A 58,372-nucleotide genomic window follows, 5' to 3' on the forward strand; every position below is an offset into this window, starting at 1 on the left:
GAGAGAGACTGAGTGAGGAGAGAAAGAGAGACTGTGTGAGGGAGAGAGAGAGAGAAAGACTGAGTGCGGGAGAGAGAGACTGACTGAGTGAGGAGAGAGAGAGAAAGACTGAGTGAGGAGTGAGAGAGAGACTGAGTGAGGGAGAGAGGGCCTGAGTGAGGGAGAGAGAGAGACTGAGTGAGGAGAGAGAGAGAGAGACTGAGTGAGAGAGAGAGAGGAGACTGACTGAGTGAGAGAGAGAGAGAGAGAGAGAGAGACTGAGTGAGGGAGAGAGAGAGACTGAGTGAGGGAGAGGAGAGAGACTGTGAGGGAGAGACAGACTGAGTGAGGGAGGAGAGAGAGAGACTGAGTGAGGGAGAGAGGAGAGAGAGAGAGACTGAGTAGAGGGAGAGAGAGAGACTGGTGAGAGAGAGAGAGAGAGAGTGAGAGAGAGAGAGAGAGACTGAGTGAGTGAGGAGAGAGAGAGAGAGAGATGAGAGAGGAGAGGAGACTGAGGAGAGAGAGAGATGAGTGAGGAGGAGAGAGAGAGAGAGAGAGAGAGTGAGGGAGAGAGAGAGAGAGACTGAGTGAGGTGAGAGAGAGAGAGAGCGAGACTGAGTGAGGGAGAGAGAGAGAGAGAGACTGGTGAGGGAGAGAGAGAGAGAGAGAGAGACTGAGTGAGGGAGAGAGAGAGAGAGAGAGAGACTGAGTGAGGGAGAGAGAGAGAGAGAGACTGGTGAGGGAGAGAGAGAGAGAGAGAGAGACTGAGTGAGGGAGAGAGCGAGAGACTAAGTGAGGGAGAGAGATAGAGAGAGAGACTGAGTGAGGGAGAGAGAGAGAGAGAGAGGGACTGAGTGAGGGAGAGAGAGAGAGAGAGACTGAGGGAGAGAGAGCGAGAGACTGAGTGAGGGAGAGAGAGAGAGAGACTGAGTGAGGGAGAGAGAGAGAGAGAGAGACTGAGTGAGGGAGAGTGAGAGAGACTGAGTGAGGGAGAGAGAGAGAGACTGTGTGAGGGAGAGAGAGAGAGAAAGACTGAGTGCGGGAGAGAGAGACTGACTGAGTGAGGGAGAGAGAGAAAGACTGAGTGAGTGAGGGAGAGAGAGCCTGAGTGAGGGAGAGAGAGCCTGAGTGAGGGAGAGAGAGCCTGAGTGAGGGAGAGAGAGCCTGAGTGAGGGAGAGAGAGAGACTGAGTGAGGGAGCGAGAGAGAGAGAGAGAGAGAGACTGTGTGAGAGAGATTGAGTGAGGGAGAGAGAGACTGAGTGAGGGAGAGAGAGACTGAGTGAGGGAGAGAGAGACTGAGTGAGGGAGAGAGAGACTGAGTGAGCGAGAGCGAGAGAAACTGAGTGAGGGAGAGAGAGACTGAGTGAGGGAGAGAGAGAGGCTGAGTGAGGGAGAGAGAGAGAGAGACTGTGTGAGGGAGAGAGAGATTGAGTGAGGGAGAGAGTGACTGAGTGAGGGAGAGAGAGAGAGAGTGAGTGAGGGAGCGAGAGAGAGAGACTGAGTGAGGGAGAGAGAGAGAGACTGAGTGAGCGACTGAGTGAGGGAGAGCGAGAGGAACTGAGTGAGGGAGAGAGAGACTGAGTGAGGGAGAGAGAGAGACTGAGTGAGGGAGAGAGAGAGAGAGAGACTGGTGAGGGAGAGAGAGAGAGAGAGAGAGACTGAGTGAGGGAGAGAGCGAGAGACTGAGTGAGGGAGAGAGATAGAGAGAGAGACTGAGTGAGGGAGAGAGAGAGAGAGAGGGACTGAGTGAGGGAGAGACTGAGGGAGAGAGAGCGAGAGACTGAGTGAGGGAGAGAGAGAGAGAGACTGGTGAGGGGGAGAGAGAGAGAGAGAGAGACTGAGTGAGGGAGAGAGCGAGAGACTGAGTGAGGGAGAGAGATAGAGTGAGAGACTGAGTGAGGGAGAGAGAGAGAGAGAGAGAGGGACTGAGTGAGGGAGAGAGAGAGAGAGACGGAGGGAGAGAGAGCGAGAGACTGAGTGAGGGAGAGAGAGAGAGACTGAGTGAGGGAGAGAGGGAGACTGAGTGAGGGAGAGAGAGAGAGACTGTGTGAGGGAGAGAGAGAGAGAAAGACTGAGTGCGGGAGAGAGAGACTGACTGAGTGAGGGAGAGAGAGAAAGACTGAGTGAGGGAGTGAGAGAGAGACTGAGTGAGGGAGAGAGGGCCTGAGTGAGGGAGAGAGAGCCTGAGTGAGGGAGAGAGAGAGACTGAGTGAGGGAGCGAGAGAGAGAGAGAGAGAGAGACTGTGTGAGAGAGATTGAGTGAGGGAGAGAGAGACTGAGTGAGGGAGAGAGAGACTGAGTGAGGGAGAGAGAGACTGAGTGAGCGAGAGAAACTGAGTGAGGGAGAGAGAGAGAGACTGAGTGAGATAGAGAGAGAGGCTGAGTGAGGGAGAGAGAGAGAGAGACTGAGGGAGAGAGAGATTGAGTGAGGGAGAGAGTGACTGAGTGAGGGAGAGAGAGAGAGAGTGAGTGAGGGAGCGAGAGAGAGAGACTGAGTGAGGGAGAGAAAGAGAGACTGAGTGAGCGACTGAGTGAGGGAGAGCGAGAGGAACTGAGTGAGGGAGAGAGAGACTGAGTGAGGGAGAGAGAGACTGAGTGAGGGAGAGAGAGAGGCTGAGTGAGGGAGAGAGAGAGAGAGACTGAGTGAGGGAGAGAGAGAGGCTGAGTGAGGGCGAGAGAGAGAGAGACTGAGTGAGGGAGAGAGAGATTGAGTGAGGGAGAGAGAGACTGAGTGAGGGAGAGAGAGAGACTGAGGGAGAGAGAGATTGAGTGAGGGAGAGAGAGACTGAGTGAGGGAGAGAGAGAGAGACTGAGTGAGGGAGAGAGAGAGGCTGAGTGAGGGAGAGAGAGAGAGAGACTGAGTGAGGGAGAGAGAGAGGCTGAATGAGGGCGAGAGAGAGAGAGACTGAGTGAGGGAGAGAGAGAGACTGAGGGAGAGAGAGATTTTGTGAGGGAGAGAGAGACTGAGTGAGGGAGAGAGAGAGAGACTGAGTGAGCGACTGAGTGAGGGAGAGCGAGAGAGACTGAGTGAGGGAGAGAGAGAGACTGAGTGAGGGAGAGAGAGAGACTGAGTGAGGGAGAGAGAGAAGCTGAGTGAGGGAGAGAGAGAGACTGAGTGAGGGAGAGAGAGAGAGATTGAGTGAGGGAAAGAGAGATTGAGTGAGGGAAAGCGAGACTGAGTAAGGGAGAGAGAGAGAGACTGAGTGAGGGAGCGAGAGAGAGAGACTGAGTGAGGGAGAGAGAGAGAGACTGAGTGAGGGAGAGAGAGAGAGACTGAGTGAGGGAGAGAGAGAGACTGAGTGAGGGAGAGAGCGAGAGATTGAGTAAGGGAGAGAGATAGAGAGAGAGACTGAGTGAGGAAGAGAGAGAGAGAGAGAGAGAGAGACTGAGTGAGGGAGAGAGAGAGAGAGAGAGAGACTGAGTGAGGGAGAGAGAGAGAGAGAGAGAGAGACTGAGTGAGGGAGAGAGAAAGAGAGAGAGAGACTGAGTGAGGGAGAGAGGGAGAGAGACTGACTGAGGGAGAGAGAGAGAGAGACTGAGGGAGAGAGAGAGAGAGACTGAGGGAGAGAGAGAGAGAGAGAGACTGAGTGAGGGAGAGAGAGAGAGACTGAGTGAGGAAGAGAAAGAGACTGAGTGAGGGAGAGAGAGAGAGACTGAGTGAGAGAGAGAGAGAGAGACTGAGTGAGAGAGAGAGAGAGAGAGAGACTGAGTGAGGGAGAGAGAGAGACTGAGTGAGGGAGAGAGAGAGACTGTGAGGGAGAGACAGACTGAGTGAGGGAGAGAGAGAGAGAGACTGAGTGAGGGAGAGAGAGCGAGACTGAGTGAGGGAGAGAGAGCGAGACTGCCTGAGGGAGAGAGAGAGAGAGAGACTGGTGAGGGAGAGAGAGAGAGAGAGAGACTGAGTGAGGGAGAGAGAGAGAGAGAGAGAGACTGAGTGAGGGAGAGAGAGAGAGAGAGACTGGTGAGGGAGAGAGAGAGAGAGAGAGAGACTGAGTGAGGGAGAGAGCGAGAGACTGAGTGAGGGAGAGAGATAGAGAGAGAGACTGAGTGAGGGAGAGAGAGAGAGAGAGAGGGACTGAGTGAGGGAGAGAGAGAGAGAGAGACTGAGGGAGAGATAGTGAGAGACTGAGTGAGGGAGAGAGAGAGAGACTGAGTGAGGGAGAGAGAGAGAGAGAGAGAGACTGAGTGAGGGAGAGTGAGAGAGACTGAGTGAGGGAGAGAGAGAGAGACTGTGTGAGGGAGAGAGAGAGAGAAAGACTGAGTGCGGGAGAGAGAGACTGACTGAGTGAGGGAGAGAGAGAAAGACTGAGTGAGGGAGTGAGAGAGAAACTGAGTGAGGGAGAGAGAGCCTGAGTGAGGGAGAGAGAGCCTGAGTGAGGGAGAGAGAGACTGAGTGAGGGAGCGAGAGAGAGAGAGAGAGAGAGACTGTGTGAGAGAGATTGAGTGAGGGAGAGAGAGATTGAGTGAGGGAGAGAGAGACTGAGTGAGGGAGAGAGAGACTGAGTGAGGGAGAGAGAGACTGAGTGAGCGAGAGCGAGAGAAACTGAGTGAGGGAGAGAGAGAGAGACTGAGTGAGGGAGAGAGAGAGGCTGAGTGAGGGAGAGAGAGAGAGAGACTGTGTGAGGGAGAGAGAGATTGAGTGAGGGAGAGAGTGACTGAGTGAGGGAGAGAGAGAGAGAGTGAGTGAGGGAGCGAGAGAGAGAGACTGAGTGAGGGAGAGAGAGAGAGACTGAGTGAGCGACTGAGTGAGGGAGAGCGAGAGGAACTGAGTGAGGGAGAGAGAGACTGAGTGAGGGAGAGAGAGAGACTGAGTGAGGGAGAGAGAGAGAGAGAGACTGAGTGAGGGAGAGAGCGAGAGACTGAGTGAGGGAGAGAGATAGAGAGAGAGACTGAGTGAGGGAGAGAGAGAGAGAGAGGGACTGAGTGAGGGAGAGAGAGAGAGAGAGACTGAGGGAGAGAGAGCGAGAGACTGAGTGAGGGAGAGAGAGAGAGAGACTGGTGAGGGGGAGAGAGAGAGACTGAGTGAGGGAGAGAGCGAGAGACTGAGTAAGGGAGAGAGATAGAGAGAGAGACTGAGTGAGGGAGAGAGAGAGAGGGACTGAGTGAGGGAGAGAGAGAGAGAGACTGAGGGAGAGAGAGCGAGAGACTGAGGGAGAGAGAGCGAGAGACTGAGTGAGGGAGAGAGAGAGAGACTGAGTGAGGGAGAGAGAGGGACTGAGTGAGGGAGAGAGAGAGAGAGACTGAGGAAGAGAGAGAGAGAGACTGTGTGAGGGAGAGAGAGAGAGAAAGACTGAGTGCGGGAGAGAGAGACTGACTGAGTGAGGGAGAGAGAGAAAGACTGAGTGAGGGAGTGAGAGAGAGACTGAGTGAGGGAGAGAGGGCCTGAGTGAGGGAGAGAGAGCCTGAGTGAGGGAGAGAGAGAGAGAGAGAGAGAGAGAGAGACTGTGTGAGAGAGACTGAGTGAGGGAGAGAGAGACTGAGTGAGGGAGAGAGAGAGAGAGTGAGTGAGGGAGCGAGAGAGAGAGACTGAGTGAGGGAGAGAAAGAGAGACTGAGTGAGCGACTGAGTGAGGGAGAGTGAGAGGAACTGAGTGAGGGAGAGAGAGACTGAGTGAGGGAGAGAGAGAGACTGAGTGAGGGAGAGAGAGAGGCTGAGTGAGGGAGAGAGAGAGAGAGACTGAGTGAGGGAGAGAGAGAGGCTGAGTGAGGGCGAGAGAGAGAGAGACTGAGTGAGGGAGAGAGAGAGACTGAGGGAGAGAGAGATTGAGTGAGGGAGAGAGAGACTGAGTGAGGGAGAGAGAGAGACTGAGGGAGAGAGAGATTGAGTGAGGGAGAGAGAGACTGAGTGAGGGAGAGAGAGAGAGACTGAGTGAGGGAGAGAGAGAGGCTGAGTGAGGGAGAGAGAGAGAGAGACTGAGTGAGGGAGAGAGAGAGGCTGAGTGAGGGCGAGAGAGAGAGAGACTGAGTGAGGGAGAGAGAGAGACTGAGGGAGAGAGAGATTGAGTGAGGGAGAGAGAGACTGAGTGAGGGAGAGAGAAAGAGAGTCTGAGTGAGGGAGAGAGAGAGAGACTGAGTGAAGGAGAGAGAGATTTTGTGAGGGAGAGAGAGACTGAGTGAGGGAGAGAGAGAGAGACTGAGTGAGCGACTGAGTGAGGGAGAGCGAGAGAAACTGAGTGAGGGAGAGAGAGAGACTGAGTGAGGGAGAGAGAGAGACTGAGTGAGGGAGAGAGAGAGACTGAGTGAGGGAGAGAGAGAGACTGAGTGAGGGAGAGAGAGAGGCTGAGTGAGAGAGAGAGACTGAGTGAGGGAGAGAGAGAGACTGAGTGAGGGAGAGAGAGAGAGATTGAGTGAGGGAAAGAGAGATTGAGTGAGGGAAAGCGAGACTGAGTAAGGGAGAGAGAGAGAGACTGAGTGAGGGAGCGAGAGAGAGAGACTGAGTGAGGGAGAGAGAGATTGAGTGAGGGAGAGAGAGACTGAGTGAGGGAGAAAGAGACTGAGTGAGCGACTGAGTGAGGGAGAGAGACTGAGTGAGGGAGAGAGAGAGAGACTGAGTGAGGGAGAGAGAGAGACTGAGTGAGGGAGAGAGAGAGACTGAGTGAGGGAGAGAGAGAGAGAGAGACTGAGTGAGGGAGAGAGAGAGACTGAGTGAGGGAGAGAGAGAGACTGAGTGAGGGAGAGAGCGAGAGATTGAGTAAGGGAGAGAGATAGAGAGAGAGACTGAGTGAGGAAGAGAGAGAGAGACTGAGTGAGGGAGAGAGAGAGAGAGAGAGAGAGACTGTGTGAGAGAGATTGAGTGAGGGAGAGAGAGATTGAGTGAGGGAGAGAGAGACTGAGTGAGGGAGAGAGAGACTGAGTGAGGGAGAGAGAGAGAGAGTGAGTGAGGGAGCGAGAGAGAGAGACTGAGTGAGGGAGAGAAAGAGAGACTGAGTGAGCGATTGAGTGAGGGAGAGCGAGAGGAACTGAGTGAGGGAGAGAGAGAGACTGAGTGAGGGAGATTGAGTGAGGGAGAGAGAGATTGAGTGAGGGAGAGAGAGACTGAGTGAGGGAGAGAGAGACTGAGTGAGGGAGAGAGAGAGAGAGTGAGTGAGGGAGCGAGAGAGAGAGACTGAGTGAGGGAGAGAAAGAGAGACTGAGTGAGCGATTGAGTGAGGGAGAGCGAGAGGAACTGAGTGAGGGAGAGAGAGAGACTGAGTGAGGGAGAGAGAGAGACTGAGTGAGGGAGAGAGAGAGGCTGAGTGAGGGAGAGAGAGAGAGAGACTGAGTGAGGGAGAGAAAGAGGCTGAGTGAGGGCGAGAGAGAGAGAGACTGAGTGAGGGAGAGAGAGAGACTGAGGGAGAGAGAGACTGAGTGAGGGAGAGAGAAAGAGAGTCTGAGTGAAGGAGAGAGAGAGAGACTGAGTGAAGGAGAGAGAGATTTTGTGAGGGCGAGAGAGACTGAGGGAGGGAGACTGAGTGTGAGAGAGAGACTGAGGGAGGGAGACTGAGTGTGAGAGAGAGACTGAGTGTGAGATGGAGACTGAGTGTGAGAGAGAGACTGAGTGTGAGAGAGAGACTGAGGGAGGGAGACTGAGTGTGAGAGAGAGACTGAGTGTGAGAGGGAGACTGAGTGTGAGAGGGAGACTGAGTGTGAGAGAGAGACTGAGGGAGGGTGACTGAGTGTGAGAGGGAGACTGAGTGTGAGAGAGAGACTGAGGGAGGGAGACTGAGTGTGAGAGAGAGACTGAGGGAGGGAGACTGAGTGTGAGAGAGAGAGACTTAGGGAGGGAGACTGAGTGAGAGAGAGAGACTGAGGGAGGGAGACTGAGTGTGAGAGAGAGACTGAGTGTGAGAGAGAGACTGAGGGAGGGAGACTGAGTGTGAGAGAGAGACTGAGTGTGAGAGGGAGACTGACGGAGGGAGACTGAGTGTGAGAGGGAGACTGAGTGTGAGAGGGAGACTGAGGGAGGGAGACTGAGTGTGAGAGAGAGAGACTGAGTGTGAGAGAGAGACTGAGGGAGAGAGACTGAGTGCGAGAGGGAGACTGAGTGTGAGAGAGAGACTGAGGGAGGGAGACTGAGTGTGAGAGAGAGACTGAGTGTGAGAGAGAGACTGAGGGAGAGAGACTGAGTGTGAGAGGGAGACTGAGGGAGAGAGACTGAGTGTGAGAGAGAGACTGAGTGTGAGAGGGAGACTGAGTGTGAGAGGGAGACTGAGTGTGAGAGAGAGACTGAGTGTGAGAGGGAGACTGAGTGTGAGAGGGAGACTGAGTGTGAGAGGGAGACTGAGTGTGAGAGGGAGACTGAGTGTGAGAGAGAGACTGAGTGTGAGAGGGAGACTGAGTGTGAGAGAGAGACTGAGTGTGAGAGGGAGACTGAGTGTGAGAGGGAGACTGAGGGAGGGAGACCTAGTGTGAGAGGGAGACTGAGGGAGGGAGACTGAGTGTGAGAGAGAGACTGAGTGTGAGAGGGAGACTGAGGGAGGGAGACTGAGTGTGAGAGGGAGACTGAGGGAGGGAGACTGAGTGTGAGAGAGAGAGACTGAGTGTGAGAGGGAGACTGAGGGAGGGAGACTGAGTGTGAGAGGGAGACTGAGGGAGGGAGACTGAGTGTGAGAGAGAGAGACTGAGTGTGAGAGGGAGACTGAGTGTGAGAGGGAGACTGAGTGTGAGAGGGAGACTGAGGGAGGGAGACTGAGTGTGAGAGAGAGAGACTGAGTGTGAGAGGGAGACTGAGTGTGAGAGAGAGACTGAGTGTGAGAGGGAGACTGAGGGAGAGAGACTGAGTGTGAGAGGGAGACTGAGGGAGGGAGACTGAGTGTGAGAGAGAGACTGAGTGTGAGAGGGAGACTGAGTGTGAGAGGGAGACTGAGTGTGAGAGAGAGACTGAGTGTGAGATGGAGACTGAGTGTGAGATGGAGACTGAGTGTGAGAGGGAGACTGAGTGTGAGAGGGAGACTGAGTGTGAGAGGGAGACTGAGTGTGAGAGAGAGACTGAGTGTGAGAGAGAGACTGAGTGTGAGAGAGACTGTGTGAGAGAGATTGAGTGAGGGAGAGAGAGATTGAGTGAGGGAGAGAGAGACTGAGTGAGGGAGAGAGAGACTGAGTGAGGGAGAGAGAGAGAGAGTGAGTGAGGGAGCGAGAGAGAGAGACTGAGTGAGGGAGAGAAAGAGAGACTGAGTGAGCGACTGAGTGAGGGAGAGCGAGAGGAACTGAGTGAGGGAGAGAGAGACTGAGTGAGGGAGAGAGAGAGACTGAGTGAGGGAGAGAGAGAGGCTGAGTGAGGGAGAGAGAGAGAGAGACTGAGTGAGGGAGAGAGAGAGGCTGAGTGAGGGCGAGAGAGAGAGAGACTGAGTGAGGGAGAGAGAGAGACTGAGTGAGGGAGAGAGCGAGAGATTGAGTAAGGGAGAGAGATAGAGAGAGAGACTGAGTGAGGAAGAGAGAGAGAGAGAGACTGAGTGAGGGAGAGAGAGAGAGAGAGAGAGACTGAGTGAGGGAGAGAGAGAGAGAGAGAGAGAGACTGAGTGAGGGAGAGAGAAAGAGAGAGAGAGACTGAGTGAGGGAGAGAGGGAGAGAGACTGACTGAGGGAGAGAGAGAGAGAGACTGAGGGAGAGAGAGAGAGAGACTGAGGGAGAGAGAGAGAGAGAGAGACTGAGTGAGGGAGAGAGAGAGAGACTGAGTGAGGAAGAGAAAGAGACTGAGTGAGGGAGAGAGAGAGAGACTGAGTGAGAGAGAGAGAGAGAGACTGAGTGAGAGAGAGAGAGAGAGAGAGACTGAGTGAGGGAGAGAGAGAGACTGAGTGAGGGAGAGAGAGAGACTGTGAGGGAGAGACAGACTGAGTGAGGGAGAGAGAGAGAGAGACTGAGTGAGGGAGAGAGAGCGAGACTGAGTGAGGGAGAGAGAGCGAGACTGCCTGAGGGAGAGAGAGAGAGAGAGACTGGTGAGGGAGAGAGAGAGAGAGAGAGACTGAGTGAGGGAGAGAGAGAGAGAGAGACTGGTGAGGGAGTGAGAGAGAGAGAGAGAGACTGAGTGAGGGAGAGAGCGAGAGACTGAGTGAGGGAGAGAGATAGAGAGAGAGACTGAGTGAGGGAGAGAGAGAGAGAGAGAGGGACTGAGTGAGGGAGAGAGAGAGAGAGAGACTGAGGGAGAGATAGTGAGAGACTGAGTGAGGGAGAGAGAGAGAGACTGAGTGAGGGAGAGAGAGAGAGAGAGAGAGACTGAGTGAGGGAGAGTGAGAGAGACTGAGTGAGGGAGAGAGAGAGAGACTGTGTGAGGGAGAGAGAGAGAGAAAGACTGAGTGCGGGAGAGAGAGACTGACTGAGTGAGGGAGAGAGAGAAAGACTGAGTGAGGGAGTGAGAGAGAAACTGAATGAGGGAGAGAGAGCCTGAGTGAGGGAGAGAGAGCCTGAGTGAGGGAGAGAGAGACTGAGTGAGGGAGCGAGAGAGAGAGAGAGAGAGAGACTGTGTGAGAGAGATTGAGTGAGGGAGAGAGAGATTGAGTGAGGGAGAGAGAGACTGAGTGAGGGAGAGAGAGACTGAGTGAGGGAGAGAGAGACTGAGTGAGCGAGAGCGAGAGAAACTGAGTGAGGGAGAGAGAGAGAGACTGAGTGAGGGAGAGAGAGAGGCTGAGTGAGGGAGAGAGAGAGAGAGACTGTGTGAGGGAGAGAGAGATTGAGTGAGGGAGAGAGTGACTGAGTGAGGGAGAGAGAGAGAGAGTGAGTGAGGGAGCGAGAGAGAGAGACTGAGTGAGGGAGAGAGAGAGAGACTGAGTGAGCGACTGAGTGAGGGAGAGCGAGAGGAACTGAGTGAGGGAGAGAGAGACTGAGTGAGGGAGAGAGAGAGACTGAGTGAGGGAGAGAGAGAGAGAGAGACTGAGTGAGGGAGAGAGCGAGAGACTGAGTGAGGGAGAGAGATAGAGAGAGAGACTGAGTGAGGGAGAGAGAGAGAGAGAGGGACTGAGTGAGGGAGAGAGAGAGAGAGAGACTGAGGGAGAGAGAGCGAGAGACTGAGTGAGGGAGAGAGAGAGAGAGACTGGTGAGGGGGAGAGAGAGAGACTGAGTGAGGGAGAGAGCGAGAGACTGAGTAAGGGAGAGAGATAGAGAGAGAGACTGAGTGAGGGAGAGAGAGAGAGGGACTGAGTGAGGGAGAGAGAGAGAGAGACTGAGGGAGAGAGAGCGAGAGACTGAGTGAGGGAGAGAGAGAGAGACTGAGTGAGGGAGAGAGAGAGACTGAGTGAGGGAGAGAGAGAGAGGGACTGAGTGAGGGAGAGAGAGAGAGAGACTGAGGAAGAGAGAGAGAGAGACTGTGTGAGGGAGAGAGAGAGAGAAAGACTGAGTGCGGGAGAGAGAGACTGACTGAGTGAGGGAGAGAGAGAAAGACTGAGTGAGGGAGTGAGAGAGAGACTGAGTGAGGGAGAGAGGGCCTGAGTGAGGGAGAGAGAGCCTGAGTGAGGGAGAGAGAGAGAGAGAGAGAGAGAGAGAGAGACTGTGTGAGAGAGACTGAGTGAGGGAGAGAGAGACTGAGTGAGGGAGAGAGAGAGAGTGAGTGAGGGAGCGAGAGAGAGAGACTGAGTGAGGGAGAGAAAGAGAGACTGAGTGAGCGACTGAGTGAGGGAGAGTGAGAGGAACTGAGTGAGGGAGAGAGAGACTGAGTGAGGGAGAGAGAGAGACTGAGTGAGGGAGAGAGAGAGGCTGAGTGAGGGAGAGAGAGAGAGAGACTGAGTGAGGGAGAGAGAGAGGCTGAGTGAGGGCGAGAGAGAGAGAGACTGAGTGAGGGAGAGAGAGAGACTGAGGGAGAGAGAGATTGAGTGAGGGAGAGAGAGACTGAGTGAGGGAGAGAGAGAGACTGAGGGAGAGAGAGATTGAGTGAGGGAGAGAGAGACTGAGTGAGGGAGAGAGAGAGAGACTGAGTGAGGGAGAGAGAGAGGCTGAGTGAGGGAGAGAGAGAGAGAGACTGAGTGAGGGAGAGAGAGAGGCTGAGTGAGGGCGAGAGAGAGAGAGACTGAGTGAGGGAGAGAGAGAGACTGAGGGAGAGAGAGATTGAGTGAGGGAGAGAGAGACTGAGTGAGGGAGAGAGAAAGAGAGTCTGAGTGAGGGAGAGAGAGAGAGACTGAGTGAAGGAGAGAGAGATTTTGTGAGGGAGAGAGAGACTGAGTGAGGGAGAGAGAGAGAGACTGAGTGAGCGACTGAGTGAGGGAGAGCGAGAGAAACTGAGTGAGGGAGAGAGAGAGACTGAGTGAGGGAGAGAGAGAGACTGAGTGAGGGAGAGAGAGAGACTGAGTGAGGGAGAGAGAGAGACTGAGTGAGGGAGAGAGAGAGGCGGAGTGAGAGAGAGAGACTGAGTGAGGGAGAGAGAGAGACTGAGTGAGGGAGAGAGAGAGAGATTGAGTGAGGGAAAGAGAGATTGAGTGAGGGAAAGCGAGACTGAGTAAGGGAGAGAGAGAGAGACTGAGTGAGGGAGCGAGAGAGAGAGACTGAGTGAGGGAGAGAGAGATTGAGTGAGGGAGAGAGAGACTGAGTGAGGGAGAAAGAGACTGAGTGAGCGACTGAGTGAGGGAGAGAGACTGAGTGAGGGAGAGAGAGAGAGACTGAGTGAGGGAGAGAGAGAGACTGAGTGAGGGAGAGAGAGAGACTGAGTGAGGGAGAGAGAGAGAGAGAGACTGAGTGAGGGAGAGAGAGAGACTGAGTGAGGGAGAGAGAGAGACTGAGTGAGGGAGAGAGCGAGAGATTGAGTAAGGGAGAGAGATAGAGAGAGAGACTGAGTGAGGAAGAGAGAGAGAGACTGAGTGAGGGAGAGAGAGAGAGAGAGAGAGAGACTGTGTGAGAGAGATTGAGTGAGGGAGAGAGAGATTGAGTGAGGGAGAGAGAGACTGAGTGAGGGAGAGAGAGACTGAGTGAGGGAGAGAGAGAGAGAGTGAGTGAGGGAGCGAGAGAGAGAGACTGAGTGAGGGAGAGAAAGAGAGACTGAGTGAGCGATTGAGTGAGGGAGAGCGAGAGGAACTGAGTGAGGGAGAGAGAGAGACTGAGTGAGGGAGAGAGAGAGACTGAGTGAGGGAGAGAGAGAGGCTGAGTGAGGGAGAGAGAGAGAGAGACTGAGTGAGGGAGAGAAAGAGGCTGAGTGAGGGCGAGAGAGAGAGAGACTGAGTGAGGGAGAGAGAGAGACTGAGGGAGAGAGAGACTGAGTGAGGGAGAGAGAAAGAGAGTCTGAGTGAAGGAGAGAGAGAGAGACTGAGTGAAGGAGAGAGAGATTTTGTGAGGGCGAGAGAGACTGAGGGAGGGAGACTGAGTGTGAGAGAGAGACTGAGGGAGGGAGACTGAGTGTGAGAGAGAGACTGAGTGTGAGATGGAGACTGAGTGTGAGAGAGAGACTGAGTGTGAGAGAGAGACTGAGGGAGGGAGACTGAGTGTGAGAGAGAGACTGAGTGTGAGAGGGAGACTGAGTGTGAGAGGGAGACTGAGTGTGAGAGAGAGACTGAGGGAGGGTGACTGAGTGTGAGAGGGAGACTGAGTGTGAGAGAGAGACTGAGGGAGGGAGACTGAGTGTGAGAGAGAGACTGAGGGAGGGAGACTGAGTGTGAGAGAGAGAGACTTAGGGAGGGAGACTGAGTGAGAGAGAGAGACTGAGGGAGGGAGACTGAGTGTGAGAGAGAGACTGAGTGTGAGAGAGAGACTGAGGGAGGGAGACTGAGTGTGAGAGAGAGACTGAGTGTGAGAGGGAGACTGACGGAGGGAGACTGAGTGTGAGAGGGAGACTGAGTATGAGAGGGAGACTGAGGGAGGGAGACTGAGTGTGAGAGAGAGAGACTGAGTGTGAGAGAGAGACTGAGGGAGAGAGACTGAGTGCGAGAGGGAGACTGAGTGTGAGAGAGAGACTGAGGGAGGGAGACTGAGTGTGAGAGAGAGACTGAGTGTGAGAGAGAGACTGAGGGAGAGAGACTGAGTGTGAGAGGGAGACTGAGGGAGAGAGACTGAGTGTGAGAGAGAGACTGAGTGTGAGAGGGAGACTGAGTGTGAGAGGGAGACTGAGTGTGAGAGAGAGACTGAGTGTGAGAGGGAGACTGAGTGTGAGAGGGAGACTGAGTGTGAGAGGGAGACTGAGTGTGAGAGAGAGACTGAGTGTGAGAGGGAGACTGAGTGTGAGAGAGAGACTGAGTGTGAGAGGGAGACTGAGTGTGAGAGGGAGACTGAGGGAGGGAGACCTAGTGTGAGAGGGAGACTGAGGGAGGGAGACTGAGTGTGAGAGAGAGACTGAGTGTGAGAGGGAGACTGAGGGAGGGAGACTGAGTGTGAGAGGGAGACTGAGGGAGGGAGACTGAGTGTGAGAGAGAGAGACTGAGTGTGAGAGGGAGACTGAGGGAGGGAGACTGAGTGTGAGAGGGAGACTGAGGGAGGGAGACTGAGTGTGAGAGAGAGAGACTGAGTGTGAGAGGGAGACTGAGTGTGAGAGGGAGACTGAGTGTGAGAGGGAGACTGAGGGAGGGAGACTGAGTGTGAGAGAGAGACTGAGTGTGAGAGGGAGACTGAGGGAGGGAGACTGAGTGTGAGAGGGAGACTGAGGGAGGGAGACTGAGTGTGAGAGAGAGAGACTGAGTGTGAGAGGGAGACTGAGGGAGGGAGACTGAGTGTGAGAGGGAGACTGAGGGAGGGAGACTGAGTGTGAGAGAGAGAGACTGAGTGTGAGAGGGAGACTGAGTGTGAGAGAGAGACTGAGTGTGAGAGGGAGACTGAGGGAGAGAGACTGAGTGTGAGAGGGAGACTGAGGGAGGGAGACTGAGTGTGAGAGAGAGACTGAGTGTGAGAGAGAGACTGAGTGTGAGAGGGAGACTGAGGGAGGGAGACTGAGTGTGAGAGAAAGAGACTGAGTGTGAGAGGGAGACTGAGTGAGAGAGAGAGAGACTGAGTGTGAGAGGGAGACTGAGGGAGGGAGACTGAGTGTGAGAGGGAGACTGAGTGTGAGAGGGAGACTGAGTGTGAGAGAGAGACTGAGTGTGAGAGGGAGACTGAGTGTGAGATGGAGACTGAGTGTGAGAGGGAGACTGAGTGTGAGAGGGAGACTGAGTGTGAGAGAGAGACTGAGTGTGAGAGAGAGACTGAGTGTGAGAGAGACTGTGTGAGAGAGATTGAGTGAGGGAGAGAGAGATTGAGTGAGGGAGAGAGAGACTGAGTGAGGGAGAGAGAGACTGAGTGAGGGAGAGAGAGAGAGAGTGAGTGAGGGAGCGAGAGAGAGAGACTGAGTGAGGGAGAGAAAGAGAGACTGAGTGAGCGACTGAGTGAGGGAGAGCGAGAGGAACTGAGTGAGGGAGAGAGAGACTGAGTGAGGGAGAGAGAGAGACTGAGTGAGGGAGAGAGAGAGGCTGAGTGAGGGAGAGAGAGAGAGAGACTGAGTGAGGGAGAGAGAGAGGCTGAGTGAGGGCGAGAGAGAGAGAGACTGAGTGAGGGAGAGAGAGAGACTGAGGGAGAGAGAGACTGAGTGAGGGAGAGAGAAAGAGAGTCTGAGTGAAGGAGAGAGAGAGAGACTGAGTGAAGGAGAGAGAGATTTTGTGAGGGCGAGAGAGACTGAGGGAGGGAGACTGAGTGTGAGAGAGAGACTGAGGGAGGGAGACTGAGTGTGAGATGGAGACTGAGTGTGAGATGGAGACTGAGTGTGAGATGGAGACTGAGTGTGAGAGAGAGACTGAGGGAGGGAGACTGAGTGTGAGAGAGAGACTGAGTGTGAGAGGGAGACTGAGTGTGAGAGGGAGACTGAGTGTGAGAGAGAGACTGAGGGAGGGTGACTGAGTGTGAGAGGGAGACTGAGTGTGAGAGAGAGACTGAGGGAGGGAGACTGAGTGTGAGAGAGAGACTGAGGGAGGGAGACTGAGTGTGAGAGAGAGAGACTGAGGGAGGGAGACTGAGTGAGAGAGAGAGACTGAGGGAGGGAGACTGAGTGTGAGAGAGAGACTGAGTGTGAGAGAGAGACTGAGGGAGGGAGACTGAGTGTGAGAGAGAGACTGAGTGTGAGAGGGAGACTGACGGAGGGAGACTGAGTGTGAGAGGGAGACTGAGTGTGAGAGGGAGACTGAGGGAGGGAGACTGAGTGTGAGAGAGAGAGACTGAGTGTGAGAGAGAGACTGAGGGAGAGTACTGAGTGTGAGAGGGAGACTGAGTGTGAGAGAGAGACTGAGGGAGGGAGACTGAGTGTGAGAGAGAGACTGAGTGTGAGAGAGAGACTGAGGGAGAGAGACTGAGTGTGAGAGGGAGACTGAGGGAGAGAGACTGAGTGTGAGAGAGAGACTGAGTGTGAGAGGGAGACTGAGTGTGAGAGGGAGACTGAGTGTGAGAGGGAGACTGAGTGTGAGAGGGAGACTGAGTGTGAGAGAGAGACTGAGTGTGAGAGGGAGACTGAGTGTGAGAGGGAGACTGAGGGAGGGAGACCTAGTGTGAGAGGGAGACTGAGGGAGGGAGACTGAGTGTGAGAGAGAGACTCAGTGTGAGAGGGAGACTGAGGGAGGGAGACTGAGTGTGAGAGGGAGACTGAGGGAGGGAGACTGAGTGTGAGAGAGAGAGACTGAGTGTGAGAGGGAGACTGAGGGAGGGAGACTGAGTGTGAGAGGGAGACTGAGGGAGAGAGACTGAGTGTGAGAGAGAGACTGAGTGTGAGAGGGAGACTGAGGGAGGGAGACTGAGTGTGAGAGGGAGACTGAGTGTGAGAGGGAGACTGAGTGTGAGAGAGAGACTGAGTGTGAGAGAGAGACTGAGTGTGAGAGGGAGACTGAGGGAGGGAGACTGAGTGTGAGAGGGAGACTGAGGGAGAGAGACTGAGTGTGAGAGAGAGACTGAGTGTGAGAGGGAGACTGAGTGTGAGAGGGAGACTGAGGGAGGGAGACTGAGTGTGAGAGAGAGAGACTGAGTGTGAGAGGGAGACTGAGGGAGGGAGACTGAGTGTGAGAGGGAGACTGAGGGAGGGAGACTGAGTGTGAGAGAGAGAGACTGAGTGTGAGAGGGAGACTGAGGGAGGGAGACTGAGTGTGAGAGGGAGACTGAGGGAGAGAGACTGAGTGTGAGAGAGAGACTGAGTGTGAGAGGGAGACTGAGGGAGGGAGACTGAGTGTGAGAGGGAGACTGAGTGTGAGAGAGAGACTGAGTGTGAGAGGGAGACTGAGTGTGAGAGGGAGACTGAGTGTGAGAGAGAGACTGAGTGTGAGAGGGAGACTGAGGGAGGGAGACTGAGTGTGAGAGGGAGACTGAGGGAGAGAGACTGAGTGTGAGAGAGAGACTGAGTGTGAGAGGGAGACTGAGTGTGAGAGGGAGACTGAGTGTGAGAGGGAGACTGAGTGTGAGAGGGAGACTGAGGGAGGGAGACTGAGTGTGAGAGGGAGACTGAGGGAGGGAGACTGAGTGTGAGAGAGAGACTGAGTGTGAGAGGGAGACTGAGGGAGGGAGACTGAGTGTGTGGGTGAGACAGAAGAGCTGATTGTAAGTCTGCCCACGTTGTGGGATGGAGCGGGCAGTTGGATAAAGTGACTGTCGGGCAATTTCGCTGCGTTCCTGATGTGATCGTGCCCGCCACCATTTTAACTGCCATGTTTGCGGCGGTGTCAGGGATTGGCGGGCACAGACAGGCAGGAGCTCGTAATATTTCAATGTCGTACTCCAGTTATGAAGTGCTCCTCAGAGCCCCTTGGAAACCTTTGGCCTGCTCTGTCCCGGGCTTCACGCCACTTCCCCTGACTGTGATCCTTCCCTTCCATCACCACTTGCCTTAGTGCCGGGAACTATTCCCTCGGCTCAATTCCCATTCCTGTCCGCCCGCCGACCTCAGCATTCCCGCCAGTGTCGGCTGCGAGTCTTTCCTAGAAGATTGGCAAGTGCCCCATACTGCACCGGTGTCAGGCCCGGAGCTATTGGGCAGCATCAGAGATTGGTGGGCACAGGCGGACGCAGACAGGCGAGAGCTCGGAATATTTCAACGAGTGTGACTGAGACCGTGGGTTTCTGCAGCAGTTACAGCTGCGAAGCTGGAGAAACTCGGCCTCTGTGATAAACAGACTCAGATTATGGGGCAACTTTGCGTCTTGTTCAAATGGAGCGGGTGAAATTTACGTGAATCAGGGCCCTGTTACACATGTTGGCCCGACCTGGTTGGAGCAGCCCCGATTCCCTATAAAGTGAGTTTAAAACTTTTCTTTGCAAAGCCAGGAGGAGTAGGAGTGTTGGCCTCTCCTGTCCAGACTTCCCCAGAACCCCCATTGGCCCCTCAACCATCCCACACTTACCTTGGCTCAGTAAGCCACCGTTTGCCGCCTATAGCCGGGATGTTGGCCAGCGACATTTAATGAGGCCTGGGTGTTAAAATGGCTACCGATCCTGGTTGGGCCAACTGCTTGCGGGGCCATTTTCCTGTCCGGGAATTAAAATTCCCATGTCTGTTAACACATGTGATGATGTCTGTGAGAGTGTGTAAGAAGGAATGAGTGTGAAAGGGCTGCCTGATTGAGTATAAGTAGTGCGAAGGTTTTCTGTCAGCATTGACCGGTCTGTGCAATGCCTGATTAGTGGCATTAGAGGGTGATATTAGTACGTGTTCATAGAACGTTACTTCTGTTCTCTCTTAGGACACCCGGCCGAGCTTCTTGGGTGCTGCTGCTATCCTCGCCCATGAGCTCGGACACAATCTGGGAATCTCACACGATACCGAATCACGGAATTGTGACTGTCCTGACAGGGATGACGGCTGCATCATGGAAGAAGCAATAGGGTGAGAATCAAAATCAAACAGTGTGACATGTCCCACATAGTCGAAGTAGGAGAAACATCTTGGCAATAGTGACCATAATATAATACACTTTAAGATGATAATTGAGAAGGACATACGTATGACGAAAACCAGGGTAGTAGATTGGAGAAAAGCTGATTTTGAACGGGCTGAGAATAGAACTTGGGAAAATAAAATGGGCAACAATATTAGCAAACAACGATGTAGAGCAGCAATGGGAAACATTTAAAACAGTGTTCAACAGAGTGCAGGAACAATATATTCCGTGAAAGGGAAAGAACAAACAAAACACGAATGAGTCACCATGAGCTGGATTAGGAATCTTTTGGATTTCGGGGTGTTAATTGCATCAGGGCATTAAAGTTAGCTCCTGAAAATAGTTTGCGCCTCCAACTGAAAGTTTCAGCGAAAATGTAAGTTGGAGGAGCGTTGGCGTTAAGTCAGGCGTTACACAACGGACTTTATGCGCCCGAGCGAAAACTTGCGGTGTTAAGAAGTTTCATTGTTGTTCAGTGCCCTGCAACATAACGTTGTATATTATGTAGTTTTATTTTGGTGGGGGGTGTTTTAGTGACTTTGTTGCAGTAAAATTTATGATTCATCGTTTGCTATTGGTGTCTTTGTGCATCATTCCAACGTTCCCCGGAGATGTGCCTTTATGGGGGCACATAGCGTGTCCAGTATTAGCTCAATCCCTCAGTTTCTCCATTTAGGAGCCGGTCTATTACAAGCTGGCCACGTGCGAGTGTTAGTCTGGCAGCATCTCCTCACTGCCTCCCCCATGGATAGGGGGGCTATCCAATGGGGGCCTCGCCAGGCTCCTTTTCATCGTCCTCCTCCTCCTGAGGTGGGCGTGCAATCCCCAGGGGCAATGCCTGGCCCCTCATGGTGGCCAAGTTGTGCAACATGCAGCTCACCACAATGAATTGGGAGACCCGTTGAGGGGAGTATTGAAGGCTGCCTCGAGAGCGGTCCAGGCATCGGTCTCTCTGTAGGCGATGACATATCTTCCTTTCGGAAGCGCAGCCTTCTCATACACTGCTCCTCAGAGAGCTGGAGGGCTGAGCGTTGGTGCCTGTAAACCTGTGGGGGGTAAGCCTTCCTCCCCGGACATCTTAGTCCTCTCATCATCTGTAGGCCGACATGGCCAAGAGTCCTTCCTCTAGCTTGACACTGCCTGGTAATAACACGGAGCATGGTACACTGGTGAACTCGTAATGTCCCCATTAAATTGTCTCACTGACGTTGTGTTATATATGTGGACTTGTATTTACTCTGTACAGCCACCAGAGGGCTCAACCCCTGGAGCCCCAAGGGATCCCACAATCCCTTGGGAGCACAGGTATTTAAGGAGGCTTCACAGGTTGGAGAGGCACTCTGGAAACCTGCAATAAAAGACTAAGGTCACACAGTGTTCAGTCTGACTCTTCCTCCATACATAACAGTAAGGGCACTGTAATGGCAGATAGAAGTGAAGTTTGCAAGTTGGAGCTTCACACAGCAATATGTGTACAACCGTTGTGGTCAATATGACCTGCCATGTAGGATCCTCATCCCTCCATTTAAAAATGCTGCCAATACTGCCTGACGTGGCCTGGGACTGCCAGGATTTTTCAAGCGTTTCCTGGGGCAAGTGTTAAATGAGGCGTTAAGGCCGAATGTTCCATCCGGGGCGCGAGCGCAGCGTTGCACGATGATTGACGTTATCACCACACTAAAAACGGAGGGCGGGACAGTACGTTTTTGCGCCGGTGCAAACCAACAGCTGTATCTTCCGGCTGGGTGGCCAATCCTGAAAGCCCGGCATAACGCCCAAAAACGGCTTTTAGCCGGGGTGCTAACCGAGGCACAAATGAGCCGAAAATCAGCCCTATTGATGAATAAAGCCATACGGGAAGAAGTGAGGGTAAGGAAAGGGGCATACATTAAGTACATAGACACAGGGGAGTGCATGAAAAGGGAGAATATGAAAAGATTTGGAGAGAAGTCCAAAAAACAATTAGGAAGGCAGAGAGAACTATGAAATTAAATTATCAAGGAACATAAAACAAAATAGTAAAATATTTTACAGGCACATCAGTAAAAAAAGGAAGGTTGGGATGGAATAGGGCCATGAGGGGATAGACCGGATAATATCACAGGTAACGACAGAGAGATGGCAGATATATTCAATCATTTTGTTTCAGTATTTACCAGGGAGATAGAACAGGTGGACAGGACATTGGATGATGAGGTTAGTAATAAGATAAGTACATTTCAAATAAAAAGAGGGGATATATTAAATAAACTAAGTAAACTCAAAGAGGATAAAACCCTTGGTCCAGACGGATTGCATCCACGCCTTTTAAAAGAATCTAGTGAAGAGTTAGCAGGGGCATTACTACATATTTAATCATTCGTTAGAAAAAGGCGTAATGCCAGAGGACTGGCGGATAGCTAACATAATACTTATATTTAAGAAAGGGGATAGAACATGTCCAGGGAATTCATCATCATCGGCAGTCCCTAGAAATCGAGGAAGACTTGCTTCCACTCTAAAAGTGAGTTCTCAGGTGACTGAACAGTCCAATACAGGAGTTACAGTCCCTGTCACAGGTGGGACAGACAGTGGTTGAGGGAAGGATGGGTGGGACTGGTTTGCCGCACACTCCTTCCGCTGCCTGCGCTTGGTTTCTGCATGCTCTCGGTGACGAGACTCGAGGTGCTCAGCGCCCTCCCGGATGCACTTCCTCCACTTAGGGCGGTCTTTGGCTAGGGACTCCCAGGTGTCAGTGGGGATGTTGCACTTTATCAAGGAGGCTTTGAGGGTGTCCTTGTAACGTTTCCTCTGCCCACCTGGGGCTTGCTTGCCGTTTAGGAGTTCCGAGTAGAGCGCATGTTTTGGGAGTGTTGTGTCCGGCATGCGGACAATGTGGCCTACCCAACGAAACTGGTCAGTGCTTTGATGCTGGGGATATTGGCTTGATCGAGAACACTGACATTGGTGCATGCGTCCCACCAGGGGATTTGCAGGATCTTGCGGAGGCATCGTTGGTGGTATTTCTCCAGCGATTTGAGGTGTCTACTGTATATGGTCCACATCTCTGAGCCATACAGGAGGGCGGGTATTACTACAGCCCTGTAGACCATGAGCTTGGTGCCAGATTTGAGGGCCTGATCTTCGAACACTCTCTTCCTCTTGTGGCTGAAGGCTACGCTGGCGCACTAGAGGCGGTGTTGAACCTCGTCATTGATATCTGCTCTTACTGATAATTCGCTCCCGAGGTATGGCAAGTGGTCCACGTTGTCCAGGGCCGCACCGTGGATATTGATGACTGGGGGGCAGTGCTGTGTGGCGTGGTCAGGTTGGTGGAGGATCTTTGTCTTACAGATGTTTAGTGTAAGGCCCATGCTCTCGTACGTCTCAGTGAAGATGTTGACTTGGAGTTCAGCCTCTGAATGTGCGCAGACGCAAGCATCATCCGTGTACTGTAGTTCGATGACAGAGGATGGGACGGTCTTAGATCTGGCCTGGAGGTAACGAAGGTTGAATGGGTTCCCACTGGTTCTGCAGTTTAGTTCCACTTGAGTGTGAGCGAGGAAGATCGAGAAGAGGGTTGGCGTGATAACGCAGCCCTGATTGGATCTGTGATGGATCCGTTGGTCATGATCATGGCTTGCATGCTATCGTGGAGCAGGTAGAGGATGGCGACAAACTTTTGGTGGCAGCCAAAAACGGGAGTTCGCTCCATAGTCCCTTGTGGTTAACAATGTCAAAGAAGGCCATGTACAAGGGTTGGTGCTGTTCCCTACATTTCTCTTGCAGTTGTCGCGCCGTAAAGATCATGTCTGTTGTGGCCCGTAGGGGATGAAATCCGCACTGTGACTCCGGGAGGAGCTGCTCAGCCACAGGGAGAAGACGGTTGAGGAGGATTCTAGCGATGATTTTCCCAGTGGCTGATAACAGGAAGATTCCTCTGTAGTTGCCGCAGTCGGACTTGTCCCCTTTTTTAAAGATGGTCATGATTACTGGATCTCAGATCTCCCAGCATGCTCTCCTCCTCCCATTTGAGAGAGATGAGGTCGTGTATTCATGCCAGTCGTGCCTCTCCGCCATACTTTAGTGCCTCAGCAGGGATTCCATCCGCTCCTGTAGCCTTGCTGTTCTTATCATGTATGTAACCTCTATGTAACACCACTGCAATACTGTATATACTTAAGCAATGCACACCTTGACCACAGGGGGTGAACTTGTGGGAGACACTCCTCACCTGGTCATCCAGGTATATAAAGGGAGGTCCCACACAGGGTCATCACTTCTTGGTCCTGTGAATAAAGGTTTAGGTCACAGAGTGACCTTGTCCGTAGAATGTGCCTCGTGTGGGTTTTGTGCCATTGAGAAAGGACATTACATTGGTGACGAGAAACGGGAATCAACGACCCATGAGAATGGCCACCGGTAGCACAGAGGAACGGTACTGTGTTGGTGAGGACTGGATGATTTCATTGAGAGGCTCCAGCAGAGTTTTGTCACGAAGGACTGGCTGGGAGACGAAGGGCCCATCTGCTGACCAGCTGCTGACCTAAGACTTACGCGCTCATGAAAGACCTGCTAGCACCCGAAAAGCCGGCGGACAAAACTTTGAGGAGCTCAGCAAACTAATCGGTGAGCACCTCAAACCGGCGAGCAGTATACACATGGCCCGACACAGATTTTATACCCACTGACGTGGAGAAGGACAGAGCATACCTGACTTTGTTGCGGACCTCTGATGTTTGGCCAGCCTCTATAAGTTCACAGACACCTGCAGGGGGGAGATGTTAAGGGACTTCTTTATTGAGGGCATCGGTCACATGCCGATTTTCCAAAAGTTAATTGAGACCAAGGACTTGACTTTGGAAATGGCGGCGTTGATGGCTCAGACTTTCATAGCGGGGGAGAAGGAAACCAAAATAATATACGCGCGCAATTCTGCCTCTAACGCGGCGGGGGATCAGGGAGTCAATCTCATAAATGCGACTCAGAGCCCCGCAGGCAGGCAAGGGCAGTTTGACACACCCCAGGCAGCAATAGACCCCAGAATAGGTTTTCAACAGAGACAATGGCAGGCTGAATGGACATTTACACCCCCCCAGTTGACAATGCGGCCCGGGATGGGGCCATTGACACCCACTAACAGGGTGCTCAAGAGCAGTCAAAGGGACAATCAGCGAGGAATGCCGGGTCTTAGCTCCTTTGTTCACAACAATGGGAATCTCAGCTCATGCTGGAGGTGTGGGGGCAAACATGCTGCCAGGACTTGCAGGTTTCAACAATTTGTCTGCAGAAATTGCAACCTCAGTGGCCATTTAGCCAGAATGTGTAGGAAGCCTGTAACCAGGCTAATTTACGAGGCGGATGGACCAGAAGGAGGGTCTGTGAGGCAGGATGACTCTTGGGGCAAATCAATGGACGCTGAAGTTCAGCGGGTTCATGTGGCAAACATTCGCAGCTCATATACCAAAACACCACCAATGATGATGAAGATTTTATTAAACGGCATCCCTGTACACATGGAGCTGGACACGGGGGCCAGCCAGTCACTCATGAGCGTTCAACAATTCGAAAAGCTGTGGCCACTCAAAACCAGTAGAATGCATTGAGACGCAATTACGGACATACACCAAATAAATCATTCCAGTGCTAGGCAGTGCAATGTTGGCTGTCACACACAATGGATCGGTGAACCGGCTGCTGCTCTGGATTGTCCCGGGCAATGGTCCCGCACTGTTGGGGAGGAGCTGGTTAGCTGAGATGAACTGGAAATGGGGGGATGTTCACGCCATGTCATCTGTGGAGCGAAGTTCATGCTCACAAGTCCTACAACAATTTGAGTCACTATTCCAACCTGGCGTCGGGACATTCAAAGGTACCAAAGTAGTGATACGCATCACCCCGGATGCCAGACCAGTGCACCACAAAGCCAGAGCTGTGTCGTATGTGATGCGGGAGAAAATTGAGAGCGAGTTGGACTGGTTGCTGAGAGAGGGCATCATCTCGCCCATTGAATTTAGTGACTGGGCGAGCCCCATCGTTCCCGTCCTAAAAGCGGATGGTTCTGTCAGGATCTGTGGCGACGACAAGGCCACTATCAATCGGGTGTCCCTAAAAGACCAATACCCGCTCCCGAGAGCGGAGGACCTTTTTGCCACGCTGGCAGGCGGCAAGCTGTTCACCAAGTTGGACCTCACTTCAGCCGACATGACCCAAGAACTGGCCGATGAATCTAAACTACAGACCACCATCACCACGCACAAGGGACTGTTTGTTTACAACAGGTGTCTGTTTGGCATTCGATCAGCGGCCGCGATTTTTCAAAGAAACATGGAAAGCCTGTTCAAATCCGTCCTAGAACGATCGTATTTCGGGACGACATCCTCATCACGGGTCGTGACACCGAGGAACACCTCCACAACCTGGAGGAGGTGCTACGCCGACTGGACCGGGTAGGCCTGCGACTCAAGAAGTCTAAATGTGTGTTTTTCGCTCCTGAGGTTGAGTTCCTGGGCAGGAGGGTTGCTGCAGATGGGATTCGAATCCAAAACAGAGGCGATTCGACGAACGCCCAGGCCCGGCAACACATCGGAGTTGTGTCATTTCTGGGACCCTTGAACTATTTTGGGAACTTTCTGCTGAACTTGAGCACATTGTTGGAGCCGCTTCACGTGCTCCTGCGTAAGGGTTGTGATTGGTTTTGGGGGGACTGTCAAGAATGGGCTTTCAATCGGGCACGGAACCTACTTTGTTCAAATAAGATATTGACCCTGTACGACCTTGTAAGAAATTGGTTCTGACATGTAATGCATCATCCTATGGGGCTGCGTGTGTGTTGCAGCAGGGCAATACTGAGGGCCAACGACAACCTGTGGCTTATGCCTCCAGGTCACACTCTCAAGCAGAACGGGGATATAGGATGGTTGAGAAGGAAACACTCGCATGTGTCCATGGTGTAAAAAAAATGCATCAGGACCTTTTTGGCAGGGAGTTCAAATTAGAAACGGACCACAAGCCGTTAACATCCCTGTTGTCAGACAGCAAGGCTGTCAATGCCAACGCGTCAGCTCACATACAGCGATGGGCTCTCACGCTGGCTGCGTATGACTAACGCGCTCAGCAGGCTTCCACTGGCCACCACCGAGGGGGCAGCGGAGCAAAGCGCTGAGATGGTCATGGCTGTCGATGCCTTTGACCGCGCAGGCTCCCCCATCACAGCCCGCCAGATCAAAATCTGGACCAACAGAGATCCCCGCCTATCCTTGATTAAGAAATGTGTCCTGACTGGGGATTAGACGCCAGCACACGGAGCATGCCCTGAGGAGGTCAGACCATTCCACAGACGGATGGATGAACTCTCCATCCAAGCCGACTGCCTACTATGGGGAAGCCGGGTACTCATGCCCCAGAGGGGCAGGGAAGCATTCATCAGGGAACTCCACAGCGAGCACTCAGACATTGTGCTGATGAAGGCCATTGCCCGGTCACACGTTTGGTGGCCGGGAATTGATTCAGACCTGGAACACTGTGTTCGCAGGTGCACGACGTGTGCCCAGCTGGGTAATGCCCCCAGGGAAGCCCCACTTAGCCCGTGGCCCTGGCTCACCAGGCCATGGTCACGTATTCACGTAGACCACGCGGGCCCGTTCATGGGAAAAATGTTTCTCATTGTGGTTGATGCGTACTTGAAATGGATCGAGTGCATGATATTGAATTCGTGCACGACATCCACCACTGTGGAGAGTCTGCGTGCGGTCTTTGCGACCCACGGCTTGCCGGACATCCTTGTTAGCGATAATGGCCCATGTTTCACGAGCTACTAATTCCGGGAGTTCACGTCGGGTAATGGCATTAACCATGTCAGGACAGCACCGTTCAAGCCGGCCTCCACTGGCCAGGCGGAACGTGCGGTCCAAATCATAAAACAAGGCATGCTCAGGATTCAAAGTCCCTCCCTTCAATACCGCCTATTGCGTCTCCTGCTGGCCTACAGGTCCCGACCGCACTCGCTCACGGGGGTCCCGCCTGCTGAGGTACTTATGAAACAAACACTCAAAACTCGGTTGTCCCTCATTCACCTAGTCCTGTCCGACATTGTTGAGGGGAAGCACCAGTCTCAAAATGAGTGCCATGACCGAAATTCAAGGGGGAGATGTATAGAAATTGATGACCCCGTGTATTTGTCCTCAATCACGCCGTGGGGCCCAAATGGCTCGAGGGTACTGTAATAGACAAAGAGGGGAATAGGATCATCGTGGTAAAACTTAACAATGGGCAGATATGCCGCAAGCATCTGGACCAAGTTAAAAAAAGGTTCAGCATGGACACTGAGGGACCTGAGGAAGATCATGAGATGTTATTCACACCACCGCCAGTGAATGAGCAACAAGAACATTCAGCAGCATGCACAGTCCCTGCGGTCAGCCCGGACAGGCCGGAATAACCACAGGGGACAGACACGCATACCAAGGCTCAACAACCAGAACCCCAACTGTGGCGCTCCACGAGAGAGCACAGACCACCCGAGAGACTTAACCTGTGATCCCAATAAGACTATGGGCCACTGTACAGCAAAATTCTAAAAGGACAGAGGGTGTTAAAAAAACAAGCTTGAAGACTTTGTGTCTTAATGCAAGGAGTATCCGTAATAAGGTGGATGAATTAACTGTGCAAATAGATGTTAACAAATATGATGTAATTGGGATTACGGAGACATGGCTCCAGGATGATCAGGGCTGGGAACTCAACATCCAGGGGTATTCAACATTCAGGAAGGATAGAATAAAGGGAAAAGGAGGTGGGGTAGCATTGCTGGTTAAAGAGGAGATTAATGCAATAGTTAGGAAGGACATTAGCTTGCATGATGTGGAATCTATATGGGTAGAACTGCAGAACACCAAAGGGCAAAAAACGTTAGTGGGAGTTGTGTACAGACCTCCAAACAGTAGTAGTGATGTTGGGGAGGGCATCAAACAGGAAATTAGGGGTGCATGCAATAAGGGTGAAGCAGTTATAATGGGTGACTTAATATGCATATAGATTGGGCTAACCAAACTGGAAGCAATACGGTGAAGGAGGATTTCCTGGAGTGCATAAGGGATGGTTTTCTAGACCAATATATCGAGGAACCAACTAGGGGGGAGGCCATCTTAGACTGGGTGTTGTGTAATGAGAGAGGATTAATTAGCAATCTCGTTGTGTGAGGCCCCTTGGGGAAGAGTGACCATAATATGGTGGAATTCTGCATTAGGATGGAGAATGAAACAGTTAATTCAGAGACCATGGTCCTGAACTTAAAGAAGGGTAAATTTGAAGGTATGAGGCGTGAATTGGCTAGGATAGATTGGCGAATGATACTTAAGGGGTTGACTGTGGATGGGCAATGGCAGACATTTAGAGACCGCATGGATGAACTACAACAATTGTACATTCCTGTCTGGCGTAAAAATAAAAAAGGGAAGGTGGCTCAACCGTGGCTATCAAGGGAAATCAGGGATAGTATTAAAGCCAAGGAAGTGGCATACAAATTGGCCAGAAATAGCAGCGAACCCGGGGACTGGGAGAAATTTAGAACTCAGCAGAGGAGGACAAAGGGTTTGATTAGGGCAGGGAAAATGGAGTACGAGAAGAAGCTTGCAGGGAACATTAAGACGGATTGCAAAAGTTTCTATAGATATGTAAAGAGAAAAAGGTTAGTAAAGACAAACGTAGGTCCCCTGCAGTCAGAATCAGGGGAAGTCATAACGGGGAACAAAGAAATGGCGGACCAATTGAACAAGTACTTTGGTTCGGTATTCACTAAGGAGGACACAAACAACCTTCCGGATATAAAAGGGGTCAGAGGGTCTAGTAAGGGGGAGGAACTGAGGGAAATCCTTATTCGTCGGGAAATTGTGTTGGGGAAATTGATGGGATTGAAGGCCGATAAATCCCCATGGCCTGATGGACTGCATCCCAGAGTACTTAAGGAGGTGGCCTTAGAAATAGCGGATGCATTGACAATCATTTTCCAACATTCCATTGACTCTGGATCAGTTCCTATGGAGTGGAGGGTAGCCAATGTAACCCCACTTTTTAAAAAAGGAGGGAGAGAGAAAACAGGGAATTATGGACCGGTCAGCCTGACATCGGTAGTGGGTAAAATGATGGAATCAATTATTAAGGATGTCATAGCAGCGCATTTGGAAACAGGTGACATGATAGGTCCAAGTCAGCATGGATTTGTGAAAGGGAAATCATGCTTGACAAATCTTCTGGAATTTTTTGAGGATGTTTCCAGTAGAGTGGACAAGGGAGAACCAGTTGATGTGGTATATTTGGACTTTCAGAAGGCTTTCGACAAGGTCCCACACAAGAGATTAATGTGCAAAGTTAAAGCACATGGGATTGGGGGTAGTGTGCTGACATGGATTGAGAACTGGTTGTCAGACAGGAAGCAAAGAGTAGGAGTAAATGGGTACTTTTCAGAATGGCAGGCAGTGACTAGTGGGGTACCGCAAGGTTCTGTGCTGGGGCCCCAGCTGTTTACATTGTACATTAATGATTTGGACGAGGGAATTAAATGTTGTATCTCCAAATTTGCGGATGACACTAAGTTGGGTGGCAATGTGAGCTGTGAGGAGGATTCTATGAGGCTGCAGAGCGACTTGGATAGGTTAGGTGAGTGGGCAAATGCATGGCAGATGAAGTATAATGTGGATAAATGTGAGGTTATTCACTTTGGTGGTAAAAACAGAGAGATAGACTATTATCTGAATGGTGACAGATTAGGAAAAGGGGAGGTGCAACGAGACCTGGGTGTCATGGTACATCAGTCATTGAAGGTTGGCATGCAGGTACAGCAGGCGGTTAAGAAAGCAAATGGCATGTTGGCCTTCATAGCAAGAGAATTTGAGTACAGGGGCAGGGAGGTGTTGCTACAGTTGTACAGGGCCTTGGTGAGGCCACACCTGGAATATTGTGTACAGTTTTGGTCTCCTAACCTGAGGAAGGACATTCTTGCTATTGAGGGAGTGCAGCGAAGGTTCACCAGACTGATTCCCGGGATGGCGGGACTGACATATCAAGAAAGACTGGATCAACTGGGCATGTATTCACTGGAGTTCAGAAGAATGAGAGGGGATCTCATAGAAACGTTTAAAATTCTGATGGGTTTAGACAGGTTAGATGCAGGAAGAATGTTCCCAATGTTGGGGAAGTCCAGAACCAGGGGTCACAGTCTAAGGATAAGGGGTAAGCCATTTAGGACCGAGATGAGGATAAACTTCTTCACCCAGAGAGTGGTGAACCTGTGGAATTCTCTACCACAGAAAGTTGTTGAGGCCAATTCACTAAATATATTCAAAAAGGAGTTAGATGTAGTCCTTACTACTAGGGGGATCAAGGGGTATGGCGAGAAAGCAGGAATGGGGTACTGAAGTTGCATGTTCAGCCATGAACTCATTGAATGGCGGTGCAGGCTCGAAGGGCTGAATGGCCTGCTCCTGCACCTATTTTCTATGTTTCTATGTTTCAATGAGGGGGGGGGAGGCGATGTCATGTATGTAACCTCTATGTAACACCACTGCAATACTATATATACTTAAGCAATGCACACCTTGACCACAGGAGGTGAACGTGTGGGAGACACTCCTTACCTGGCCATCCAGGTATATAAAGGGAGGTCCCACGCAGGGTCATCACTTCTTGGTCCTGTGAATAAAGGTTCAGGTCACAGAGTGACCTTGTCCATAGAATGCGCCTCGTGTGGGTTTTGTGCCATTGAGAAAGGACATTACAGTTCTTGAGCTGGCGGGTGGCCCTTTCTACCTCGTGCAGGCCTGGGGTTTTGCTGAGATGGTGGCGGGTAGCATGCTGCAGGATGGAGTCGAGGAAACTCGTGTCAAAGGCAGACTCTCGGTTAAGGAGATCTTCGAAGTGCTCCTTCCAGCGGGTCTCTACTGCCTTGGTGTCCCTGATGAGTGTCTCCCCATTGTTAGTCAGCAGAGGGGTGGGGCCTTGGATGTTTGGGCTGTAGATGGCCTTAACTGCAGTGAAGAATCCTCGCACATCATGGCTGTCGGCCAGCTGCTGAATCTCCTGTGCTTTCTCCACCCACCACCTGTTCTTTAGGTCCCGGGTTTTTTGTTGGACCTCGGCCTTAAACCTGTAATGTTGCTTTGCTGCTCCCGAATTGGATTGTTTTAGGCTCAGAAATGCCCTGCGCTTGTGGTTTATTAGCTCTTGGATCTCCAGGTCATTCTCATCAAACCAGTCCTGATGTTTCCTGGTTGAGTGACCGAGCGGGGAATTATAGACCAGTCAGCTTATCATCAGTGGTCGGAAAAATAATGGAATCCCGACAAAAGGAGAAAATTGAAGAACATCTAGAAACCAAAAATATAATAACAAATGATCAGCATGGATTTCAAAAGGGAGAATCTTGCTTGCCCAACCTCATTGAATTTGTTGAAGAGGTTAAAGAGAGAGTAGATAAGAGTAAGGCAGTCGATGTAATTTATCTCGATATTCAAAAGGCCTTTGATAAGGTACCCCCATAATAGACTGATGAACAAGGTCAGAGAATGTGGAGTCAGGGAACAAGTAGCAGAATGGATCGCTAGCTGACTTCAAGACAGAAAGCAGAGAGTGGGGGTAAAGGGCAGCTATTCACAGGGGCAGAAGATGGGTGGTGGTGTTCCACAAGGAGCAGTGCTGGGACCAGTGTTGTTTATATTAATGATTTAGAACCAAATACACAATTTCTAAATTTGCGGATGACACCAAATTACTGCAACAAGGACTGCAACAAATTACAGGAGGTCATTAAATAACTTGCAGAATGGGCATATAATTAGCAAATGAAGTTCAACACAGATAAATGTGAGGTATTGCTTTTTGGCAGGAAGAGTAGGGAGTTCACGTATTATTTGGAGGGTGGAGTCTGGGTGGGGTAGAGGAACAAAGGGATCTCGGGAACAAATACACAAATCACTAAACGTTATGACACAGGTTAGCAAGGCCGTAAAAAGCAAACCAAGCACTAGGGTTTATTTCTAGAGGGATAGAATTAGTTCATAGTTTAGTTCATAGTCAGATAACTAGAGGCATGGCAGGGCAGCTCAGTGCCGTGGAATTCTCATCCTGTGCCATGTGGGAAGTCCTGAACCCTTCGCATAGCCTGGATGACCATATGTACATGCAGCAACTCGAGCATCTGGGGGGGCTAATAAGACAACGGAATACACATTATAGGGTAGGACACTGAGGACACTATGAAGGACACGCCTTCTTGAATCGGCCATTTCAGAGGGTTGTTAAGGGTCAAGCACGTTGCTGTGGGTCTGGAGTCACACTTAGGCCAGACCGGTAAGGTCGGCAGATTTCCTTCCCTAAAGGACATGAACCAGGTGGGTTTTTACAGAAATCCGATAGTTTCATGGTCACCATTACTGACACTGGCTTTTGATTCCATTTATTTAATGAACTGAATTTAAATTCTCCAGATGTTGTGGTGGGATCTGAACTCATGTCCGGATCATTGGTCCAGGCCTCTGGGTTACTGGTCCTGTAACGTCACCACTGTGCTACCACTCCCATTCTGGGGTGTTGGGCCCAGCTCGGGGGAAGGGACACAAGATGGGGCTTGCTTCCTTCTCTTTGTTGTTTCATACAATCAGAAATTTACAGCCTGGAAGGAGGCCATTCGGCCCATCGTGTCCACACCGGCCGACAAAGAGCTATCCAGCCTAATCCCACTGTCCAGCTCTTGGTCCGTGGCCATGTAGGATACAAGACTTCAGGTGTACATCCAGGTACTGTTTAAATGTGGTGAGGGTTTCTGCCTCTACCACCCTTTCAGGCCGTGAGTTCCAGACCCCCACCACCCTCTGGGTGAAGACATCTCCCTCAAATCCCCTCGAAACCTCCCCCCAATTACTTTAAATCTATGTCCCCTGGTTATTGATCCCTCTGCCAAGGGAAACAGGGTCTTCCTATCCACTCTATCCAGACCCCTCATAATTTTATACACCTCAATCAGGTCTCCCCTCAGCCTCCTCTGTTCCAAAGAAAACAGACCCAGCATATCTAATCTTTCCTCATCGCTAAATTTCTCCACTCCCGGCAACATTCTTGTAAATCTCCTCTGTACCCTCTCCAGTGCAGTCACATCCTTCCTGTAATGTGCTGACCAGAACTACACACAGTACTCCAGCTGCGGCCTAACCAGTGTTTTATACAGTTCAAAGCATAATGTCCTTGCTCTTGTATTCCATGCCTCAGCTAATAAAGGCAAGTATTCCAAATGCCTTCTTAACCACATTATCTACCTGGCCTGCTATCTTCAGGGATCTGTGGACCTGCACTTCCAGGTTCCTTTGTTCCTCTACACTTTTCAATGTGTATTCCCTTGCCTTGTTAGACCTCCCCAAATACATTACCTCACACTTCTCTGGATTGAATTCCATTTGCCACTGTTCTGCCCACCTGACCGGTACATCGATATCTTCCTGCAGTCCGCAGCTTTCTTCTTCATTATCAACCACACGGCCAATTTTTGTATCATCTGCAAACTTCTTAATCATACCCCCAACATTTAAGGCCAAATCATTGATATATACAAAAAGCAAGGGACCCAGTACTGAGCCCTGTGGAACCCCACTGGATACAGCCTTCCAGTCACAAAAACACCATTAACCATTACCCTTTGCTTCCTGCCTCTGAGCCAATTTTGGATCCAACTTGTCACTATGCCCTGGATCCCATGAGCTTTTACTTTCATGACCAGTCTGCCATATGGGACCTTATCAAAAGCTTTGCTAAAGTCCATATACACTACATCGTACACACTGCCCTCATCGACCCTCCTGGTTACCTCCTCAAAACATTCAATCAAATTAGTCAGACACGACCTTCCCTCAACAAATCCATGCTGACTGTCCCTGATTAATTCATGTCTTTCCAAATGGAGATTTATCCTGACCCTCAGGATTTTTTCCAACAATTTTCCCACCACCGAGGTTAGGCTGACTGGCCTGTAATTACTTGGACTATCCCTTTCTCCCTTCTTATACTCACCCTTTGACACCGTTGTGTATCCTTATTTTTAGTTTCGACTTACCAAAGCAGTTCAGCAGCTGCAGCCGAAAGGATTTGATGACAAGCCTGGGCTATGGTTTCGGGATGTGTCTCTACAACGTTCCAAGACCAGACATGCTGGTTGGGGGCACCACATGTGGCAACCTGTACGTGGAGAAAGGCGAGGAGTGTGACTGTGGCTTGCCGGAGGTAGGGAGGAGCCAGATGACTCTGGTGATGTGGACCTACAGGTGACATCTTTATAGCTGATGGGAATCCTGAATATCGTGGCAAACCATAAACTTGTATTTCCTATAGAACAGTGGCTCCGTGTACATATAGGATTGGTTCCAAATTGAATTACTGTGATGATTTAGATTAGTTTGGACTGCCCATTTTGCTTTTACCAACACAAGCCTTGACGTGATAGTTTGTGACTTCAGTGCAGGAACACTTAGGCCCCGATATTAATGCAAAGAGTGAGGGAGGAATTGTGTGCACCAAACTGGGTAGGAAACTTAGCCAGTACGATTCCCTGACTTAAACATAGAAAACATAGAAAAACATAGAAAATAGGTGCAGGAGTAGGCCATTCGACCCTTTGAGCCTGCACCACCATTCAATGAGTTCATGGCTGAACATGCAACTTCAGTACCCCATTCCTGCTTTCTCGCCATACCCCTTGATCCCCCTAGTAGTAAGGACTTCATCTAACTAATTTTTGAATATATTTAGTGAATTGGCCTCAACAACTTTCTGTGGTAGAGAATTCCACAGGTTCACCACTCTCTGGGTGAAGAAGTTTCTCCTCATCTCGGTCCTAAATGGCTTACCCCTTATCCTTAGACTGTGACCCCTGGTTCTGGACTTCCCCAACATTGGGAACATTCTTCCTGCATCTAACCTGTCTAAACCCGTCAGAATTTTAAACGTTTCTATGAGATCCCCTCTCATTCTTCTGAACTCCAGTGAATACAAGCCCAGTTGATCCAGTCTTTCTTGATATGTCAGTCCCGCCATCCCGGGAATCAGTCTGGTGAACCTTCGCTGCACTCCTTCAATAGCAAGAATGTCCTTCCTCAAGTTAGGAGACCAAAACTGTACACAATACTCCAGGTGTGGCCTCACCAAGGCCCTGTACAACTGTAGTAACACCTCCGTGCCCCTGTACTCAAATCCCCTCGCTATGAAGGCCAACATGCCATTTGCTTTCTTAACCGCCTGCTGTACCTGCATGCCAACCTTCAATGACTGATGTACCACGACACCCAGGTCTCGTTGCACCTCCCCTTTTCCTAATCTGTCACCATTCAGATAATAGTCTGTCTCTCTGTTTTTACCACCAAAGTGGATAAACATGATTGACTGATTAACTCTGCTGAAGCCACACAGGATGCACCATGTAGAAGCGGTAGGAAGCATACGTTAAAACAATTGTAATTCACCGAGGGTATGCACATGAATGCTTGACAAAATGATGAGCCAGATTTTACGGTCGCTGGGGTAATTAAGGATTACATCACCAGCATCCGAAGTGAATGTGACTTAAGTGCTGGGAACCCTGCTCCCAGAAGTTGCTGTCAGCCGCTGTGGAATAGAGTGCAGTGTAGAGACCCACGGATCCCAGGGGCGCACCGTGTGCGTAAATGTACCTGGAATCACGTGGGCTGCTGCTCCAATCTGTAAGTGGTTTCCCTTCGGTGTTTTTGAAGCACTCCCACGTTATAATAGTTCTAGACCTGGGAGTGATTACTGTACTGAACAGATGAATGAGTCACGGACAAATACCTCGGTCTCAACCGTCAATGCTTTATTAAAGCTACCTCAACACAGCAAATCAAATAAACACAGTGACGATGCAGTACAATCCAATACCCTGGTGTGTCTAAACCACCCCTATTGTGAAGTACCCAACGTCTACACCCTCTGCTCGGATCCACAGTGTATCCCTGAATCTGTACCAACCGGCTGGGCGTACCTATGGTCCTCGCAGCAAAACCTCCTCACTAAAACCCTTCTAAGGCTTGGTTGGGAGAACACACGACACCTCCTCACACAGTGGCTGTGATCTTAAAGGTGCGTGGGCAGGGATGATGCTCACTGATTCGCTGGCTTACTCGCTGCTTCTCCGGGTGAAAACGTGTCTCTTCTGGTTCCGTACTGTTATAGTATCCAAGTCCCAGTCTGAAGATTAACGCCACAGTTGAACAACGAGGCTGGTTGATACTTCTCTCTGTCCCAGATGGAGTGCTCGGTCCTTGTAGAGGTGAAGCAAGCGAGAGCAAAGAGAGACAGAGAGCTATGGCCATGCGGCCACCTTTTATATCCAAAGTCTGTTTGCCTTTTCTGGCCCAATAAAGTTTTCCTTGTTTCGAGGCTTCTGTCTGAGTGGCCCATGTATATTCCAGTGATGGCTGGAGATGGGGCTTCGCTTCCAACCGGTCTGGGGCTCAACGGCTTTCTGTTGTTCTGGTTTCCCATCTCTCGGGGTTATCTCATCCAGGTAATGGTTGACCACTGACCAGTTCACATTGTTTAACAATGGACCCTCCATCTTTGGCCATTACCTGTGATGAGTTGCCTTCTCTTGGCCATTGTAACTTCCCAGACCACCCCCGCCCATCAGATGTGAAAATTACCTGGGCCCCTCCCACAACAGACTGCCAGCTTTTTCTGCAATGTCCAGACATCCAACAATCCTTGGGGAGCCGATGCTTACAGAAGGTCCAGCAGGACTTGTGTATTAACATGGCTCGAGCAATGCTTTCTGCTGCTTAAAGTATTTGTTAAGAGCTGCAAGAATGACTCGTGTGCTGACATCAGAGTTATAAATGTAGAAACATGTAGAACGCACAATATTTCTTTGATATTTGTTGAGATAATCCCCAACTAAATTAACCTTTAAATCATGACAAGTAGTGGACACTATTAAAATGAGGCTCCAAAGCTCTTGAGTTAGAAATTGTTAGTCCTTCCATTTCAGTACTTCGAAAATAATTTTAATTTATGATTTTGGGGGTCTGGGTGTCTGCAGAATGCATTTTGTAAGTCAACTACACTTTCATTTTTTTTCTTTCCAGCAAAATAATTTTAAGAACCTGATAATAATGCATTCTTCAAAAATCTGTTGGCAGAGTTCTTTACCTTTCAGGCATAAAATTCTGTGTGTTGTATGTAAATGCGTTCATTTCCGGCCTTTTAAAATGACTTGCAATTGTCAGGGGGTATCCTCTTACGCTGTGCAAGCAAGTCCTGCACCTGTCTGCACCAGCCGTAAAATGTGGTGTGACCAGTTGGTGCATAGGAGAGGTGCACTGGAGGGAGGTTGGTGAACAATTAGCCAACTCTGCACCAACAATTAGGATAACAATGTAGGTGCGGATCACCTGTTAAGTCGGAACTTGACAAATCGCAAGTTCGGGATATAGCGTATGTAATCCCAAACTTGCTGTCCATTTCAAATCCTCGGGAGCCTACTATCAGCAAGGGAAGACATCAACGACGAGATCCAACACCGCCAGTGCAGCCTTTGATCGCCTGATCAAAGACCAGGCCCTCAAATCTGGCACCAAGCTCATGGTCTACAGGGCTGTAGTAATACCCGCCCTCCTGTATGGCTCAGAGACGTGAACCATGTACAGTAGACACCTCAAATCATTGTAGAAATACCACCAACGATCCCAGCAGATTGGAAAACTGCAAATGTAACACCCCTATTTAAAAAAGAAGGCAAACAAAAAGCAGGAAACATAGAAACATAGAAAATAGGTGCAGGAGTAGGCCATTCGGCCCTTCTAGCCTGCACCGCCATTCAATGAGTTCATGGCTGAACATGCAACTTCAGTACCCCATTCCTGCTTTCTCACCATACCCCTTGATCCCCCTAGTAGTAAGGACTTCATCTAACTCCTTTTTGAATATATTTAGTGAATTGGCCTCAACAGCTTTCTGTGGTAGAGAATTCCACAGGTTCACCACTCTCTGGGTGAAGAAGTTTCTCCTCATCTCGGTCCTAAATGACTTACCCCTTATCCTTAGACTGTGACCCCTGGTTCTGGACTTCCCCAACATTGGGAACATTTTTCCTGCGTCTAACCTGTCTAAACCCGTCAGAATTTTAAACGTTTCTATGAGATCCCCTCTCATTCTTCTGAACTCCAGTGAATACAAGCCCAGTTGAACCAGTCTTTCTTGAGCGAGAGAGAGAGAGAGCGAGAGAGAAGGCGAGAGAAAGAAAGAGAGAGAAAGAGAGAGAAGGCGAGAGAGAGAGAGAGAGAAGGCGACAGAGAGAGAGAGAGAGAGAGAGAAGGCAAGAGAGAGAGAGCGAGAAGGCGAGAGAGAGAGAGGTGAGACAGAGACAGAGGGAGAGAAGGTGAGACAGAGACAGAAGGTGAGAGAGAGACAGAGAGAAGGCGAGAGAGAGAGAGAGAGACTGAGAGTGGGAGAGAGAGAGAAGGCACGAGAGAGAGAGAGAGAGAGAGAACGCGAGAGAGAGAGAGAGAGAAGGCAAAAGAGAGAGAGAAGGCGAGAGAGAGAAGGCGAGAGAAACTATAGACCAGTTAGCCTAACATCTTTGGTTGAGAAAATGTTGGAGTCCATTATTAAAGAAGCTATAGCAGGACATTTGGAAAAGCATAATTCAGTCAGGCAGAGTCAGCATGGATTTATGAAGGGGAAGTCATAATTGACAAATTTGCTGGAGTTCTTTGAGGATGTAACGAACAGGGTGGATAAAGGGGAACCAGTGGATGTGGTGTATTTGGACTTCCAGAAGGCATTTGACAAGGTGCCACATAAAAGGTTACTGCACAAGATAAAAGTTCACAGGGTTGGGGGTAATATATTAGCATGGATAGAAGATTGGCTAACTAACAGAGAACAGAGAGTCGGGATAAATGGGTCATTCTCTGGTTGGCAAACTGTAACTAGTGAGGTGCCACAGGGATCAGTGCTGGGACCCCAACTATTTACAATCTATATTAACAACTTGGATGAAGGGACTGAGTGTAACGTAGCCAAATTTGCTGACGATACAAAGATGGGAGGAAAAGCAATGTGTGAGGAGGACACAAAAATCCTGCAAAAGGACATAGACAGGCTAAGTGAGTGGGCAAGAATTTGGCAGATGTGGAGTATAATGTTGGAAAGTGTGAGGTCATGCACTTTGGCAGAAAAAATAGAGGAGCAAGTTATTATTTAAATGGAGAAAGATTGCAAAGTGCTGCAGTACAGCGGGACCTGAGGGTCCTGATGTATGAAACAAAAGGTCAGTATGCAGGTACAGCAAGTGATCAGGAAGGCCAATGGTATCTTGGCCTTTATTGCAAAGGGGATGGAGTATAAAAGCAGGGAAGTCTTGCTCCAGTTATACAGGGTATTGGTGAGGCCACACCTGGAATACTGCGAGCAGTTTTGGTTTCCATATTTAAGAAAGGTGTTAGATCTCTTAATTTTCAATGAGATGCGAAATCCAGTTGTAGGTTTAAAATAACTTTATTCCAGCAGCAGCAAACAAGCTTCTGGCTGAATGCCAGGTCTTTGTTAAACTGGAGCACATGGCAAAAAATGGCTGTACTTATACCTGGATCAATTTACAATAGTGAGCTCGCCCCCTTTGACCTTATTGGCTCAATCGATTCAACAGTATGTGTTGTTAACCCATGGTTGGCTCTCAGCCCAAAGTCCTGAGATGTCAGATGTGATTGATGGCCTAATGTAATGTGCCAGTTCACATGTACACATCCAACTGCTGTCTGTGTTTCCTCCCAACTGAACAACTTGCTTGTATTCTCTATCAAAAGGATATACTTGCTTTGGGGGCAGTTCAGAGAAGGTTCACTCGGTTGATTCCGGAGATGAGGGGATTGACTTATGAGGAAAGGTTGAGTAGTTTGGGCCTCTACTCATTGGAATTCAGAAGAATGAGAGGTGATCTTATCGAAACGTATAAGATTATGAGGGGGCTTGAAAAGGTGGATGCAGAGAGGATGTTTCCACTGATGGGGGAGACTAGAACTGGGGGTATAATCTTAGAATAAAGGGCTGTCCATTTAAAACTGAGATGAGGAGGAATTCCTTCTCTCAGAGGGTTGTAAATCTGTGGAATTCACTGCCTCAGAGAGCTGTGGAAGTTGGGTCATTGAATACATTTAAGGCAGAGATAGACAGTTTCTTAACCGACCGATAAGGGAATAAGGGGTTATTATAAGGGACTCCTATTTCTTATGTTCTAATGATGTCTCCGCAAGATCCTGCAGACACCCTGGGAGAACAGGCGCACCAATGTCAGTGTTCTCGATCAGGCCAAAATCCCCAGCATCGAAGCACTGACACACTCGACCAGCTCCGTTGGACAGGTCACATTGTCCACATGCCTGACACAAGACTCCCAAAGCAAGCGCTCTACTCGGAACTCCTACACGGCAAACGATCCCCAGGTGGGCAGAGGAAATGTTTCAAGGACACCCTCAAAGCCTCCTTGATAAAGTGCAACATCCCCACCGACACCTGGGAGTCCCTGGCCAAAGACCGCCCTAAGTGGAGGAAGAAGATCCGGGAGGGCGCTGAGCACCTCGAGTCTCGTCGCCGAGAGCGTGCAGAAACCAAGTGCAGACAGTGGAAGGAGCGTGCGGCAAACCAGACTCCCCACCCACCCTTTCCTTCAACCACTGTCTGTCCCACCTGTGACAGAGACTGTAATTCCCACATTGGACTGTTCAGACACCTGAGAACTCACTTTGAGAGTGGAAGCAAGTCTTCCTCGATTCCGAGTGACTGCCGATGATGATCCATTTCAAAGGCATTATGACAGCAAGTTCTGGCCCATTATGTTGTTAGGGGCACATAAAATTTGTTGATTAGCACCACTTCCATGTCTTGCCCGTAACTGCATCGTGAGTGCCAACTTGCCCTTCCACTTGCAGCATCTGTGGAGAGAAAGTAGACTTAACCTTGATGACTCTTCGTCAGAACTGGAGCGTGTTCGGAAAGAACGGATTCTTAACAAGCACTGAAAAGGGGAGGGGAAGGTCTGTGATAGGTTGGGAGACAGAAGAGATTGGAGTGCAAACGATGAAATGGAACTGCGGACCAGGACAGCTCTGAGATAGAGTGAGTCGGTGCTGCTGAAGAGAGAGGTCGTGTTGAGTGTGGATCCCAGGATGCAGCGAGAGCAGTGGATTGAGGAACGTTGAATATCTCGGAGATATCTGTAATCCTGGGTGGATCCAAAACATAGCTGAGTACTGCATACAGTTTTGGTCTCCGTATTTAAGGAAGGATATACTTGCATTGGAGGCTGTTCAGTGAAGGTTCACTCGGTTGATTCCGGAGATGAGGGGGTTGACTTATGAAGAAAGGTTGAGTAGGTTGGTCCTCTACTCATTGCAGTTCAGAAGAATGAGAGGTGATCTTATAAGGTGGGGATGAATTAACTGCGCAGCTAGATGTTAGCGGATATGTTGTAATGGGGATTACGGAGACATGGCTCCAGAGTGAGCAAGGCTGGGAACTCAACATCCAGGGGTATTCAATATTCAGGAAGAATAGACAGAAAGGAAAAGGATGTGGGGTAGCGTTGCTGGTTAAAGAGGAGATTAATGCAATAATAAGGAAGGATATTAGCTTGGATGATGTGGAATCTAAATGGGTAGACCTGCGGAACATCAAAGGGCAGAAAACACTAGTGGGAGTTGTGTACAGACTACCAAACAGTAGTAGTGAGGTTGGGGACAGCATCAAAAAGGAAATTAGGGATGCGTGCAATAAAGGTACAGCAGTTATCATGGGTGACTTTGATCTACATACAGATTGGGCTAACCAAACTGGTAGCAATACGGTGGAGTAGGATTTCCTGGAGTGTATAAGGGATGGTTTTCTAGACCAATATGTTGAGGAACCAACTAGAGAGCAGGCCATCCTAGACTGGATGATGTGTAATGAGAGAGGATTAATTAGCAATCTGGTTGTGCAGGGCCCCTTGGGGAAGAGTGACCATAATATGGTAGAATTCTTTATTAAGATGGAAAGTGACACAGTTAATTCAGAGACTAGGGCCCTGAACTTAAAGAAAGGTAACTTCGATGGTATGAGGCGTGAATTGGCTAGAATAGACTGGCGAGTGATACTTAAAGGGTTGACGGTGGATAGGCAATGGCAAACATTTAAAGATCACATGGATGAACTACAACAATTGTACATCCCTGTGTGGTGTAAAAATAAAACGGCTCAACCGTGGCTAACGAGGGAAATTACAGATAGTGTAAATCCAAGGAAGAGGCATATAAATTGGCCAGAAAAAGCAACAAACCTGAGGATGGGAGAAATTTAGAAATCAGCAGAGGAGGACAAAGGGTTTAATTAAGAGGGGGAAAATAGAGTACGAGAGGAAGCTTGCTGGGAACATAAAAACTGACTGCAAAAGCTTCTATAGATATGTGAAGAGAAAAAGATTAGTGAAGACAAATGTAGGTCCTTTGCAGTCGGACTCAGGTGAATTTATAATGGGGAACAAAGAAATGGCAGACCAATTGAATAAATACTTTGGTTCTGTCATCACGAAGGAAGACACAAATAACCTTCTGGAAATACTAGGGGACCGAGGGTCTAGCGAGAAGGAGGAACTGAGGGAAATCCTTATTAGACAGGAAATTGTGTTAGGGAAATTGATTGAAGGCCGATAAATCCCCAGGGCCTGATAGTCTGCATCCCAGAGTACTTAAGGAATTGGCCCGAGAAATAGTGGATGCATTGGTGGTCATTTTCAGCATTCTATAGACTCTGGATCAGTTCCTATGGATTGGAGGGTAGCTAATGTAACCCCATTTTTTAAAAAAGGAGGGGGAGAGTAAACAGGGAATTATAGACCGGTTAGCCTGACATCGGTGGTGGGGAAAATGTTGGAATCAATTATTAAAGATATAATAGCAGCGCATTTGGAAAGCAGTGACAGGATCGGTCCAAGTCAGCATGGATTTGTGAAAGGGAAATCATGCTTGACAAATTTTCGAGAATTTTTTGAGGATGTAACGAGTAGAGTGGAGAAGGGAGAACCAGTGGATGTTGTGTATTTGGACTTTCAAAAGGCTTTCGACAAGGTCCCACACAAGAGATTAATGTGCAAAGTTAAAGCACATGGGATTGGGGGTAGTGTGCTGACATGGATTGAGAACTGGTTGTCAGACAGGAAGCAAAGAGTAGGAATAAACGGGTTCTTTTAAGAATGGCAGGCAGTGACTAGTGGGGTACTGCAGGGTTCAGTGCTGGGACCCCAGCTATTTACAATATACATTAATGATTTAGACGAAGGAATTGAGGTAATATTTCCAAGTTTGCGGATGACACTAAGTTGGGTGGCAGTGTGAGCTGCGAGGAGGATGCTAGGAGGCTGCAGGGTGACTTGGATAGGTTAGGTGAGTGGGCAAATGCATGGCAGATGCAGTATAATGTAGATAAATGTGAAGTTATCCATTTTGGTGGTAAAAACAGAGAGACAGACTATTATCTGAATGGTGACAGATTAGGAAAAGTGGAGGTACAATGAGACCTGGGTGTCATGGTACATTAGTCATTTAAAGTTGGCATGCAGGTACAGCAGGCAGTGAAGAGGGCAAATGGCCTGTTGGCCTTCATAGCGAGAGAATTTGAGTAAAGGAGCAGGGAGGTCTTGCTGCAGTTGTACAGGGCCTTGGTGAGGCCACACCTTGAATATTGTGTGCAGTTTTGGTCTCTTAATCTGAGGAAGGACATAGAAACATAGAAACATAGAAAATAGGTGAAGGAGTAGGCCATTCGGCCCTTCGAGTCTGCACCGCCATTCAATGAGTTCATGGCTGAACATGCAACTTCAGTACCCCATTCCTGCTTTCTCGCCATACCCCTTGATCCCCCTAGTAGTAAGAACTACATATAACTCCTTTTTGAATATATTTAGTGAATTGGCCTCAACAACTTTCTGTGGTAGAGAATTCCACAGGTTCACCACTCTCTGGGTGAAGCAGTTTCTCCTCATCTCGGTCCTAAATGGCTTACCCCTTATCCTTAGACTGTGACCCCTTGTTCTGGACTTTTCCAACATTGGGAACATTCTTCCTGCATCTAACCTGTCTAAACCCATCAGAATTTTAAACGTTTCTATGAGATCCCTCATAGCATCCTCCTCGCAGTTCACACTGCCACCCAACTTAGTGTCATCCGCAAATTTGGAGATACTATATTTAATCCCCTCGTCTAAATCATTAATGTACAGTGTAAACAGCTGGGGCCCTAGCACAGAACCTTGCGGTACCCCACTAGTCACTGCCTTGCTATTGAGGGAGTGCAGCGAAGGTTCACCAGACTGATTCCTGGGATGGTAGGACTGACATATGAAGAAAGACTGGATCGACTAGGCCTGTATTCACTGGAATTTAGAAGAATGAGAGGGGATCTCATAGAAACATATAAAATTCTGACGGGTTTGGACAGGTTAGATGCAGGAAGAATGTTCCTAATGTTGGGGAAGTCCAGAACCAGGGGTCACAGTCTAAGGATAAGGGGTAAGCCATTTAGGACCGAGATGAGGAGAAACTTCTTCACTCAGAGAATTGTGAACCTGTGGAATTCTCTACCACAGAAAGTTGTTGAGGCCAGTTCGTTAGATATATTCAAAAGGGAGTTAGATGTGGCCCTTACGACTAAAGGGATCAAGGAGAGAAAGCAGGAATGGGGTACTGAAGTTGCATGATCATCCATGGTATAAGATAATGAGGGGGCTCGACAAGGTGGATGCAGAGAGGATATTTCCACTCATAGGGGAAACTAAAACTAGGGGACATAGTCTCAGAATAAGCAGCGGCTCACATTTAAAACTGAGCTGAGGAGGAATTTCTTCTCTCAGAAGGTTGTAAATCTGTGGAAGGCTCGAGGGGCCAAATGTCCTACTCCTGCTCCTATTTCTTATGTTCTCAGTCCTAAATGGCCTCATCCTGAGACTATGACTGCAAATTCTATACTCTCTAGCCAGGGGGAACAGTGTCTCAGCATCTATCCTGTCAAGCCCGCTCAGAATTTTATGTTTCAGTGAGATCACCAGAAAATATGGGCCCATTTTGCTCAATCTCTTCTCATAAGACAACTCTCCCACCCCAGGAAACAATCTAGTGAACCTTCGTTGTTCACTCTCTAAGGCAAGTATATCCTTCCTTGGTAAGCAAACCAGAACTGTACATAGTACTCCAGTTGTGGTCTCACCAAAGCACTAGTGCTGTTGGGGAGGGTTTAAACTAAAATGGCAGGGAGACAGAGGGAAGTAAAAAGGTGGCAGAAGCAAAAGGTCGGAAGGAGAAAAGCAAGAGTGGAGGGCAGAGAAATCAAGGGCAAAAATCAAAAAGGGTCACATTACAACATAATTCTAAAAGGACAAAGAGTGTTAAAAAAAACAAGCCTGAAGGCTCTGAGTCTCAATGCGAGGAGCATTCGTAATAAGGTGAATGAATTAACTGCACAGATTGCTGTTAACAGATATGATGTAATTGGGATTATGGAGACATGGCTCCAGGGTGATCAAGGCTGGGAACTCAACATCCAGGGGTATTCAATATTCAGGAAGGATAGACAGAAAGGAAAAGGAGGTGGGGTAGCATTGCTGGTTAAAGAGGAGATTAACACAATAGTAAGGAAGGACATTAGCCTAGATGATGTGGAATTGGTATGGGTAGAGCTGCGAAACACCAAAGATCAGAAAACGCTAGTGGGAGTTGTGTACAGACCACCAAACAGTAGTAGTGAGGTTGGGGACAGCATCAAACAGGAAATTAGGGATGCGTGCAATAAAGGTACAGCAGTTATCATGGGTGACTTTGATCTACATATTGATTGGGCTAACCAAACTGGTAGCAATACTGTCGAGGAGGATTTCCTGGAGTGTATAAGGGATGGTTTTCTAGACCAATATGTCGAGGAACCAACTAGAGAGCAGGCCATCTGAGACTGGGTGATGTGTAACGAGAGAGGATTAATTAGCAATCTTGTTGTGCAGGGCCCCTTGGGGAAGAATGAAGAATGACCATAATATGGTAGAATTCTTCATTAAGATGGAGAGTGACACAGTTAATTCAGAGACTCGGGTCCTGAACTTAAAGAAAGGTAACTTCGACGGTATGAAATGTGAATTGGCTAGAATAGACTGGAGAATGATACTTAAAGGGCTGATGGTGGATAGGCAATGGCAGACATTTAAAGATCACATGGATGAACTACAATAATTGTACATCCCTGTGTGGCGTAAGAATAAATAAGGGAAGGTGGCTCAACCATGGCTAACAAGGGAAATTAGGGAAAGTGTTAAATCCAAGGAAGAGGCATATAAAAAGCAGCAAACCTGGGGACTGGGAGAAATTTAGAATTCAGCAGAGATGGACTAAGGGTTTAATTAGGAGGGGGGAAATAGAGTATGAGAGGAAGCTTGCTGGGAACATAAAAACTGACTGCAAAAGCTTCTATAGAGAAAAAGATTAGTGAAAACAAACGTAGGTCCCTTGGAGTCAGAATCAGGTGAATTTATAATGGGGAACAAGGAAATGACAGACCAATCGAACAAATACTTTGGTTCTGTCTTCACGAAGGAAGACACAAATAACCTTCCGGAAAAACTAGGGGACCGAGGGTCTAGCGAGAAGGAGGAACTGAGGGAAATCCTTATTAGTCAGGAAATTGTGTTAGGGAAATTGATGTGATTGAAGGCTGATAAATCTCAGGGTTGGATAGTCTGCATCCTAGAGTACTTAAGGAAGTGGCCCTAGAAATAGTAGATGCTTTGGTGATCATTTTCCAACATTCCATGGACTCTGGATCAGTTCCTATGGATTGGAGGGTAGCTAATGTAACCTCACTTTTTAAAAAAGGAGGGAGAGAGAAAACAGGGAATTATAGACCGGTCAACCTGACATCGATGGTGGGGAAAATGCTGGAATCAATTATTAAAGATGTAATAGCAGCGCATTTGGAAAGCAGTGACAGGATCGGTCCAAGTCAGCATGGATTTATGAAAGGGAAATCATGCTTGATAAATCTTCTTGAGTTGTTTGAGGATGTAACTAGTAGAGTGGACAAGGGAGAACCAGTGGATGTGGTGTATTTGGACTTTCAAAAGGCTTTTGACAAATGCCACACAGGAGATTGGTGTGCAAAATTAAAGCACATGGTATTAGGGTAATGTATTGACGTGGATAGAGAACTGGTTGGCAGACAGGAAGCTAAGAGTAGGAATAAACGGGTCCTTTTCAGAATGCAGGCAGTGACTAGTGGGGTGCCGCAGGGTTCAGTGCTGGGACCCCAGCTATTTACAATATACATTAATGATTTAGACGAAGGAATTGAATGTAATATCTCCAAGTTTGCAGATGACACTAAGCTGAGTGGCAGTGCGAGCTGCGAGGAGGATGCTAGGAGGCTGCAGGGTGACTTGGATAGGTTAGGTGAGTGGGCAAATACATGGCAGATGCAGTATAATATGGATAAGTGTGAGTTTATCCACTTTGGCGGCAAAAACAGGAAGGCATATTATTATCTGAATGGTGACAGATTAGGAAAAGGGGAGGTGCAACGAGACCTGGGTATCATGGTTCATCAGTCATTGAAAGTAGGCATGCAGGTACATCAGACAGTAAAGAAAGCAAATGGCATGCTGGCCTTCATAGCGAGGGGATTTGAGTATAGGAGCAGGGAGGTCTTACTGCAGTTGTACAGGGCCTTGGTGAGGCCACACCTTGAATATTGTGTTCAGTTTGTTCTCCTAATCTGAGGAAGGACATTCTTGCTATTGAGGGAGTGCAGCGAAGGTTCACCAGACTGATTCCAGGGATGGCTGGACTATCATATGAGGAGAGACTGGATCGACTGGGCCAGTATACACTGGAGTTTAGAAGGATGAGAGGGGATCTCATAGAAACATATAAAATTCTGACGGGTTTGGACAGGTTAGATGCAGGTAGAATGTTCTCGGTGTTGGGAAGCCCAGAACCAGGGGACATAGTGTAAGGATAAGGGGTAAGCCATTTAGGACTGAGATGAGGAGAAACTTCTTCACTCAGAGAGTTGTTAACCTGTGGAATTCCCTGCCGCAGAGAGTCATTGATGCCAGTCCATTGGATATATTCAAGAGGGAGTTAGATATGGCCCTTACGACTAAAGGGATCAAGAGGTGTGGAGAGAAAGCAGGAAAGGGGTACTGAGGGAATGATCAGCCATGATCTTATTGAATGGTGGTGCAGGCTCGAAGGGCTGAATGGCCTACTCCTGCACCTATTTTCTGTGTTTTTATGTTTCTATATAATTACAGCAAGACTTCCTTTTTCTTATACTGCAACCCACTTGCAATAAAGGCTAACATACCATTTGCCTGCTTAGTTGCTTGCTGCTCCTGCATGTTAACTTTCTGTGATTCGGGTACAAGCACATACATATCCCTCTGAATCCCAACATTTAGTAGTCTCTATCCTTTTCAAAATGATTCTGCTTTTTCATTCTTACTACCAAAGGGGGTAAGTTCATACTTTCCCACGTTATATTCCATCTACAACAACAACAACTATTTGTATTTATATAGCGCCTTTAATGTAGTAAAATGTCCCAAGGTGCTTCACAGGAGTGTTATAAGACAAAACAAATAAATTTGACACCAAGCCACGATAAGGGAGTAAAGGGTTATGGGGAGTGGGCGGGGAAGTGGAGCTGAGTCCATGATCAGATCAGCCGTGATCTTATTAAATGGCGGAGCAGGCTCGAGGGGCCGAATGGCCGACTCCTGTTCCTATTTCTTATGTTCTTATAAGAAGAAATGATGACCAAAAGCTTGGTCAAAGAGGTAGGTTTTAAGGAGCGTCTTAAAGGAGGAAAGAGAGGTAGAGAGGTTTAGGGAGGGAGTTCCAGAGCTTGGGGCCCAGGCAGCTAAAGGTACGGCCACCGATGGTTGAGCGATTATAATCGGGGATGTTCAAGAGGCCAGAATTAGAGGAGCCCAGATATCTCGGGGGGTTGTGAGGCTGGAGGAGATTACAGAGATAGGGAGGAGCAATGCCATGGAGGGATTTGTAAACAAGGATGAGAATTTTGAAATCGAGGCATTGCTTCACCGGGAACCAATGTCGGTCAGCGAGCACTGGGGGTGCTGGGTGAGCGGGACTCGGTGCAAGTTAGGACATGAGCAGCGGGTACAGTGGGTGCTGGGTGAGCGGGACTTGGTGCAAGTTAGGACACGTGCAGCCGAGTTTTTGGATGAGCTCAAGTTTACATAGTGTAAAATGTGGGAGGCCAGGCAGGAGTGTTGGAATAGTCAAGTCTAGCGGTAACAAAGGCATGGATGAGGTTTCAGCAGCAGAAGTGCTGAGGCAGGGACGGAGACGGGCGATGTTACTGAGGTGGAAATAAGCGGTTTTAGTCAAATATGACACCTAGGTTGCGAACAGTCTGGTTTAACCTCAGACAGATGCTCGGGAGAGGGGTGGAGTCAGTGGCTGGGGAACGCAGTTTGTGGGAGTGACCAAAGATAATGGCTTCGGTCTTCCCAATATGTAATTATAGAACATTTCTGCTCATCCAGTACTGGATGTCGGACAAGCAGTCTGACAATTTAAAGACCGAGGAGGGGTCGAGAGAGGCACTGAAGAGCTGGGTGCCGTCAGCATACGTGTGGAAACTGACGCTGTGTTTCAGATGTCGCCGAGGGGCAACATGTAGATGAGAAATAGGAGGGGCCACGGACAGATCCTTGGGGGACACCAGAGGTAACGATGCGGGGGCGGGGAGAGAAGCCATTGCAGGAGATTCTCTGACTACGATGAGATGGATAAGAATGGAACCAGGCGAGTGCAGTCCCACCCAGCTGGACGATGGTGGAGGGGTGTTGGAGGAGGGTGGAGTGGTCAACCGTGTCAAAGGCTGCAGACAGGTCCAGGAGGACGAGGAAGGATAGTTTACCTTTGTCACAGTCACAAAGGATGTAGTTTGTGACTTTGATGAGAGCAGTTTGGGTCCTGTGGCAGGGGCGGAACCCAGATTGTAGGGATTCAAACATGGAATTCTGGGAAAGATGGGCACGGATTTGGGAGGCGACAACACGGTCAGGGACTTTGGAGAGGAAAGGGAGGTTGGAGATGGGGGGCAGCTTGCACGCACAGTGGGGTCAAAGGTTGATTATTTGAGGAGAGGGTGATGACGGCAGATTTGAAGGAGAGGGAGCAGTACCTGAGGAGAGAGAACCGCTAACAATGTCGGCTAACGTGGGAGCCAGAAAAGGAAGTAGTGTGGTGAGCATTGGTGGGAATAGGGTGAAGGGAGCAGGAAGTGGGTCTTTCTTGCCCAGTTAACCTGTCTGTATCCCTTTGCAGCCTCTTTACGTCCTCCTCGCAACTGTCCCTCCCACCTCGCTTTGTATCATCAGCAAACTTTGATATATTACACTCATCGAAGCAATTTATAGATTGTAAGCAGCTGAGGCCAAGCACTGATCCTTGCAGCACTCCCATTAGTTACACCCTGCCATCCTGAAAATGACCCATTTATTCCGACTGTCAGTTTTCTGCCAGTTAATGGTAATATATTACGCGCAATCCTATGAGCCATCGAGCAATATACACAGCTGGTCTGGTGATGGTGCCCTATATTCGTATTCTTGTCATTCTCGTCCTTTTCTCCTGTTCTTCAATGTCCTTACCATCAGAAGATGCTTGATGAGCTTGGTCATCCTCCACTTCTAATCCTCACTACTACCCAATGTGGTGCAGGATACAGCACACTACTATGATTCTGGAGCCCCTCGCTGATGAGTACTGAAGGGTACCTCCACACCTATCCAGGCAACTGAATCACATCTTCAACATGCCGAGACCTTGCTTGATGACACACTCGGTGGCCATGTGGCTCTCATTGTAGCTTTCTTGCACCTCACTTGTGGGGGTCCCACAGGTGTCATGAGCCAAGTTTGAAGGAAGTATCCCTTGTACTGAGCCAGCCCTTTATTCTGTTTCCTGGTGCAAAGAGGTTTGGAATGTTGGACTGCGGCTGTATAAAAGCATCAAGACAGCTCCCGGGGAACCTGCGTCACACACCTGCCTGAACCTCTTGCGGTTGCACACCAGCTGCACATTGATGGAATTAAAGCTCTTATGGTTTATCTGGTGATCCTCGTATTGACACGTGTGCAATTGACAGCACTGTGGGAAGCCACCCACTGAAGCAAATCCAATTGCCTGCTCATTCTGGCTATTGTCAGTGCTGGGGAAGTTGGCAAACAACCCTTCAGTGCACTGCCTTATACATTTATGTGCAGCCAACTCAGCGATCCTGCAAATGCCTCTGGTCGAGAGAGGCAAAGAATTGAGGGCATGGAGACATGCTGCACCTGCAGTGTTTGATGGGACAGTGTAGAGGGAGCTTTACTCTGTACCTAACCCTGTGCTGGACCTGCCCTGGGAGTGTTTGATGGGACAATGTAGAGGGAGCTTTACTCTGTATCTAACCCTGTGCTGGACCTGCCCTGGGAGTGTTTGATGGGACAGTGTAGAGGGAGCTTTACTCTGTATCTAACCCTGTGCTGGACCTGCCCTGGGAGTGTTTGATGGGACAGTGTAGAGGGAGCTTTACTCTGTATCTAACCCCCTGTACCTGCCCTGGGAGTGTTTGATGGGACAGTGTAGAGGGAGCTTTACTCTGTATCTAACCCTGTGCTGGACCTGCCCTGGGAGTGTTTGATGGGACAGTGTAGAGGGAGCTTTACTCTGTATCTAACCCTGTGCTGGACCTGCCCTGGGAGTGTTTGATGGGATAGTGTAGAGGGAGCTTTACTCTGTATCTAACCCCGTGCTGGACCTGCCCTGGGAGTGTTTGATGGGACAGTGTATGATATGTCCTTACTATACATTACAAATGTACATGAGGCCCATACTTGAGAGAAGGTCACTCTGTGACCAGTTACCTTTATTCCAGCACTGAAGTGATGAAGGTGGGTGGAGCTTCCCCTTTTATACCTGAAAGTCCAGGTTAGGAGTGTCTCCCACAAGTTCACCCCCTTGTGGTCAATGTACTCACGTTGTACAACTTAGGTCAGTTTATACGTGGGTTACAATGACAGTTGAATACATGACATCACCCCCCCACCCCCCCCGCCCCCAAAGTCTTATTGGGATCACAGGTTGAGTCTCTCTGGTGGTTTACGCTCCCTTGTAGAGCGCCTGAGTTGGGGTTCCGGTTGTTGGGCGCTGGCCTGAGTGTCTGCTGTTTGCAGTGCCTCAGGCCTGTCCGGACTGCCTACAGTGACTGGGCTCTCCTCCACTTGGTTCCAGTGTTCGGTCACCTGTGGTGGAGTGAACTCTACATCGCGTTATTCCTCTGCTTCTTCTGTGGGGTTGCTGAACCTCCTTTTTGTTTGATCCAACTGTTTGTGGCAGATTTGTCCATTGGTAAGTTTAACTACCAGAATCCTATTCCCCTCTTTGGCAACCACAGTGCCTGCGAGCCATTTGGACCCTGCAGCGTAGTTGAGGACAAAGACAGGGTCATTGACATCAATACATCGCGCCCTCGCATTCCTGTCATGGTAGTCACATTGTGACTGGCGCCTGCCTCAACAATTTCTTTCATGGTGGGGTGTATAAGGGATAACCTGGTTTTGAGCGTTCTTTTCATTAGCAGCTCTGCGGGTGGAACCCCTGTGAGCGAGTGTGGTCGGGATCTATTGGCCAACAGGAGGCGTGATAAGTGGCTTTGTAGGGAACCCCCTTGGAATCTGAGCATCCCCTGTTTGATTATCTGCACTGCTCGTTCTGCCTGGCCGTTTGAGGCCGGCTTGAACGGTGGCGTTCTGACATGGTTAATTCCATTGCCTGCCATGAAGTCCTGGAATTCAGTGCTTGTGAAGCACGGGCCATTGTCGCTGACAAAGATGTCTGGTAGTCCGTGGGCCGCGAACATTGCCCGTAGACTTTCTACCGTGGCAGAGGATGTACTTGAATTGAGAATGTCACACTCGATCCATTTGGAGTAGGCGTCTACTACAACCAAAAAATTTTTCCCATGAAAGGACCTGCGTAGTCCACATGGATGCATGACCATGGCTTGGCGGGCCATGGCCAGGGGCTAAGGGGGGCTTCCCTGGGCGCATTGCCCAGCTGAGCACACGTGTTGCACCTGCGAACACAAAGTTCCTGATCTGCGTCTATCCCTGGCCACCAAACGTGTGACCTGGCCATTGCCTTCATCGTGACAATGCCCGAGTGCCCATTGTGGAGTTCTCTGATGAACACCTCTCTGCCCATCTGGGGCATGACTACTCGGTTTCCCCACAGTAGGCAATCGACCTGAATCAAAAGTTCATCCTTGCGCCTGTGAAATGGTTTGAATTCCTCAGGGCATGCCCTGTACATGACTGCCCAGTCCCCATTCAGGACACATTTCTTGACTATAGACAGTAGCGGGTCTTTATTTGTCCAGACTTTAATCTGACGGGCTGTCACGGGTGAGCCTTTGCTTTCGAAAGCTTCAACAGCCATGACCATCTCAGCACCATGCTCGGTTGCCCCCTCGGTGGTGGCTGTGGGAGCCTGCTGAGTGCATCAGCGCAGTTTTCGGTGCCCGGTCTGTGACGAATTGTATAGTCATAGGCGGCTAACGTGAGTGCCCACCTCTGTATGGGGCCGATGCATTTGCATTTATGGCCTTGTTGTCGGCCAAAAGGGACGTTAGGGGTTTGTGATCTGTCTCCAGCTCAAATTTCCTGTCAAACAGGTACTGGTGCATTTTTTTTTACTGCATATACACATGCAAGTGCTTCTTTTTCTACCATCCCGTAGCCCCTTTCTGCCTGGGACAGACTTCTGGAGGCATAAGCTACCGGCTGTAACTGACGCTTGGCATTGACATGCTGCAACACACACCCGACACCATAGGACGACGCATCGCACGTTAACACAAGTTTCTTACATGGGTCATATAGCGTTGACAGATTGTTGGAGCATAACAAATTGCGTGCTCTATCAAAAGCCCTTTCCTGGCTGTCCCCCCAGACCCAATCGCGATCTTTGCGTAGGAGCACGTGTAGCGGCTCTAACAGCGTGCTCAATTTGGGAAGAAAGTTCCCAAAATAGTTCAGGAACCCCAGGAACGAACGCAGCTCCGTCGTGTTACGGGGTCTGGGTGCTCGCTGGATCGCTTCCGTCTTGGACGCAGTAGGTCTGATCCCGTCTGCTGCTACCCTCCTCCCCAGGAATTCTACCTCTGGAGCTACGAAGACGCACTCCGCCTTTTTCAGTCACAGCCCTATCCGGTCCAGTCTGCATAGCACCTCCTCCAAGTTGCGGAGGTGTTCTTCAGTATCGCAACCCGTGATGAGGATGTCGTCTTGAAAAACCACCGTCCTTGGAATTGACTTGAGGAGGCTTTCCATATTTCGTTGAAAGATCACGGCAGCCGAGCGAATCCCGAATGGACATCTGTTGTACTCAAACAACCCCTGGTGTGTCGTGATGGTGGTCAGCTTCTTCGACTCACTCACCAGCTCCTGGGTCATGTAAGCTGAGGTCCGGTCCAATTTTGAAAAAAGTTTGCCACCGGATAGCGCCGCAGAGAGGTCCTCCGCTCTCGGTAGCGGGTACTGGTCTTGGAGTGACACCCGATTGATGGTGGTCTTGTAATCACCACATATCCTGACCAACCCATCCGCCTTGAGCACCGGCACAATCGGGCTCACCCAGTCACTGAATTTGACTGGCGAGATGATGCCTTCCCTCAGCAGGCGGTCCAATTCGCCTTCTATCTTTTCCCGCATCACGTACGGCACCGCTCTGGCCTTGTGGTGTACTGGCCTGGAGTCCGGGTTTATGTGAATCACTACCTTGGTCCCCATGAAAGTGGCGATGCCGGGTTGAAATAATCAGTCAAATTTGTCCAGGACCTCTGAGCATGATACTCGCTCCACAGAGGAAATTGCATTGACATCGCCCCATTTCCAGTTCATGACTGCAAGCCAACTCCTCCCCAGTAGTGCGGGACCGTCCCCTGGGACAATCCAGAGTGGCAACCTGTTCTCCGAATCTTTGTGGGTCACGACTACCGTGGCGCTGCCTAGCACCGGAATGATCTGCTTTGTGTAAGTCTGTAGCTGTGCGTCAATCGGCGATAATTTTGGCCTCCTGGCCTTGGACGCCCATAACTTGTCGAACTGTTTGATACTCATCAGGGACTGGCTGGCCCCTGTGTCTAACTCCATTGATACTGGGATGCCATTGAGGAGCACTTTCAACATTATCAGTGGTGTCCTGGTATATGAACTGTATATGTGCTCCACATGAACTCGCTGAACTTCAGCTTCCAGCGATTTCCCCCAGTATTCATTTGGCCTCGTAGGGCTTACATCGGGCCCGTCCTCCTCGTACATCAACCTGGCTGCAGGCTTCCTGCACATACGCGCCAAGTGACCGCTGACGTTGCAGTTTCTGCAGGTATATTGCTGATATCTGCAAGCTCTGGCTGTGTGTTTGCCTCCACACCTCCAACATGAGCCGTTGTTGGAAACAAAAGGCCCATTACCAGTCGATCGTCTCTGACTGCCTCTGTAACTGTCCTTAAGCGCACCATTAACAGATGTTGATGGCCCCATTACTGGCCGCATTGTCCCTTGCGATGGCATGAATCGCCGATCAGCTAGCCATTGTCTCTGTTGAAATCTCCCTTTGGGTTCGACTACATGTTCGGGCATGTCCGATTGCCCCTGTCTGCCTGGAGAACTGTGTGCCACGTTAACAATGTTGACTCCCTGTCCATTTGCTGCATTTAAGCCAAGATTTTTGTCAAACATCATTCTGGTCTCTTCCTCCCCTGAGATAAATGTCTGGGCTATCAAAGCCGCCGCTTCCAAGGTCAAGTCTTTGGTCTCAATCAGTTTCCTGAAAACCCCAGCGTGCCCGATGCCTCAATAAAAAAGTCTCGCAGCATCTCCACTCTGCATGTATCTGGGAACTTACATAGGCTCACCGGTCGCCGGAGGTCTGCCACGAAGTCTGGATCGCTTTGCCCTTCTCGCCACCGGTGCATGTAAAACCGGTGTCTCGCCATGTGCATGCTGCTCGCCGGTTTAAAGTGTTCCCCGATCAACTTACTAAGCTCTTCAAAAGTCCTGTCCGCCGGCTTCTCTGGCGCTAGAAGGTCCTTCATCAGGGAGTACGTTCTGGATCCACAAACCGTCAGGAGATGAGCCCTGCGTTTATCGGCCGAATCCTGTCCCAACCATTCCTTAGTGACAAAACTTTGCTGTAGTCTCTCAATAAAGTTGTCCCAATCATCACCAACACAGTACCTCTCTTCTGTGCTGCTAGTGGCCATGCTCGCGTGGTTTAAATCCCAGTTTCTCGTCGCCAATAATATGTCCTTACTATACAGTATAAATGCACACGAGGCCCATACTTGAGAGAAGGTCACTCTGTGATCAGTTACCTTTATTAGCCAGCACTGAAGTGATGAAGGTGGGTGGAGCTTCCAGGTTAGGAGTGTCTCCCACAAGTTCACCCCCTTGTGGTCAGTGTTCTCATGGTGTACAACTTAGGTCAGCTTATACATGGGTTACAATGATAGTTGAATACATGATAGTATAGAGGGAGCTTTATTCTGTTTCTAATCCCGTGCTGTACCTGACCTGGGAGTGTTTGATGGGACAGTGTAGAGGGAGCTTTACTCTGTAACTAACCCCGTGCATTACCTGCCCTGGGAGTGTTTGATGGGACAGTGTAGAGGGAGCTTTACTCTGTATCTAACCCCCTGTAACTGCCCTGGGAGTGTTTGATGGGACAGTGTAGAGGGAGCTTTACTCTGTAACTAACCCCCTGTACCTGCCCTGGGAGTGTTTGATGGAACAGTGTAGAGGGAGCTTTACTTTGTATCTAACCCCCTGTACCTGCCCTGGGAGTGTTTGATGGGACAGTGTAGAGGGAGCTTTACTCTGTATCTAACCCCCTGTACCTGCCCTGGGAGTGTTTGATGAGACAGTGTAGAGGGAGCTTTACTCTGTAACTAACCCCTTGCATTACCTGCCCTGGGAGTGTTTGATGGGACAGTGTAGAGGGAGCTTTACTCTGTATCTAACCCCCTGTACCTGCCCTGGGAATGTTTGATGGGACAGTGTAGAGGGAGCTTTACTCTGTATCTAACCCCCTGTAACTGCCCTGGGAGTGTTTGATGGGACAGTGTAGAGGGAGCTTTACTCTGTATCTAACCCCCTGTACCTGCTCCCTCTACACTGTCCCATCAGTCTTGAATCAGTAAAGCTGCCCTTACCATGTTGAGATCACTTCAGTAACCAATATTGTCTGTATTTGTTTTACCCTCAGGATTGTTCGGACCCATGCTGTAATCCATCGACTTGTAAACTCATACCTGGTGCTGAATGTCCATCCAGTGGTGCGTGCTGTAAGAACTGCAAAGTAAGGTCTCACTGGGTCACTGTGTGCCATACGGAGCAGGTCTGGGTATAAACCGGGTGTTGGGGGACTGTGTGATGTCATAGCTTAAACACTGCTCTTTCTCCTTTGGGCCTGGGTTAAAATCCAGCCGAGACAGTTGAGCTGAGAAATTCTTCTCACAGCTGACCAGGAGGACTCTACTCTCTCCAAACGCAAAACTCTCCCGAATTTGTTGCTAAATTGACAATCTCGGAGACACGTTTCCAATTGATGTCGAGGAATACCTTGCACACACCTCATACCTGAATATTGTTTTTAATTCTTGGGATGTGGGCCATTCTTATTGGCCACCCCGAGTTGCCCTCAGAACACCAAGAGTCAAACACAGAGGCTGTGATATTATGGGGAGGCCGGGACTGTGGGGGTGAGAGTGTAAACGGCTGAAGAACCCGGCAAGGCCAGGGATGCAGCGCTGTTGCCCATCTTAACGGTAGGGTCTCTGCATCGTGTAGCTCCACCTCTCTCCCAGCACCAGGCCAAATGGGTGGCGGCCAGGAGGGAACACCAGCGACAGTGGACCCTTGCCGATGGTCCCGCCAATCAGAAGTAGGGAAAGGTCGGCACTGGGGAAGGGGTCGGCAATCAGGGGGTCGGCAATAGGGGGGAGGGGAGGTCGGGGAGGTGGAGGGGGAGGAGAGGTGGGAGAGGGGGAGGAGAGGTCGGTGAGGGGAAGGGGGAGGGGAGGTTGGGGAGGGGGAGGGGAAGGGGTAGGAGAGGTCGGGGAGGGGGAGGAGAGGTGGGAGAGGGGGAGGAGAGATCGGTGAGGGGAAGGGGGAGGGGAGGTTGGGGAGGGGGAGTGGAAGGGGTAGGAGAGGTCGGGGAGGGGGAGGAGAGGTGGGGGAGGGGGAGGGGGGGTCAGTGAGGAGGAGGGGGAGGAGAGATGGGGGAGGGGTAGAAGAGGTGGGGGAGAGGGAGGAGAGGTCGGTGAGGGGAAGGGGGAGGGGAGGTTGGGGAGGGGAGGGGTAGGAGAGGTCGGGGAGGGGGAGGGGTAGGAGTGGTCGTGGAGGGGGAGGAGAGATCGTGGAGGGGGAGGAGAGGTCGGGGAGGGGGAGGGGGAGGAGAGGTCGGGAGGGGGAGGGGGAGGGGAGGTTGGGGAGGGGGAGGGTAGGAGAG

The 58,372-nt window shown here is 50.0% G+C and overlaps 1 protein-coding gene across 1 annotated transcript; it reads left to right on the plus strand.

Moving 5' to 3' along the window:
- Positions 1 to 18,545: 18,545 nt before the first annotated feature.
- Positions 18,546 to 57,220, plus strand: LOC139242969 (disintegrin and metalloproteinase domain-containing protein 12-like; the record flags this gene model as incomplete). The annotated part of the gene is made up of 3 exons (XM_070870599.1): positions 18,546 to 18,688; positions 33,809 to 33,986; positions 57,128 to 57,220. Coding segments are annotated over 3 exons (414 nt in total), but the record flags the coding sequence as incomplete, so codon positions are not given.
- Between the last annotated feature and the right edge of the window lie 1,152 nt (positions 57,221 to 58,372).

This window comes from Pristiophorus japonicus, unplaced genomic scaffold (genome assembly GCF_044704955.1).
Source record: "Pristiophorus japonicus isolate sPriJap1 unplaced genomic scaffold, sPriJap1.hap1 HAP1_SCAFFOLD_1549, whole genome shotgun sequence".
Taxonomy (NCBI): domain Eukaryota; kingdom Metazoa; phylum Chordata; class Chondrichthyes; family Pristiophoridae; genus Pristiophorus; species Pristiophorus japonicus.